The sequence below is a fragment of the Emydura macquarii genome, unplaced genomic scaffold (genome assembly GCF_026122565.2).
Source record: "Emydura macquarii macquarii isolate MOO-44397 ecotype Brisbane River unplaced genomic scaffold, CSIRO-AGI_Emac_v2 contig_1146, whole genome shotgun sequence".
Taxonomy (NCBI): domain Eukaryota; kingdom Metazoa; phylum Chordata; order Testudines; family Chelidae; genus Emydura; species Emydura macquarii.
The window spans coordinates 2447191-2519279 of NW_027131283.1; the positions used below are offsets into that span (position 1 = coordinate 2447191).

Sequence of the window (72089 nt, forward strand, 5' to 3'; positions counted from 1 at the left end):
TAATGGCAGAGGATTGAATCTTCATATAATACTGTTCCATCTTAGTTGGCTCCTAAGCATATATATGAACGTACACATGCACACAGAGACAGGAATCAAGAAATCACTTCAGCCACCAGTGAAATGCAGCTGTTCCGGGGCACAATGCAGAGGCAATTTAACATCTTATGAGAATATGAGGACAGGAAATTAAGAATATAATGTACTGTTCAATAACCAGTTGGAACAAAGGTGAATGTGTAGAGATACAATGTACCGCAATCACCTTCATTGGACTTTGCCCCCAAAATGGGAGTATTTCCTCATATCTTTCAAAAATTGATATGAGAGCTTTATAGAGGTCAGAAATTATGTTTTTCTTTTTCCCAAAAGTCTGCAGCTACAGAAGAAGTGTTCCCAAAGTTAGACAGGGACAACTGTCCATAATGGCTAAGGTCACAATCCTGCACTGCATAATAAATGGTTGGGGCCTAAGAGGGAAGAGTGTCACCAATAACATCCCCAGTACCTTGCCTTTTCCTTTTATGTCTAATGATCTGAATAACAGAGATCTGATTAGATCAATGTTCAGTGTGTTACGTATTGCAAGCCCCAGCTTTTAGAGTCTGAGTTACCAACGTATAAAGAAAGAAGTCAGTGCCATGCTTACAGGAAGACTCTTTTTTTCAGCACAACCTTAGAACAATTGTAATGTTGCCCATACTTGCAATTTTATCATGAGACTCATGATATGTTGGGATTTTCTGAAAGACCCTGCTCTTGGAATCATGTGACCACATGAGATCTCCATTTTAATTTTTTTTTAAATATTAAGTTTCTAGGTCTTTTGTTTTCGGAGAAAAGCTTGAAAAAAGGTGACCCCTAAAAACTAAGAAACAAAACAAAACAGACCCCCCAGAAGGCATTTAATAATCAACCCAATATTTATTATTTTTAAAATCTCTTGAATTTTAAAATAATCTCATGATTTGGAGTTGGTAATAGAGAAATCAGAAAATAAATCTGACACCATAGAGCCCCAACGTTCTTTTAAAATATGAATGAATTCAAATATATATTGTACCACCGTATCAATTTAAACATGATATTTCAATACGCCATATGTTAATACAGTTTAAAACAATATATCCCAAATATAATGAAAACACATGAGATAATTATTTTCCTTTCAGGAGAGACACATATGGGCCAGATTCACTCATATGCATTGGCTGCTTTGTGTCATCTCCATGCCACAAAGCAGTTGTAAAACCTCTCTTAACCAGCCAGTTAAATTGGGTTTATTGTTGTTTTGCATTACTGGAGCAGTGGAGAACAGCCAGATCACATCAGGTAATCTAGGCCATATGTTTTTATGTGATATAGTACTAGGAAGAACATTTATAAAATGCCCAGTGTGGACTCTATTGTTAGAGCTGAAGCTACATTTTGGTTACAGTGTGACATCTCTTTTATGATCTCCTCAATAATAAAATTTACATTGGGTAAGAAATAATAGAGACACCACAAAGACAGGAAAATATACTCATCCTAAAATAAAAATGGATTAGTAGTCTACAAAGTCTAGAAAATCTTCATCACTTCCCATTAAAATGAAAATGGAATTGTCTCACCCAATCAAACTGCAAGCAGGCTATACAGTCTGTGATACATAATAAAATATTTCCCCCTAGTTATGGATTCACTTCACTGTGTCCAATGTACATATGGCTATTTTTTAGTAACTATGCAGTTTGTGAATTTCTGTATCTTCTTTGGTTGATGGCCAGTCCGAATGTAAGTACCCACATAATCTCTGCATGGTTATTTCCTGATAACTCTATGTCAAATATACAAATAACTCTATTCTGATTGGCAAAGAGTTTGAAAATTTTGGGTGTAGAAACCAATCACTGAACACGCAATTCAAGTTTTTAATCCAGTGTGAAAAATCAGAAAAATTCAATATTTATATGAAGGAGAATGAGAGAAATCCTGCCTTCCCCTCCTTCCTTTCTTCCCTCCCCCCAAGCAAAGAAGACAGTAAAGAGGGAATTTAAAAAGAGTTAAGCACATTGACTCATTTTCCGCATCCTTTCCTCCAGCCATGTATTACAAATCCTTTACAGATTATTAAGGCTCTTGTCCCCAGAATAACTGTAATATATTTGTGTTTACATTGGGATAATCATAACCAATTCCTCTTAATTCAGTTTGGAAATAAAATTTAAGCAAAAGTATATTACAGTTATTCTGGGAGTGAGAACTTTATTATTATTATTAGCATTACAGTAGCACCCACAGGCTGCAACTCTGACCTAGTCTCCATGTGCATTGTACAAACACATTGTAAACCCTTGGGGGGGGGGGGGGGCAGAAATGTCTGACTATCTAAACAAACATGATAGATTGTAAGGGGTGAAGGAAAATAACAATCACACCCTTTTACGGACATGGAATTTAAGTAAAATTAAGTGACATGTCCAAGATTACACAGGAGGCTAGGAATTGAAATCAGATCATCTGAGTTTCAGGCCTGTATCTCAGCCATAAGGCCACTCTTCCACTTCAGGAAGGAAGGAAGGGCAGGTGGAGAGTGGAAATAAGAGAAAAGGTAGAAAAGAAAAGAAAAGAAAAGAGAAAAAAGACATATGATTGCAGGAGTTGGAAGAGGAAATACAACAGGATGGTAAAAATACAACTTTTTCTATAAGTATTTACCTTTCAGCAATTTGACAGAATTTTTCTTTTAGTGTTTCTCTTCTTTTATTTAACATTTATTTAAGAAATTCAGTAAAGTAATAACTTGCGGGTCCTTCATGTAAACTTGGTAACAGCCATATCCTTGGCTAATAAACTCCTTTGCCTTCAGCCTCAGTGGTTATTCATTCCAGGTTACGGTTAATATCTTGTGAGCAGGAAGCACCCTCAGGTTATCATTATAGGAACATGAGGAATAACTTTGTTGGATCATAATATTCACAGAGATTTCTTCATAATCAAAATGATACAGAAACCCAGCAGATACATTTAAAGTTCCATTTCTCCACTGAATCAAAAGGTAGACTTAGCAACACCTTTTTCTGCTGGTGTTTGGATTCTTTCCAAACAGCACAACTTAGCCAGCTTGCAGTCTAGTCCCTGAATTCTTATTTAAAATGATCAAATGTACGAACTTATGATCACAGAAAATCTCCGATACACTTTTGCAGTATATCAATTAACAAAACCAGCGGGTTTTTTCAATTAGTGTAAGAAACTTTTTGTGGTTGCATGAAATCTGTAAGCATGAGTGTGACTGTATCAGCAGGAGTGCAGGTCTCTGTAAGCATGCATAAGAGAGATATATAATCATGAATGAGATTTTCATTTTAAATGACTTCTCATTTTCATATTCACATGTAAGTAAATGTGCATTGAATGAATACATTAAGATAGTCAGACAAATTAAGCAGGGTAGTTCTACATTAAACACTTACCAACAACCCAAAGCTAAAGCTAACCAACTTTATATATATAATACGTAAAATTTTCTATCCCCCCCCTCCCCCTCCCAAATAAAGGACTGTCAGACTTAAAGGGAGTAATATTTACACTACTCTGTTCCAAAGGCTTTGGAAGGGCTCAGTTTAAACCTCCAAAGCACCATTTAAAATTAAAAAGACAAGCAATGTTTCCATTGTCCTTGGAATTAGAGATTGCCAGAAGGTTTTGCTTTTGTGGCAACTACAGTAAAATGATCAGCATAAAGTCTTTGTGCAAACTGAAATTGTGAGCACACAACAGGCAAATTGTGTGCACAGCTACATTCTGAACAGGAGCAATTTCGCAGTACAAAACCTGCTGCATGCCCAAGAGTAAGTGGGTGTTTGTTTATGCAGGTTAGTAAAAGCAGTGAGTTCAGAATCCTGACTGGGGTCACTAGGTGCTAATAGAATACAAATTATAAGTAGCAATAATAGTAGGCAGTAATTGAACTTATATATTTGTGGAAGGATATGCATCTTCAGCAAATCATTGAATTGTTTCTCAGCATGATCAGCATATTGCCCTCGTGGACAGAGGCATTAATAGTCCCATCAACAAGCAATTAAGTGGAAAAATCAACAACAAAACATTCTGAAAGAATTATCTGATTTACCCAGCTGTTGATAACATTATAGAAAAGTGTTTTTTTTATGAAGAAAACTGCACTTTTGCACAGACACAAACCCTCAAACACTTCTTACCCAAAGGCTACATACAGACAGGAGATAACTATGTGATTTAAGATTGGACAAGGATAGACCTCAGATTTAATTAATATGAGAAGGGATTGAGTGCCTGTATTGTAATCAATGGATTGTGCCTGTGGAAAAAGAAAATTTGAGTTAGTGAACTCCTGTATCAGAGAGGTCAGCAGAGAATATTCAAGGTGGTCTGGAGGACTCATAGGGTCAGTTATAGTTAGTATTACTGTGATATCCAAAATCAAAAGCAATTATAGTTAGCAATAATCTAAAGTGAGAGGTAGATTGCTGCCAATTTTAGCCACTGCCTCTTCAGCTATGTGAAAGAGTCATAATCCAAATGGAACCATTTGAAAAATGTTATCAGTGGGATGGTCCTAAAATTGGGAATCAGTAATTTGTTACCAATTGTTCTAGAATTTGGGGGTTTTTTAAGACAAAAATATCCCCTCTTTGCTTTCAACAGATAAGTCTATTTGTTTTTAAAAATAACCATGTATCACCTACAGGAGAAAGTGCAATTATCGTATAGAGTCACTATTGGATCTTAATGCTAAATTAATCCTACAATAAATTACTGAGAAAATGCTGAAGACACAGTAGTAATAGGCCCTGGTTCATGCTCAATTTAAAGACAATAGGAATAGAAGGCATTCAGCCTCGTGCAAAAATCAAACCCAATATCCATAGATTTAGAAGTGAAGAGAACAAAGGGTCTGATATATTTATGTGATGGGAAAAAGAAAAATAGGACACTGAACTTGTATGTTGAGTAATTGTTTCATAAGAAAATTCTGAAGAATTATTTTACACATTATTCCTATTAATAGTAAAGGGGAAAAAACCATGAGCATGTCTTGGAGGGTAGTTCATCAAGAACTAAATTCATTTCTGAGATACATATTGGGATCTCTAAGTTAGGCAACTGAGGCTTGGTCTATACTTACCTCCGCGATTCAGCGGCAGTAGACGGGAGTTACTCAAAGTACACAAAGAACTTGCGTAACTCCCATTGACTGCTGTGCTTCTCTTCTGCGCGCCGTATTCACTGCACTGCGCCGATGGGAACCGCGTTCCCATTGATGCAGTGCTATGCCACTTGCGGGGGTGGATTAATAACATCGACTTCTGGATTGATTAAGCGGGTCTTCACTGATCACTCAGTCAATCCAGATAATTTGATCTGACAGCGGCGACTTTGCCTCTGTCAGTATAGACATAGCCTGAGTGTCTGAAAGCAGCTCCTGCACATCAGATATGACCTGCCAGTAGTCTGCCTGCCTTTGGCACATGGCCCCCCCCCCCAGTAAAAACCTCTGAAAGAATGACAAAGTCCCAGGAAACTCCCAAGAGTTACCTAATAGAATTTCCTTTTAATGGTTTCTGTGTGGATCTCAAGCCACTTTCCCACAGGAAGGGAATATAGTCTTCTAGCCCTCCACATCTTTGAAATCTCTGGCAAAAGGAATCTGTAACCCCTTGGAAAGCTGGTGCTTTCATGTTAGGCCTTTCCCACCTTAGCAATATGTCTTTCTTTGAAGTAGTGTTACCATTGGATGCTCTGAAATATCTACTTTCAGAAGAGGATGCAGGTGCAGTGGAAATTTTAATGCCAACTGGTAAAGCATTAATTACAAGTGGACATCCACGTATCACTGAAGGAATTGTATCACAGAACACTACCACTCTTCCAAAACCACCTCTGGCTGTCCCTGGTCTATGTAGCACAGCATCATGGAATCTTAACCAGTTCTGACGGATCTACACAGCAGGGGACTACAGCTCCCATTGGCTCCCTCCCTTCTACACTGGAAAGGTCCAGAACCAGAAAGTGATGGCCACATGTAACAGGCATGGAACGGCAGGGAAACTGAAGCAGGGGCTGCATGGTAAACAGAGAGCTAGAGGTAGAAATGGATGCAGAGCCACATGTGGCACAGGTTGAGTACTGGACATTACAGCTAGGTCTGTGTGGGATCTATGGAGGAGAAGCAGCAGCTGGACAGGAAGGCAGTGCAGAGGGGCCCCAATAAGGGGCATTCACTAAGCCTAGCTTGGAAACCCACAAGCTCATATTTACTGGAATGGAGGGGACACCTCAGGTACTAGGTCTAAAGACTCTTAATTGGATTGCTCCAGGAACCCAAATATTTACCATTATTGCTGCCTTTGAACGGGAATTGTTAAACCCTCTGTACCTAGAGTATCTGCATCCTTTCCTTCTCCTGCCAGCCCCAGGTGAAATATCCTCTCCATTAGCCATGTCTGAGTAGTTATTGGGATCACTAGGGCTAGGACCTATAAGGCCTAACTGCTGAAGCAACTTCAGTGTTGCATCTGAATGGCGGTGTACCTGGCATGCCACTGGCATCCCCTACAGATTTGAGATATGGTGCAGGCCCAATATTTATATTACAGGGACTTGGGGAGAAGGGATTCTGTGGTCCTGCTCTGGATAATAATGTGCATTTTTAGAAAGAAACTTAAGTTAGCCTTATGTAGCTGTTGGAAAACGGCCAGTCTTTCTTGAACCATTTAAGTGAGTGTAAATAACAATCAATTTTGGAAAGAATTAAATGTCCTTGAGATGTGAAGTGCCACAGTCCAGGGGCACATTCACCACCTGACGTCGGTGGTCAAATGCTGCCTCTTCTCTACTCTCCACTGTTGTTTCTGCCATTGCTTGCTGCTGCTGCTTCTAGCTGCAATATTGTGTTTTGAGGATCCACCACTTCTTAGTGATTTCTGCTTTTCATAATTTCTCCTGATAACAAGGAACCTCACTACTGCTACTGCCATCTCTGCATCAGCTTTCACTGCAATGCTATCCCTGCACCAAGTCTAAGGCTGAGTCCTCTTGACCAATTTATCAGTGTTATTAGCTTTAGTGATTACTAAGAAGGAATAAGGACTCTCCTTTGAATCTAACAGTACTTTTAAACACATGAAAAAGAAGAGAATGGGTTAAACAGCACCTAAAACCCTTTAACTAAGTCCATACCAGCAGATAAGAACATCTCCCTATATCCCTGTATCTTGTAGCTGGATTTGGCATCACTATGGGCCCATGATTAGGAAGGGAGGTTCAATTTAGGGTGACCCTGTCAATTACAACATATTAATTACAGTCTGCTGGCCTTTAGGCATACAATAAGGATAACATTTTATGACCCCCACATCGAAAACTTAAGTGAATTTTAGCCCAAAACAGCCAAAATTGGTCACTTTAGCAAAGCAGATATGTCTGCTGCTTACCTAGGCAAAGTAGGTGTGTTTATGTAAATACAGTCTGCTTCTGAGGTCTTTTCCTCCAGTTCATTAATAGAGGGCAAGAGAAAGCTCATTCAGACCACTGACTTACACAAAATTTCCACACCAGTTAGACTAGTAGTCCATCAGGTTCAGTACACTCTGACCAACAGAGTCTGGCATCAGATGCTTCAGAAGAAGGTGCAAGTAACCATGTGGTCGGTGATTATAGAATAACCTGAATGGAGGGAATATTTTTTCTTAATCCCCAATAGTTACTTTTTCTTTTAAGCCCTTAAGCAGAAAAGTATATATGGCTTCCAAAAGTTTTGTTTATACTTCTAATATTTATTATTATAACTGTAACATTGTTGTTATTCATACAAATGTCTAATCCTGTTTTTTAATCCTGCTAAATGCTTTTTCCTCAATTATATTTTATGGCAATGAGTTCCACAATCTAATTGTATATTATGTGAAAGCATATTTATTTTTATCACTGTTAAATAATTATTCTTCATTCCTTCCTGACATTTTAGGTATAATTTTTTTCTTTCTCTTGTTAAAACCCTGATTTTTGAAATGTTGAGGCCATAGACCAGGACCATTTTTGCAAATGCATTTGGGCTTTCTCTGTGCATGCATGTACAAAAATTACATGAACAGTTTAAACTGATGTGTGTGTATGGAAGTGACAGCCCCCAAAACAAGGCACTCAGTGACATCACATTCTGCCTGGATGTCTCTGTGTGCATTGGACCTGGAAAGATCGAATAATTTTTCACGTATTTAAAAAATATACTAGATGTCACCTGATCTGTATACATTATTTTGGACCCTTCATTTGTATTCATTTGTGAACTGTTGATTAATTCTTTTCAATAAAGTTTCCACAGTTTTCTTTTAAGCTTCCAGTTTATTGCCATCATATCAGCACTAAATAGTGATAGTTTTCAGTCTGGCATAAACTTGATTTAGTCTGTACTTTTCCAAAACTCCTGCACATCCCATTATTACAAAAGTTTGAAGGCTTTAGAAAACCGTTTTCCCAACCAATTCTTCCAAATGAACATTTGACTTTTAAATAGGAATGCTGAGCCTCCCTAGACACATGTTTCAGCACACGTCTTGGATTTTATTTTGAATTCTGATGGTCTTTGCAAGGGAAAACCTGAGTGTTATTCCTGAGATTTGTGTAGGAAATCAAATAGAGAGGGTATTTTATGTATGTATATTTTATGATTGCCATTGTCATGATTAGGATATGACAATTGAGTCCCGGGTGGGTAGCACTGCCTATTATTTAAGATTGCTCTCCATTTATTATAAAACCCTGTATTCAGTAATTTATAAGTTTCCCAAACTTTAACCATTTGGGATGAAATGCTCTATGCTGTGTATGTGTCTCAGGCTGAATATTTTGTGAAACAATTTCAGTCAAAATAGTTCAGCCATATCTAAGAATTAGGCCATGGGAACAAAACGTTGTTCTGCCATTAAAAAAAACAAAACAAAACAGAACTCTGATAACCTTTTGAGAAGCTCCAGTGCCCCCATGTTTTGGAGCAGGGAACTGAAATTTAACAAAGAATAGACTTTGTCTCAGGGACATACCTTTTGCTCTTCCTGTGAAAATATGCCCACATTTAGCCATCTTGTAAGCCTATAAAAAAATCTTCTTTCACATGTGCACCATAGAGAGAGACTTTAATTGCAAATCTCTGAAGATTCCTACCTTGCAGAGCATGCTCAAGACCCTCACAACTCCAAGGGCTGACCAGACAGCCCACGTACAACATCTTCAGAGTACCTGAGCACACTCCCATCCCCTCACAGGGCCTACATGTTACTGGAATGCAGAGGTGCCATCTCCACAGAGTGACTGAATGTTCTTGGCTAAAACTGCAGTTAGTGTCTGGCTTCACCCTGGCTTGCAGCAGCCAGGATCATTGAGAGCCGGGAGCCTGGATCTCCTGAGTTCTCACTACCCCCTCTTCTGGAGGCAGTTGTTGGAGTAGCTGGGTCAGTCCCAGGATTTTAGAGACATAAGGTGGGTGAGGTAGTATCTTTTATTGGACCAACTTATGTTGGTAAGAGAGACAACGTTACGAGCTTACACAAAGCAACCTGAAGAAGTGTAAGCTCAAAAGCTGGTCTCTCACACCAACAGAAGTTGTTCCAATAATAGATATTTCCTCACTCAACTTGTCTCTCTGAACCCTCTGCTGTCACCCAGGCAGCATATAGTAGGATACCCCTTGACTCAGGTACAGTGAAGACTAGAGTCAAACTGGAGGGGAAGAAAAGAAAGAGATGAGAACAAGGAGCCAACCTGGGACTGGGAGTCATGGGTGTGTAGTGGGAGGGGGGAGCAGAGATTGGATGTCATAGGGACTGGCCTTCTGACGGGTCAGACACCCACCCAACCTGTGACGCGTCCACTGAAATAGAAAACCACTTAGAAAGGCAAAATGTTCCCTTAATATTTGCCATTGCTTTGGATCTCAGTTGATTCTGTATCACTTTTATACAACAAATTACAGCACTTTTTTCCCTCTAAACCATAAGGACAATACTTTTTCCTCAATAAACACCTGCCAATGGATTTTATAAGATGTGGTCTCAAAATTATACTTTTATGAAGGTTTAAAATGAGGATATAAAACTGACCTTTAAGGTGCTTAGAGTTGCTTTACTCGTTTCTGTTGTGCTCCATTTTTAGCTGGAGATGGAGGCAGTGGTGGCAGACTCCATCTTCTGGAGGATGCAAAAGTGGGTTGTATGTGAAGGTAGCAATGAAGAGAGATTGGTATGAATGCAGTGGAGTGAAAACAGATAATTTAGAAAAATGTGTATAAAAGTCTGAGGAAAGTAAGCATTCAAACCAGTGTTGTATCCTACCTCAAGGCTCTGCACAACTTTCTGGAGGAGCCCCAGTGCAGGTGGTGAGCTGGAGGGCAGTTACCTTGCTGGCCACGGTGTCTCTGTGGCACAGATGTACCCACTTGCAGGAATGACTGGTGCAAGTTAGAGACAAGGCTGCTTCTTTCCTCTCTGTGCCTATGCTGGGCTCACCACTATCAAAGAGATAAATTCCAAGATCTCATAAAGGACTCAGATGCTACTACGAACCATGGAAGAGACTGTGTGGGCTTTCTACCCTGTGCCCCAAAATTCAGGAAAGACATTCGAGTCAAGGGGCATTTATTCAACTTGTGAAGAGTTATTTGGTCCAGAGTGTGGCTTTCCTTTCCACACAACCTCAAGATCCCTTGGTGTTAATGGAACATACTGACCAAAATTAATTCTTCACAAGTAAACCAGACAATTATCAGACAAAGAGCAACATGACATCCACAAACAGACTGAGATCAATATAATCAGCTAATGTACTCCCTATAATTATTTTAACTAATAAAAATAATTCAGAGAAGCTGGTAAGAAATTTTTTTAAAAGAAATCCAGATATGCAAAGGTATGGGAAATGCACTGTTAAAGCTTTCAAACAACCTGTAGTGAGATCAGTAGGATGGGAAAAGAAGTACAAATGCAACTGTCTTTAAAAGTCAATTTAATATAAACTAGGACAAAAAACATTAAACTGTTTTAAAAATAATCTATGATTATTGTATAGTGTCACTCCAGGGCAACATTAAATTGGCTTGGGTGCCCTAGGTGCGCAATTTCATTCTTTAAATTGTGTGGATTTCTTTTAAATTGAATGTTAACTGTGAATTTCCTAGGTTTATAAATTTTATTTTCAGGGATAGCTACAGTACTTCTATAATATATAATTACCCAGAGCTGTAGTGAGGATGGATATTCTGTTTCTTGAAGGATTTTGATATTTGATATTTGTCAAAACAGGACTGAAACCTATACATTTTAATTTTTTCACAAAAGAATATTAACAAAATGTTTTGAGTCAATCAAAAAATTTAGTTTCAGTAAAATTGACATGTTTCATTTTGATTGTGCCCTTTAAGATTTTGTATTATATAATTTAAAAAATTGAAACAATCATTTCAAAACAAAACTCAAAAGTTTTTGTTAAAAAAATGTTGAAATGGGATGCTTTGATATTTTTGAACTTTTTTTTTTTCCAGATTTTGCCAAAATGAAATGAAATTTTAGCAAAATAGACATGATTTTGCAAAACACTTTGACAAAACTGCTTTCTCCAACACTAAATGGTTCAGTGGAAGTTCTTCAAACCAACTCTAATTTTATCCTCAATTTCAGCTATGTACTCTCATCCTCAACTCCGTCTCAACATAGTGTTCGTCTGGAACTATTATAAATTATTTATAATATTTAGACTATTTAGAATAGCCTGGAACTATTATAAAAGACCTACAAACTCTTACTTCAGGGCAATATCTCTATGCTTCTGGATGACTGATGTTGGTTACTTTTATTTCCATCTAGGCAGGTGAGCCTAGGAGTGTTTTTTATTTTAACTGTTAAACAAAATATATATATATATATATATATAAAATTTATATATATTTTATATAAATATTTTTTGAAGGCATGGATGAATTGGATAGGGAACAGAATTAAACCAAAACTGGGAGGTGAATCCAAATTCCTATAAAATTAGTCTTCAGTGCATAAATTCAGGGCAGATGGCTTCACTAAAACTGGATTCTTAGGAACAGGTGACAATTCCCTCTAATACTACCTGGCTTTTATTATCTGAAATTATGTAAAAAGAATCAATTCCTTTCTAAATGCTGCTAAATTCTAAATAAATCAGTTATATTGATCCAGGGTTAATTGGTCACAGTACCTAAAGCTCTTTGTATATGCACTCTTTAGTTATAGTTTTAATCTAAATAAATATTTTTAAAATATATTTTAAATTTAAAAAGAAATAACCCCCTGTCAAATAATGATCTGTTCACTTATTTTTACCCTTCATTGAACAAAATAGACTTATACCATATGAAACCTATGCTGTGATGGTAACTGACAGGACCTATTCTCCATTGATGTGTGCATCTAACTCCATTAATGTTAAAGGAATAATGCATGCATTCTGTCAATGGAATTATAGACACAATAATTGCTTTAGGAAAGTTGCAGAAAGAGCTTTTTAATTTTTAACCTTGTGAATTTTTATTCTCCTAAAAATAAAAAGCATTTTCATCTTCATTCTAATGTACAGTGTAACATTTTTACAATAACTTAATAATAAAAAACATGGTGTTAAGTGCTGTAGTTAAAAATTCCCTATTGGAAAAGATCCTTCAGTCCATTAAGCTGCTATTTACTTGTCACCTACACGTTCCTTGTGTTGGTGTTTAATAAGTTACTTTTTTCCAGTAATAGGCCTCTTTTTATTTCATTAGTGTAAATGGATCTCTTTTTCTAAGTGATAAAATATCTTTCAACATCAATATGTTAATATGTATGCAGGAAAAAAGACAGACAGTGAAAAAAGGTACCACTGCCCCCAATTGCCCCAGGAAATAATTTAATCCAGTTTTGTTGAGAGCTGTGTGACAGATTGATATCAAATTAAGGTACTTGGAAGGCAGGCAGCTTTTTAAAATAAACTCCTTTGATCTCAGAGGCACAAGAATGAAGACCTTAAGTCAAACAGTTACCTGCTTTGATTGAAGATAAATCATCCAAAACTTTAGCCCTCCTCTCCCTCCAAAGTAAAGTAACTTGACTGTCAAATTGTATTGCACACAGTAGAAAGAAAAACTTGTTGCTAAAATATTTTAGCAACATTTGTGCTTTGTTGAATTCAACTGCAGTAGAGTTGGATGAAAATACCTTCCATGTTATGTTCTGCTGATGTCCATGCCTGCTCCTTGAAAACTTTCTCTACCTGCTTCTGAGATGCTGGTCTCAGTGACAATGCTTTGTGTCCTTTGCACCAGAAGTCTTGATGCAACCAGTGTCTAGAGCAACAGTTCCCAAACTCTACCATGTTGCACACCACCAACATAAAATGCCACCACCTGTAGTACCACCACCAATTTTTGATAAACAGATTATGTATGAAAACCATCTTAAAACCAAAGTGTTGTTAAACACATTGCATCAATAGCATAGCTATTTATATAAAAAGCTGTAGTTTTGCAAAAAATTAATAAATGTATTATAAACTTACCCCATCTGAGATGCCGGAGTGAAACAATTTTTTAAAAATAATTCTGCAATCGTTGGGTATGTCTTCACTGATGGTGGCAAATTCGCCATCATCAGATCGATTCTTCAGCATCGATTGAGTGGAAGTAGAGACCGGTTCAATCGATCGGGAAATCAAATTAAAAAATCCACCCCCGGTAAAAGAGTAATGCTGCATTGATGGGAGGGTGTAGTGGGGATGCCACCATCATTAGAATTTAGGAAGCCGATGCTTCCGTCAACAGCTGCTGAGTTTCGCGGTAAGTGTAGACCAGGTCTTAATTAGTCAGTAGACATGGAGGGTGGCCTGCTTATCACCAGTGGCATGCGTACCAAAGTTTGGGAACTGCTGGTCTAGAGCATTCCAGACTGTTGGAGTCCTTGTCCCTCTGTTAGATGACCATGAAGAGCTGTCTGCATGGGTCGGACTGGTGACCCAGTTTCTACACAGTAGTTAATGACTGTGTGTATGAAGTCAAGAAATCATCTTCCTAGGATGCCCTAGCATTTGTTTCGCACCCCATCCAAGCACCTACACAGAAATGACTAGGGAAGGGAGCAGGCCATTTGTGAAGTATAGCACTATAGATCCTTAAGTTTTGACTCTAGTTCTCATTTCTGAGGAGCAGGATACCAGCTCAGAGCTACTTTCAGTGTTCTATTCAGTTCAGGTTTTATTCCATGCCCGAAATGTGGTGTCTGATCTCCTTCCAAAGACTAAATAAAATAATGTAACTAGCAGTTGTCACATAAAGTTTATTCTCCCTGGAGAAATTTTGTGCGTATGTGGAAGGGAGGTGGAAAGGAGGGGTGACAGAGGGTTTTTTAAAGTTGATGTGCTATTTGCTTTTGTCCTTGACTAGGGTGACCAGATAGCACATGTGACAAACCGGGACAGAAGGTGAGGGAGTAAAAGGTGCTTATCTAAGACAAAGCCCAGAATACCAGTACTGTCCTTATAAAATTAGGAGATCTGGTCACCATATCCTGGACTGAGAAATTCATTCTCACTGATGTAACTATCTCACAGTTCTGCACTGTCCAGCCCAAATAGAACACTTCTTTGACTTTGCCTTCACCAAAAAAAGGCAGTCCTGGACTACAGAATGGAGTTCCGAGAATCCTTTCTCCTGAAAAGATGAACTTCAACTTTCCAGTCAGCAATTCCATTGTCCCAGATGAGAGGAGTTGTCAAGGAAGATTGAGGTCCTGGAATGGGAAATGGTCTTTAAGTATCTAGGCTCAGGACAATCAGAACCTTGAAATTAAGGACTGAAGCAGGAAACTTAACACAACATTCTATGAGAAACCAAGGAAGTGGGCAAAGTACAAGGGTGAGGTCTCACAGCTAGAGCTGGACAAGAATTTTTAGTCGGAAAGATTTTCTGAATGGAAAATGCCCTTTTCTCACAATCAAAATTTTTGATTTTATGTGAGAAAATTTGAAGTGGCTCCTCATCTGGAAGGCTGTTGTCAATTTCCCTTTCTGGCTGTAGAGATAAGTAGATTTTGCTTTCTCCTTGCAGAGGAACATAAAATTGACAAGATCCTTCCAGGCAAGCTAGACAGGGAGCCACAGCCAGGCTTGGGGTGGGAGGTAGTGAGACTGAATGACCTTTCTCTCTGCCTGTCCCAGAACTCCCTCTCCAGAAGCTGGGTGGCAGGAGAAGTGGAGAGTTGAGGAGGAAGAAAGCCTGGGTACTCAGCCTCTGGCAGTGACCAAAGTGACCAAAGCATCTACTACATGCATGTTGTCCTCTTCTTGTAAGTCCAGCCATTCTGTCAGGATGCTGGTGACTTTAAACTGAATAGTGGCAAGTTGATCTAGGGAGGTGTTTAATGAAAGGAATAGAGATGCCAGGTCCTTTCCTAACATATCAATTTATTAGTTAATATTTCTTGGTCTTTGGTATTAAGAAAACCTAGTCCTGTGCCAATTCCTCCTATCTTTGCCAGGGTATTCCTTCTATACCTTTCTTTTGTTTTCTGTAAAATGATGTCATTAACCCAATTATTTCAGCCCCTTTTTATTGTACCTTTTTATACATTCAGACTGGATTTCATTGAGATCCAATTAACTCCAATCTTTTCTTAGTGTATTTTGGTTTGATTAGTACTTTTTTGGCATTGTTTTTACAATAACTGGCCCAATTAAACTTGTTTTGAAGGATGGCACAATTGTTACTTCTGTTTTGAATTTTAGTCCATAATATCCAATTATCCACCATATTCCCATGTCATCAGGGTAAATTTTCAAAATAACACTTCCTTGACATAACACAGTAAAGTTAATGCTAAATTATTTATAGAACCTATTGATGTACAGCGGTCTGTTGACATTACTAGCATTATATTTTCTACATTTAATTTGAAAATTATATTCATTGGTGGGGGTATACAAATTCAATTCAACCAATTCAACAAAAGATTGGAGAACCACAGTTATGTTGGCTACAATGGTGAAATTCTCCCTAATTAAAATGGGAACACTTGCATCCATAAATGCACATTCAGGATTAGTTACATTAATTATCTGTACACAATCTATCAGAAAACAAAAGAAAAAGTTGTCACCTAGATTCTAGGTACAATTTTCTTTTATCTTATTAACCAACGTAAATGGCTGTCAATCAAGATTTGTCAGTATAACCTCTGGACTTTCTGCATTCTCTAAGAAGGTCGCGACTGTACTGTCATCTTTCTCCTCCTCCCAAATGAGATTAAATTTATCCCCTAGCTCATAGGAATAAATGTCTATCTTCCCTCTAAACAGTGTAGGAAGTGGAGTATATGTCCATTCCACTGCTTTCTCCTATGCAACTGCATAACTATCATTTGTGGCACACTTTTTTTTCTGTTATACCCAGAATTAGAGAGAGAAGGGTAAATGTACAACATAACAGTGCAACACTACATATATTTATAGAGTCACTCTCTCTGAGACACAAACAAGAAAAAAAGACAGATTAGTAACTCATGTTACTGTCCCTTTCTACGTTTTTATCTGAGAAGCATGGAACCACTTATATCTTTTTTTGTTCTAACTTTGAATTGCCAACTGGTAAACACAGGGGCTTGCCTCATTTACCACGGGCACAGGTCCTACCCATCTAGGACTTACTGTATGTTCCTTTTCTGAATAGTACCTATCCAGAACTTTATCCCCTATGTTCCATTCTACTGTGTGCAGTATGTTACCTAATCTTTTATCTATCTTTCTTTCATTCAGTTTCAAGCTCAGCATGGCCTCACAAAGGGTGGCACTGATTGTCTTCAAAAGCTTTTCCATATATTTCTCTGTCAATATTCTCATTTGAAATTAATCAGGTGGTGCCCCACCTAACCACCATTCTTCTGGTATACACATTTCTTCCCATGAGAGCTTCATGTGGGGTATACCTATGGGATACAACCAAAGGTCTGATTACCATTAGTATAAACGGTAATTTTACGTCCTAATCTTTTCCAGTTTTACTGGTGATCTTTCAAAGCTCAGTCTTAAAGGTTTGCATTCCACTAATCTGGAACTCTGTGGGTATTCTGTGATGTGGAACCTTTGCTTCATATTGAAAGCATGGCAGATATGCTTCATCACTTATCCCACAAAGTGGGGGCTTTGGTCAGAGTCCAGACATCTAGGTAATCCAAACCCAGAGAAGGTTTGTTCCATTAATATCTTTTATATTAATGTTATTGCCAGGGTAGGTCTCTATCCACTTTAAGAATGTGTTGACCACTCAGACAGTATTTGTTTCCTCTCCCTGTCTGAGGAAGGAGTCCAATATAGTCAATTTGAAGACGGTCTCATGGTCCTCTCATAGATTGGTGCCAGATAGGACCTTTGATAACCTTTGTGTCGGCGTTGTTGGTGGCATGTGCCAGGCAGTTGACTATATACAATTTAACTTGTTTGGTGCATTCAGGCCACTCTTAAAATCCTACTAAGTGTTTTGTCAAGTCCATAATGACCTTGGCTGTGAGCCAATGCTGTCATTTTTTTTTCTTTGGCAAGATGGTAGCAGTAGGATTGGGGGCATCTCTTTTTCATGTTCTTTGTGCCTTGCCATTACTAAATTGTCCTTTGTCTTGAATATTAGGAACTTTCCATGTTCCTTCTTTTTAGCAATTCGACTACTTCAGGATCTTGCTCTTGTAATGTCACTAGGTCTGTTTGAGATCCTGGATCTATACTGATGGTAATCTTAAGGACCAGTTCAGTAGATTTGGTCCACAAAGTATTGAGTCCCTAACAGAGCTGCCTGTTTGGCCAAGAGATCAGCTCGATTATCTAAATGACTTATTTCCTCAGTATTCTTGTGATGTACTCACACCTTCAGCAAATATACATGGCCAGATCTATCTTTTGCCACATTCCATGTGTAAGCAGATACTTTGCATGAATTATTATCTTGCTGTCTGTTGATTTTCATTTTTTTTTCTACCCAGTTAGGCCTGTGAATGCCTAATCAGACTCGGAACAAATTAATACATCTTGGTCCTGATCAGTTGCATCCAAAGCAGCCACAATAAGAATAATCTCTACTGCTTGCATGAATGGGAGGGGACTGTTGGTCTTCAGTTGCCTATATAGCTACATAGCGAGTGCAAGGTCTTCCCTAGCTGTAATAACAGCTTCCATTTACTACCCAAATCATCAGGCTGAATTCTTTTGCTCTTTCCTTGACTTTGTAACCTTCTAAGATCTTTATGGCCCTAACTGGCAAGTCCTTTAACTTTGGAGTTCTTTTGATGCATAACAATGACAATGTTGCACCCATATATACAAGAAGATGCTGTGTAAAATGTCCAAAAGTACCTTCAAAAGTTGCTTCTACCATCAGTCTTCCATGAATATCATGCTCCAAAGGTGTCACTACGGAGGAGATTGGCGAGGTTTGTGATAGTCATAAGAGATTATTTTGGAGTCTGAATCTGGATCTGCAACTCACCTCTCTCAGGAGAAGCTCTGTCTTCATGTCTGGCAAGTCCTTTCAACATTTTCTCCATAGGGAGACCATGGAAGTCTTCCTTCTATATCATATTTCAAAAGTCGTTTCTACAGCATATTCCTGTATACTTTGTCCTCTTCAGATACTGGATAAAACCATTGGTTCTTTTTGGTTACCTTATAATTTCCTTTTTGCTGCTCTTTGTTTGTGGTTCTTCTCACAGTGGTGACCACAGATATCTTTTTCCAGTGAAATGAATGCGGGAACACTTATTTCTGAAGCTCGTAAACTTCTCTAAACTTCTATATGGGAAGTACAATTTAAAGACAGCATCGTGTATGTCGGAAAGTTGCAATGTAGTGGCAATGTGTACCTCTTCAGACAGTGCATTGTAGCCTTCTGGGTTCATGCACTCTCTTAGGAGGGTTGCTTTATCTTTCTTACTTAGATTGGGAGTACAGCTTAACTTTGCCATCCAATCAATGGCTGTGTCTTTATTCAAAGAACCCAGAGTTCTGTCCATTGCGTTAGCTTTTGCTGGGCCATAGGCTTGAGACTTGTAATAAGTTTCAGCCATTCAATTTGGCCCATAATCAGTTATAGGAACCATTGGATATTTGCTCACATTTTCTCCACTATTCCTGCTCCCCTCCTCCATCACCAGAGGCATCTCAGGAGCTTGGGGTACTGGTCTACTATTCCCTATTCATTGCACCCATAAATCTTTCTGATAATCAAATTTCAAACAAGCATCTTAATGAATTTAACAAGTGGGCAATGGAGGCTGGGATCACTGGCCAACAGGAGGTGGGAGTCAATCTCTCATTAGTGAACGAGATATGATTGGTAAGGTGTGAATAGGTGGGGATAGGCCATAAATGGCCTTGAATATGAATACAAGTAGCTTATGTTACATAGAGTAGAGATGGGGGAGCAAGTGGAGGGATGCAAAGAGAGGGGGGTGATGTGATCAGAGTGATAGGCTAGGAAAATTATCTTTGCAGCAGTATTCCGAATGAAATGACTGAGGCAAGTTTTCTACTGTCAGCACCAGAAAAAAAGGATGTTGCAGTAATTGAAATGGGACATAATGAGAGACTAGACAAGAGTTTTAGCTGTCTCTCTAAGAAAACCTGTATCTTAGAGTTGTTATGTACAAAAAATTGGCAAAATATAGACATAGTCGGGCTGTGAGAACCTAGAGAGAGGTCCAAGTAAAAAATCATGCCTAGGTTATGGTCCTGAGTGACAGGCAGGCTAGGATGGTGATGTTGTCCACAGTGATTGAATAAGTAGGTAGCGAAGTGGGACTTGGAGGGGAAGATAAAGAGCTCTGTTTTAGCCATGTTGAGCTTGAGCTGACAGTTCAACATCTATGAGGAGATGAGGAGGCCAAGATTTTAGTTTGTACAGAAAGATAGAGTTCTGGAGAAGAGAGGATTTGTCAGTCCTTAGCACAGAGATGGTAGTTAAATTTGTGTTTCTGTGTGAGACTACCCAAAGATAGGGTTAGAGGAAGAACAGAAAGGGGCTAAGGACAGAGGCCTGTGAAACTCTGATAGAAAGCTGGAAGGGGGATGAGGAGGATTTTCCTAAGGACATGTGGAAGAAGCGATTACATAGGTGCAACGCATCTCACATAAGTGATTTCTTTTTTATAGAAGAATTTGCATAACTTGTAAATCAGTTGCTCCATTGGAGCTACATATTAGGAAAGGAGTGCAAGATTTGGTGGTAAAGTGGTGGTGGATTTGACTGTACAATTTTGCCCTAAATATACTGCAAAAACAACAGAAATATTGTGACAACTACATAATCTCATTTATGCTACTTTCACTCTATACAAGGAATTGAGTCAATAACTAATAAAATATAAAGTGGCACTCAATTATTAAAAAAATGAAGCTGACAAATGATGATGTAAAATTTTTCTTTGCCTTTTTCTCAAAATCATGGAGATATTATCTTGTAGAGATTGCTTCTCTAGGTCCATCAAATTCGATTGAGCCTTTCACCTTTCTTGAAGGTATTTAATAGCCTTAATACTTGAAAATAAAAAAACGATCTAAATTTACAAACTATGATAATAGGTCTCTGGTGGCATGCATAACCTTCCATTCTCAGCTTCAGCTCTTGGTATGTTCAAATGAAATCACCCTCGATAAAGGAGTGTCTTTAAGAATTTAATATTACATGTTTTTCAAACAGCTTTTCAAACAGTTTGTTGCTATAAACAATAATACAATGAGGACAATATAGTGACTAATAACGTGCTTATTACCATGCCAATTATCTCAAAAAACTAGACTTTTAGTCTTTGAAGACAACCCGTTTTTACTCTTTTCATTGAATAATCTGACTGCATATTGAGCATTTGCAGGAGATCAAAGTAAAGCTATCTTGTGGAAACCTGAACTAACCTTAAGCTAATTAGTTTTCCTGACCTCCATGACATCCATATAGTGAAGTAAAGTAATAGCATGTGAAGCAGAACATATTTTTCTCTGTTTATGGAGAAAACAATTATTTTCTTTAGCCATTTTTAAATTAATGGATGATTATGCAAATTAGATATAATCTGAAATATAATAAAACATACAAATAAAAACTATTACTTTGAACACAGAGGAAAAAAACAATCTTACAATTTAAAAAAGTGTTTCTTTAAGGAAAAGTTAACACATCTCAGCTAATGTCAACATATAAAAAAAATATGGCACTTTTAAGAGGCTTGGAAGGTCTCTTATTGAGTACACAGCAGCAATGACCCCACGCTGGTACTGTCACCAACTAAATCTAAATCCCACATGTAAACAAACAAAGAGTGAGATCCTTTTTGGAACTGTTTTAACCCCAAAGTGATAGCAGTTGGCAGCATGTTTTAGTAGCAATGCTTTTAGAGCTAGAAAATCCTATCTCCTGACATGAAGCTGTAATTTTTCTTCTTCTTTTTTTAAGCATAGCTGAGTTCTACAAAGTCATTAGGTTGTTATGCAAGGCATATAAAACATAAGATCTCTGCAGCTGGAAGGCAGTAAAAGAGATGAACAATGCCAGTAGTCAGGGTCTTCTAGCACCTTATCTCAGGGTAGTCTCTGTAACAAGGGTCCCAATTCCGCCAGCTTTACTTACATTGCGAAGTACCTTATTCCATCCATAGTGTTTTTGGGCCAGATCTTGGTCACTAATAAGGCTATTTTGAAATGTCTGGAGGTGCAAAGCAGCCTTAAACCAGGCAGTTGGCAGGGGGATCCTCTGCTAGAATAGCTCTATTCATAGCATAGCTCTATAGCATAGCTGGCTGTGTTCAGTCCCTCCCAATTCCCAGGGTAAGAGTATACCAGGGATGTGTTCAGAGTGCACCCAGCATAACAACTTGGGGGCCATTACAAGATGGCAAAAATTAGAGAATCCTTAAGGCTGCTCTAATTTATTTCAGAGTTTGAATCAGCACCTTCCACTTCCTTGTGGTTCATAAAATTGACAGACACACCTTTGCCTCCATCAATGCTCTCCTTGGAGTGGAGCATGACTAGACCTGGGAATTAGGTCACATTATTTACATAAAATAGTAAGTCATAGATGAGCCATGAGCCTACTGATGAGGCTAAACTAAATATCTGGAGAATATTTTGAAAAGCGACAGAGCCATGCAGCTTAGGCTCCATGACCTATAAGTCCCCCACCCCCGGTTAGCATATTGGTTCCTCAACTCATTCCAACTGGTCCCTGCTGTATAAATATTGATCTCAAAGGCCCAAAGGGTTAAAGGTGTTTATGAACTCTTTCGCTGCCCAACATTGAACAGTGATAGGTAGGTGTGGGTTCTTTTAAACAGAGGCTCTGGTTTTACTCTGTTTCTTGGCAAATAACAAAAAGCATATATTTTTTAATTTTTTTTTTAAAATGATGAAAAGACTAGAAAGAAAAATAAATTAAAATAGGCATTTAGATGCAACTATGGCTGTGTGACTGTGCAAAACAGTCAAAATCTTTACAGACTCTCTCCTTTGGAGGCAAAATATCAGAGTCTCTTAGTTTTAGAGGAACCTGTCTTTGATTAAAAGGAAAAGGTTAATTTTACTATTAGTCCTGATGTGTAGAGAGCATTTTATTATCCTGTTCTTGAAACAGGAAGACACAAGTCAGAGGAGAGTCAGGATAGAAAAGATGGTGAAACAGTTTTTGTTGATATTTGTGGAATACTGATTAGTTACAAGTGGATGCTTTTCACTGGCAAGTCGAGCACGACACCTGCTGCTTGGACCCTGGTATACAATCTGGTCAAGGACGTCACCTGATTGGCTCTTTTCTTCTTAGACAAGGCAGACTTGGATGAATACAGCATAGCTGACGTCAGGATTCAGTGAAAAGCAGAGAGTAAGAGTTACAATAAAAGAAAAGCAAAGGGCAGGGTGGGAAGGGGAGAAAATAACAGAGGAAAGGAAAATAATGCAGGATCTTACATGCCTCTTCAGTGCTGAGAATTAGATATCCTCACTGATAGGCTGAGGATGGGATGTCTTGATAATGTGATGACTTTCATGACTCACAGGTGAAAACAAAGTTCCTTGAACAAGATTAAGGCCAGCCAGCCATCCCCTCAGGAAGAAAGTCTTTCAGATGAGCCAAGCTGAGGTGCAGTGGCAGTTTGGTGGGGGATGATCTAGGATGCAAGGTGGGATGGAAGACAAGAGTGAGAGCTGAACTGAAGTAAACTGCCTATGTCTTTTTTAGGAACCCAAAAAGGGGAAAAGTGGGCATCATAGTTCATCTCCTTCATTGTTTTGTCCACCAATTAGGTCTAATATCCATCACACCAATTTTGGCCTATTAACATTCTGTTCTACCTCTTCCATTTTTACCAAGCATAATTTCAACAGTCCTTGGATTATATCACAATGATCTTTTTGGTTTAGACTAATCAGTTTCTTTGTCTGGTTTAACATTGTAAACAACATTCAACATTGTAAACAACTTGACCTACTTTTGGTGATTGTAACATTTTATGAACTTACACATATTTTTTACATTTGAGCTCAGAATAGGGATACACCTTGTTGACCCAATTGTTACAGCATCCTGCGCCTGCGGCCTTCCGTGGTCATGGAGAAGGAACAAGATTTCCTGAGTGGAATAAATCTTATGATTTTATGTCACAGATTCACAATCCCAGAGCATCTCCTCCAGGCTGGTCAAGATGCTGTAAATTCATCCCGCTTCAGTTTCTACTCTACTCTATTCAAAAACACAGAAGGACAGACACCAGCCTCAAATCCAGTGTGACTCTTAGAAATCAGGCTATTATTTTATTTTTTATAACCAATAATATGCAAAGTCCTGCTGCCTTTCATAGGCTTTTATGTTCACCCTGAAGTTCCCTTCCATTCCAGGCCTGCAGTACAACTGATTATTCAGTATTTCTTGTTAGCTCATACTCTGACATACAAACCTTTCTGAGCCATTCCCTTTTCTCCAGGGCCTTAAGCCAGGACTTCCTTGATCCATAGGTTATTTCTCTTTGTCCACACATACCATAACTTTCTCCAGACTGGTTAAAGTTTCTTTAGTGTTCTGTCACTAGACTTAGAGATCCCTTCAAGAGCCTGTGGCCTCCCTGCAGTCTTTCACCAGCCCATCCTAGGGCTCCTACTTGAATCTCACAGACCCAGGCAATTCCCCCTCTATTCTCTGACAGTGCCTACACAGCTTTGTCCCTTCTGCAGCTCCTTCCTTCTCTCTAGCACATATCTGAACAGTTCAAAGCACATCTGAGCTTGTGTCAACATGTGGAAAAAAAAAAAAAAAAAAGCTATAAGCAGCTTAAGAGGCTTTGAAGGCCTCTCACAGAGTGCACAGCAGAAATGATGACCCCACTGTAATGCTGTCACCTACTAAATCTAAATCCCACACATAAACAAACAGAAAAATTCTTTTTGGAACTGTTTTAGAAACCCTTTTAGCCACTCTTCCTGATTTTATTAGTATCAGTTGTCCCTCATCAGCTGGGAGGCATCTATTCCATCACAGGGGAGCTGGACCCAGTTTTCTTAAAAGGGCCAGTCATCCTGTGACACCCTAACTATATCTGATAATGGCAATTTTACATGAATCAGTGCTACAGACCTCAGATTTTGAGTGTATTGTTATTTTTACTATTATTAATGGTGGAGTTATTAACTTCTAGTCTAGGTTGCCTAACATTTTCCAAGTTGCTTATAACTTTGCCAAATGTTAAGTATTTGGGCTGAAATTTTCCATGCTGGGTGTCTGCCTCAGGCTGAATTTTTTGGGAAAATGTCATTAGTGCCAGTTCAGATATTTCTGAGAATAAGATTTTCAAGGAACACATTGTTTTGCCCATGTTCAAAATAATTCTTACAACTGTTTCACTGAGAAGCTCTAGCACCTCCATGCTGTGGAAAAGTAATATGTAATGCATGTAATTAATAACTTTATCTTAACATGTACACATAAGGGGGCAAATTAGGGTTGCATAGGCACCTTAATTCGGACATTTTCAAATTTTTCATTCCTTGACTTTGCAGCTTCATGTTCTTTTAAAGTAGTATTTTGGATGTAATTTGTTTTATGGTAGCACCTAAAAGCCCTACTCATGGATATTCCCAATATGCTTGGAACTGTACAAGCACATAAGAAAAATATGATCTTTTTCTTTTCCATTGCCCTTGTTTTTAGGAGATAAAGAGTTTTCAGATGCAGTAATTGTATTGCACTTAAACTTCAGCTGCTGGATGGGAAGGTATTTTTCCTAACCCAATTTATACATTTCTCCTTTTTACAACAATCAGTTATGTGATTTGATTCAGACATTTCTCTCAAAACAACTTTATCTTCTCTATTAATGAGAAGTTAATCAAATGAGTAATTTATTTTGCAAGGTTTCAAAATTCTGCATAATAAAGATTTAATTATAGAAATTTTTTTACTCAGGATCCAAACATACATTAAATATTATATCCAAAAAACCTGTTAAAATAGTACAGTTGCAAAGTCAAGCTGGGTTGAGGCATTCACCCCACACCAGCACTGATGGGGTTAAAATGACAAGGGAGGCCAATTAGTCTTAGGCTGTACCCACTGGGGAATAAGGAGCAATGAGACGGATTGAGAATGAAGCTCACCTTGACAAGAACAGGTGTGGCTTCTATAAAGCCTTAAGAATGGAACAGGCAGCTGCAGTCAGGTGGGCCTGCAGTCACATTCCCTGATCTAAGGGGGAGAGAAGGAGCCTGAGAAAGGCAGCATAGGAAGCAGTCAAGGGAAGGGGTAGTAAAGTGTGAGAGGGCTAGAACTGAACGGCTGGTTCAAGGGTCCCTGGATTGGAACCCGGTGTAGAAGGTGGGCCTGGTTCCTCTATCAGCTACTGCAGGAGTAGCACAGTGGAGATTGATACTGCCTGAGACTTTGGGGAAGGAGATTCTGATAATACCACAGAAAGGGAGAACTTGGCTGAAGGGCTAATTCACAAAGGAGAGATGCTGCAGCTCCTGACAAGCAAGAGAGCAGCCTCAGTGAGAATGACTGAGTCAACAGGCTGAGTGACCACTGGATGGGGTGCAGACAGTGGCAAGCTAATTCCCCAGGTGAGCGAGGAGGAGGTGCCATTGAACAGTGAGTAGCAGACCCCATGACTCAAGGACTTAGAAGTTAATAAATGTCAGACTTAAGAATGCCCATGAAACCTGACTTTTGCCCTCTGAGGGTAAATGTCTTAAGCATTAAGATATGTTTAATTACATGACTGCACACTACTTTTTTTCCATGGGATCTGTATCTCATTCAGTGAATGGGTAGTTCTTCAATGTTTCTTTTTATCTTCCATATTCAATGTGTGGCCCCATGCCTCATTTACTGCTCACCATTCAAATGCTGCACTGAATTAATAATTTCCTCATCAGCTCTTCTGTGGCATTTTCACTACACTATCTATCCAAATGCTTCATGACCATTAATTAATCCATCTTCAAAACACTCTATGAGAATGGACTGCATTATTATCATTCTCACTTTACACATGAGGAACTGAGTTTCAGAGAGCATAAAGCTAAAATGATCAAACTTCTGTTTCGGTTGTGAGTCCTCAGCACTCCTGTAAATCTGGACTCATGTCTTTCACAGTGGGCACCGAGAAAATGAGGAACATACAGTTAGTGACCACCTATGAAAAGCTTGTTTAAGTGACCTACCCAGCATCACACAGGAACTCTGTGGCAGAGGAAGGATAGAATCCAGTTCTGCAGGATGACATTGAGCTACCTTAATTATGAGACTATCCTTTCTTTTTCTGCAATTCCCAGCATCGTTCATTACATACCTTCCAGCTTCTGAAACAAATGAGGCAGGGGTGCTACAGATAACAGTCTCCTGCACTACACAACCCTGATTCATTGTCAGAGCACAGTCTATCCTATGCAAGGAATGAAACACGGGTCCTTCCCTGCTCTCACTTCTGGACCTGGGTGCCACAGTGGCTCAAAGCACCAATTGCAGGGATAGTCCTGTTCAATCACTCTGTGAGGTTATGCATATGCAGTCCAGTCACACTTAAGAACTGTGATGATTGGGAGCATGCTCAGTGCAGAAGTAAACCAGAGAGTTTATCAACCAAGCTCTAACTAATCTCTATCAAGCATGCGTGACCTGAGATTTTTTTCAGAGGTTCATAACTTGGCCAAATTTGCAAACTTTCACAGCTACAGTAAAAGGTGTATCCCCAACACAAGGCCACCCTCTGACAAAATGTAAGCTCTTGTCCCAAAGCATGTGGGCAATAAAGCTCCTCAGTTATATTGATATATGTGCCTGACTATTTGACGAGATACTGCTGTAAATATAGAATGTGCCATTCTCTCCAGAGGTTGAACACAGTGATGCACTTGAGATCCTCTGATGATTAGTTTAAAAAAAAAGTCTTACAGAAAATTATAAAGGTAACATAATTACAACATTTTGTTGGAAATAAACCTTAAAAATCATGGGCAAATTCCATTGGACCTGTGTATATTTGCACTAGTTGAGGGATCTGGCTCTACGAATTATGTGAAATCCTCTCTGGATTAATCTGCTTCCTTTACATGTCCCCAAATATGAATATCAGCTAGTCAACTTGCTTATCAGCTGGAACCAGTTACAGCCATTTGGTAGTAGCTACTTTTCTCTTAAGGGGTCAAATTCTGAGGCTCTTCCTACACCTGGTTAAATTATGTTGTAAACAATTTATTCTTTTGATTTAGCCCGTTTTTCTGCCTACGAATTCCCAAGTGTTTTTTATTGAATTTACTAATCTCCTATTTTCTGTCAAACATCTAGCCACAGGGCCATATACATGAGTCTAGCGTCATATAAAATGTTTGTCTTTTTGTAAAAAATAATGTTCAAATCTTTGCTGAGTTCCTTTCAATAGTTGAAATAAAGATTAGGATGGAATCTGAACCAGATGTTTTAGGTAATCAGAGTTAAAGTTTTAGTTTTTCTTCCAGTTACACTATTTCATTTTAAAAAGGGATTGAGTTTTTCTTTCTTCTTGCACAACTTGTTCTAATTTCCAGACAGTATAGACTTAGTTTGATCAGGAGTATGTACTTTTTAAAAGAAAAGCTCTTGATGCATTATCATCTCAACAAGCACCATCTTGCTTCACAAATATTACAGTTTTTTAGAGGGCATATTAATACAAAGAAGAGAGCTCACACAGAGGAACTGTAAAAATCATTATAATTAGTAACATAAAATTTCTCATACCTGATGAGACCATTCATCCATCAAGTCTGGTATTCTGCTTCCAACAATGGCCAATACCTAATGGTTCAAAAGACAGACCAAAACCCCAATAATTCATTTAACCAATTGAAGAGTGATTGAAATGAATGAAAGACTAAGACTCCCAACATTATTGGCTCTTTATTACTGTCCTAGCATCAACATCCTGCAGATTCACATTTTTGCTTCTAGGTGAATCTCCCATTAAAAAGTTCCTTTTGAAATGCAGACATATCTCTAAACCTGTGTTTTTTACAAATCCCTCTCCCTTACATCTTAGTTCATGGGACTCCATTAGTGAAATGACATTATTGAAGTGATCTTGGCACAAAAGAACAATACAGCTCGTAGTTTTTATTTGATTCCTGTAGAGACAGTTCCTTTCTAGTTTAGTGGACAACAGTTCTCACAAAGTTAATTTTAGTATGTATAATTCCTCAAATTGGAAAGATATTTGTACCCAAATCCCATATTTAAGAAATGTGTTGAGGAGGAGCTGTCTTCTTCTAGACATATAAACCTCCTGGGCATAATTTCCATCATATGTCCAAGGTAGGAAATTTTCCATTCTGGAATGAATTTTTTGTTTTTAAATAGAAGTTGGACAGCTTTAGAATTGTTTTGTTTTTTTCTTATAAACATTTCCAAATCATCATTCATTATTACTTCTGTTAACCAGAGAGTGTGTGAGGAGGCAAGATGCTATCAGAAACCAGGTGGGTTTAGGAGAAGGAGCAGAATGCTAACAGAAGAGAACCCTGCAGGTACAAAGACTGGGGGAGGGAAAAACCCTGCCCAAAGAGAGCAAAGGACCTTTCCTAGGTCTGGAGGCCTGAGGGAAAAGACCCTGCCAGAAGGGGAAGATAGAACTTGACATTTGGTTCGGCATTACCACACCCAGTGGGACTGTCAGAGGTCAAGAGCCTCCCCTGGCAAGCAGGGGCCCCTGTCTGATCAGGGTCCAGACATTAAGTCAAGAGGCATGGGGAAGTAACCCAGGGAAGCTAGCAGCTTTCCTGAAGCCACAGCATGAGGCTGCTACTTGTAGGGTCCCTGGGTTGGGGCCCAGAGTTGAGGGTGGAACTGGGCCCCCCCATCACCTACCAGCCATTCAAGAAGCCCAGCAAAGAGGCAAGGACCTGTGAGAACCAGAGACAGGACCAGGATCCAGCAGGGAGCGGCCATCTTAGAGAGGTTGTATTACTTTCCCCCACAACTAGAGGGTGGAAGTACACTAAGGGGGTGAAGCAGTTTCCTGACTTATCGCTAGAAGGAAGCACTGGACCCACCGAGGCAGAGGAAAAGCTTTGTCACAATATGCATATCCCAGATGTTTTGTGAATGACCACTCAGTATGGAGAAACTTTTAACAGATTCTGTGATGCACATTTGTTTTCCCTCGGAGTTTATCCTCACCCACGTTCCTTGTACTAACAGGGAGTATGGGCACAGTTTGTGCAACTGATTCCATACAAGGGTTGGGATACATCTCTAGCTGATGTCTTGATACCCCAAACCCACGAAAAAAACATTCTTTCTACTTAGTTTTTAAATTGCTATTTTTTTGTGCTAACATGCCCCTTGAGTCCTGATACAGAGGTCTTCTAGGCAAACAGCAGCATCCTGGTCAGCAAAAATATTCCATGGAAATGCCTCTGTCATTCTGATATGAGACATTTTTGCCTTTTTTGTTTAAATAGTTACTCTGAAATTGGCCTTTTATTAAGTGTTTATTACAAGGCTTTTAAGCCACATTCAAAAGATATTCTAGCTTGACTGCAGCAATGTCAAAACCACTTGGTTAATCCCATGTTATGACATTTATTATAATTTACCTAGCCTGCAAATCACTAAGCTAGCTGAGATGCTTACCATTAATCTAAATCTGCATTCTGCCAGCATTACTATCATCTTCTGCTGTGAAACCATAACCCTCATCTGATGAACTAACACTACACAAACATGATAACTTCCCTCCCTGATTCTATTGTTTGGGAGGTTTTTGGCTGTTCAGTTTTAGTCTTATGCTTGCTAACTACTATAAAATATTCAGTTCTCTTATATTGCTGCATTCATGATCATTGTGACCTCTTTTCATCATGCTGATAAAATGAGGGAGTTTGTCGGTTCTCTATACAATGATCTAACTTTACTTTTGGTTTATATTTATAACCTTAATGATGTTTCAGGATATGGACAACACCAAATATTATTCTTGTGGCAGTTCTATTTCTTGTTGGCCTCTAAATCTTAGATTTTTCTCTCTTAATCTTCTCCACTTTCCATGATAATGACCAACTATCTACAGCCTCATCTCTGTTTATATCACTTGTGACATCTCCATATTCACAAGTTTGTACAAGGCCAGTTTCGGTGTATTGTATATCATTCAAACAATAGCAACTTAAAAGCCAAATTCTCTCTCCACATATCTTGGAAAAACTACTCTGAAACCACAAAGGCTTCCATTGCTGGTAAATTAATGGACAAACATCTTCTGTGCCAAAATGATACCATTCCTCTAACACCGTGGTTAGCACAAACACAGGAACTCACACATCCTTTCAGTCCACATCAAACTAGTTTTCAGTCTTCTTGTTTACCAGTAAAGTATGTTCTTCTAAATACTCTTTATTCAATTTACTGCATAATACAGATATTCGTTTCTGACAAACATAGAAATTAATTCAGATGTTTCTTCCTTACTTTGTAAATTGAGCTCTTGTTGGCACTCTATGCCAATTATACCTATTTTATCTCAATATCCTAGTGCCTTTCAAAAGAATGTTGAATACATTTCACAAATTGTGGGGCATGGTACCATTCAGTAAATAACCCAAATTTAAAATGGTAGATTTAGTTCTTTGTTCCATAATATTCTGTTTGGATGCAGTATGCAGCCCAAAACTGCACTGGCCTCTTCTACAGCAGTATTGCACTGTTCATACTCAGATATTTGCCACCCACTCTCATGGCTGGATCTATTTCCACATAGCTATTCCAAAATTTTCTCCTTACCATTGAAGTACATTTGTTTCAGACTACTTTTCCTCACTTATTTGTTTGCATGTTTTGAAGCTCAGTGTCACTAATATTCTCAATGCTGTATTCGGTAAAAGGTAACTTATTCCACTGCTTCTCTGAACATCTGAAATGTGGGGCTTTGTAAATCTGGCCAAATTGGAGGCTGCCCAAAACATTTGTTTTGGAAATATCTTGATGGTTTCACAATATTTCCCTACTGTTTAGATGTGTGTTTAGTATCATAAGCAATTACTGCTTTTTGATCACTTATGTACAGGTTTAAAATTCAATCTGTGTTAGGGGACAGAATTCCCAATATTGGCTCAGCTAAAGCTGTGGGGGATTCATTGCAGTTTATATTTATTTGTCAGTCTGGCTTTTTGTTAAATTTTCATTATTTCTCTGCCTTAGGTTATTTACATTCAGGCATTCAATTGACCCTTTAAGGTGACATGGATGCAGATTCTTAAGAAAAAAAAACATTTAATTGAATTATACATACATATACATCCCCTCATTCCAGAGAGCACTGTATGCTTAAAGTTAAGCATATGCTTATACTTTTTTAACGTTGATTTCAATATGACTTACAAACATGTTTAAGCAGTGTCCTTAATAGGGAAACTTTTCTGAAGTGGTATCTCTTATTTTTATTATTAAATATTTCCATTACAGTGGAACCACTGGACTACCTGCTGTGCAGACTGACAGGAGGACAGTCCCATTGCTAAGCAACTTCTGAGGTAAAAGGATAAAGGGACACAGACACAAAGGGTCTGGGGCAATAGATCCAATGAAATCTATATGATTTGGATAAATATTTATATTTGCAAAACTTATAGCATTTATATTGTAAATCAGCCTACTAACTTGATGTGGTATACAATCTAATCATTATGAATTGGCTGATTTTTTGGGTAGTGTGAGGGCAAAAAGTGGCTCTTCAGGAAAGATTTGAAGGTAGAGAAGGGAGTGGTGCTACAGATCCATACAGGGCACGTGTTCCATGCATAGTAATGTGGAAGGCAGTGCAAAGATCCATGGGAAACTGGCAAATGGGCAAACAAGGCTGGCATCTTTGGCGGCAACAGGGGAAATGTAATGTGACAAGAGACAAAAGGGACAAATAAGGAAGAGTAGATTTGTGAATGGCATTGAAAGTGAGGCCCAAAACTTGGTGTGTGATGCAGGGACAGCAAGTGGAAAGATTCAGAGAAGAGGATGACATGGCAAAAGGGAAGGGCAAGAAAACTATTTTTGTAACTGCATTTTGTTTGGATTGCAGAGGGAGGAATCATGCTTTCTACCTGTTTAAAAATGTGCTTGAGTGCCTCCCTGAAAATATAAGTCCATGCTTAAGTCCCCTTGACTTCACCACGTCTAGTACAAACTTGACATTAATAGGAGTCAAGAATGTGACTTTGTCCTTTACTGAATCACAGCATAGGGGTCTTATCCAAAACTCACTGAAAAAAGAATGGGAATACACTCATTGATTTCAGTGGATTTTAGATCAGGTGATCACATGGCAAGGTAGTTGTCATGGTTGCTAGCACAGTCTAGGTGTTACAATTGGCAAAGCAAACACATGCCAAAAAATGGATGTTAATTACCTGGAACAGGAAGTTCTTCCGTATCTGTGATCACAGTCTGTATTTCACATGTGGATAAGTAAGCACGCCATGCAGCTGAGGCTCAAAAATCTTGCAAGCAGTGTGCGTTGATCTGTGCCTGCACCCTGGATCTCCTCCTTCTTAGCACCAAGAGTATAAGGGAAGGTGTGGAATCTAGTCATTATCCAAAACAGAGGGGAAGGAGGATAGGTAATGGAATACACCTAAGGATCACACATCTCAAACAACCTTCAATTATAGGTAAGTAACCTCAATTTCTTCAAATGCTGGTCCCTACTGTCAGGGACCCGGGCAGTCCATCTCAGAGGTTAGAACCAGACTGAGGGGGCCAGGGGTTTTAAAGCCAGATTCAGAAGTCAGGAACTAGAGCCAGGGCTCAGAGCCAGAGTCAGGAGTTGGGAAGGGGTTGTGGGCTGGTGCAGGGCAAAGCTGGAGCATGAGCGATCACAACTGCAAGCCAAGAACTGAGCAGCTAGTGACATCTTGTTGCTGCTGAGCTCAAAAGCAGGCCTGCTAGCTCTCTTCAGTCAAATTGGGTGGGTCAGCCTATCACAACCCAGAGGAGGTCATTAATCTGTCTGGAGGCTGGCTTGCCTAGTCCTCAGGATTGAACACGTTCAGCAGAGCCTGATTCCGATGTGAGTGACTGCCAAGCAGTGCTCAAATAGGAGGGGGTGCAAAGATACAGGTGGCACAGGTGTCTGTAACACTGCAATACCAAAGGCTGCATCAGAAAAAAGTCTTGGACCAAAATGTAATGCTTTGTGAAAGTGTGGATGGAACGCCAGATTGCTGCCTTAAGATTGTCCAGGACTGGCACTTCTAGAAGAGATGCGACTAAGGTCACCTATGCTCTAGTGCAATTGGCCTTCACCCCATCTGGGAGAGGGAGATGTGTCAACTGATAGCAAAGGACAATACAGCCAGAAATCCATTTAGACAGTCTTTGCAGCTGTTTGTTTGTTTGTGTGCTCACTCTGCTGTAGCAACAAATAGTTTAGGTGATTTTCTAAATGGTTTCTTTCATTGCAGGTAGAACATCAATGCTTGTCTAACATTGAGAAAATGGAGTATCCTCTCCTCACTGGAGGCTTGAGGCTTTGGTAAGAATATTGGTAAGTGAATTGATTGACTTATGTGGAAATCAAGAAATTACTCTACATTTCAGAAAAAGAAGATATGGTAGATAGGGCAGGAGGGCTCCCAGCTCACTCATCCACCTGGCCAATGTAATATTGACCAGGAAGGCAGCCTTAATAGACAGCACATGGCCAATGGTTCATAAAGGTGGCCCAATAAGCACTGAAAGTGAGAGACTGAGGTCTCACGGTGGCATTGGCCTCACTACTGAGAATGCCCTAGTCAGACATGTTAGGGACTATAGAACAGCCGTCTACCAGAGGATGGAATGCACTGGCTGATGCTTGGTGAACCTGTAGCCAGCTAATAGAAAGACCCCATGTCTTGAGAGTGAAAAGATAGTCTAAAATAACAGGAATGCTTTCTGATTCTGATAACTGCTTCTATTACACACAGGTAGAGAAACACCTCAATTTGGATAGATATTTTCTGGTAGAATCTTTCCTGCTGTGATTGAATAGCCTTTGACCATGACCACTCTAGGCTGATGACCATCCAAATTATAAGCCATGAGATGAAGAGAGTGCTGGTTGAGATGTCTGATTCTGTTATTCTCCTGAGTTTGCAGGTCCAGGAAGGAATGAGGATGGTAAAGATGGGAAAATTACATAATCAGAGGAAACAGGTCATACCTGTCAGTACCAGTGAATCCAGTTCATTGCCTTCCTCCTCTATATACTCCCATGGAACTAATTTCCATTGTCTAGGAGGGATGATGTGGCTCTGGTAGTGCACATAGATCCAAAGTGTCATGTATAGAGACCCCAAAAGGACCAGTATGAAGGGTCTAAGTCTGGTTTGGGGAGGGCAGGGTGACTAGGCATTATGTACTAGTGATCTCTTGGAAGGTAATCCATTGTTCACTAGAGGATGGGTCCAAGACACTCTCATAGCCATGTCTGAGCTAACCTTCCTGGGTTGGGGAAGGGATGGTATATCCTGGACATCAGATTCGACCAACAAGAATACTGGATCTGCCTCTATCGGTCCATTGATGTGAGTGGAAGGAAGCTCCGGCTCTTAGCTAGACTAGCAGAATAACTCCTTCTCCTTAAGGTGGTAGTCTCTTCTGGAGTCAAAGTGTCCATCAGAAGGACTTGGGATCTAAAGAAGAGAAGATTGCATGTCTGGGTGGCTGAAGATGTCCTCTGGGATAGTATATGTCAGTCCATCCCAGAGCAAGAGGGGTCCCAGATGTCAGTTTCATTGGCTTTGGTATAGTGATAGACTCAGTGGTCAGTTGATCCTTATGGGGCTGGGTTGGTACCTGTCTTGAGTTCTTGGCTGGTGCTGAAGGATATTGGTCTTTTGGCTTGCTAGCTGTCACAGTTTGCACTGGAGTTGGTACTGGGCCCGGCACCATTGGAAATGTGCTCTTATGCACTTTCCCTATGTGGTTGGGAGGATTAAGCAGACCTAAGTCCTAGGGGTCTGCATGTAAAGACTCACTCAACTTGGAAGGAGTCAGGGAGGGATCATTTATCCTGGAAGCAGACTTAGAGGGGGACCTGTTTTTATGTCTTTGAGGCCATGTCTATACTGACGGCGGCAAATTCACCGCCGCCAGATTGATCTTTTTGGATTGATTGAGTGGTCAGTGTAGACCCACTCAATCGATCAGGAAGTCGACGCTGGTAAACCACCCCCTCAGGTAGTGTAGCGCTGCATCGATGGGAACGCTGTTCCCGTTGGCACAGCACAGTGTAGACAGCGTGCAGAAGGGAAACAGAGCAGTCGATGTGAGTTATGCAAGATACTTTGCGTAACTTCCGTCGACTGCCACCGAATCTCCAGGTAAGTGTAGACCAGCCCTGAGAGTGCCCCTTACTGTCAGAAGAATTCCAAGATAATGGGTTTTTACATTTATCTGATTCCACCTCTGTTCCAAAGCTCCTTCTTATAGGCATGCACTCAATGACTGGGGCTTATGTAGAGGGCAGCCTCATGGATCTCTCTCAATGAGTACTTCCTCAGTCATAGCTCTTGTTCCTCTCAGGTCCAGGGTGGGAAGGAGCGACAGATACTGCACTTGGCAGACATACACACCTCTCCAAGGCAGTAAAGGCAGCACTGGTGATCGTCGCTGACTAAGAAGGAGTGGGGACAGGAGATGGAGTTTTTAAATCCCACATTCTGGGCAAAGTCTACTCTGAAGAGGGGACTGAGGGCCCCAAAGGTGAGGAAAATAAGCTAGAACTATATAAAATACTGTAAAACATGATAAACAACTATCAAAGTATATATAATTATACTTACAGGGATAAAGATGTGAGAATAAGTCCAGCTACAGAGGATTCCAACTCAGGACATACAGTTGTAAGGAGGAACTGTAGGAAGAGGAAACTGTTGGTGCATCTGCACCATAGAACATTACTTGCAAGATTTTTCTGGTCTCAGATGCATGGAGCAGATGCGCACCCACACGTTGGGACCAGCACTCAAAGCAGAAATTTAGTTTTCCCTATTTGGAGAACACACAAAAGTAAGAGGAGGAAGGGGCAACCTATTACCCTTAAATAAAAATATTTATTCTTGAGAACAAAAAAGGTACAGTCATGAGCTTTCAACATATAGCCCTATCAAAAATTCAAAGTATGGCAACTCTATTCTTTTTTTTTTTTTTTTTTTATAGACAGGATCTTTCTTCTGTACCTACGTGTAAGATGGATGCATTCTTTGGCATGGTCATATTTATTTGGTGCTATGGATCATATTTTAATTAGATTGCCTCACCAAACTTTGTAGATTTTTCTCTAGACTTTTTTCAATCCATTATATTTATTTATATCTCACCTTTTAATACTAAAATGTGTCTTCAGGTTTCCCATCTATTACACAATCTTTATTGCTATAGTCTAGAGGATGCAATTATCTTTTACTACTCCCAGCTGCATTTGCAACTCCTCAGTGTTAGAAGCTTAGATGCATTTTGTTTTTTTATTTCCCCTTATAAACTCAAATTAATGCCTGCTGCTTTGGGGAATTCATTTCTGCTTAAAGATCAATTAATTGTTTTCCTTCTTTCACCCTCTTCTGTGCTAGAGGTGACATTGTGTGTGTTGTGTCATTTGCATATATGATAGACAATATACAAAATAAAGTGACAAAGTAAATTAAGTAAACAGCCCATTTTGAACTCTTGGGTAATTAGGAAACATTGTTTTTGAAGTTTATATAATGTGCTTGCACATGTATTGAATTTCAATGTAAATTATATTAACCATTTTTAATTGTATTTTATATTAATTAAAATGTGTTTGTTGTATATGAGCTTGTACTGTGTTTGCACAAGCTATTCAATAGCACTTTCCAAAAAAGGAAAAACAGATACCATGCCACAAACAATTGCTCATATACCTGTCTAATCCTTTAGTTAAAAAGTAGCTATTGTCAAATCTGAGATAATTGCTTTGTGATTTCAATATACTGTACGATGTCACTGATTTTCACAAAGAACCTGCCACCCTCTCTATTAGTAGCATTCAAATAAGGAATAGTTATTGGTGGCCACTTTTGCATTTATCTTTAGTTCTCCATACATCAGATCACTGCTAAGTCTAGTTGTATGCTGGTACTCCAATGTTCTTTGGGAAATAACTCAGAAGACAAAGTAATCAATCCGTTAACTAGGACAATCATTATTCCTAAGGACAATTGAACAATTTACATAAATTGAACAATGTGCAGAAACATGTGTTGTGAAAATTGAAGAACCAAATGGAGCTGTTTAATCTGCATGTCAGAGGGGTATGTGCAGGTCAGTGAAACCTCGGGGCAAAAGCATTAAACATTACCCTATAGGAATTTGTTCACAAACTATAACTTGCTACTATATTTATCTGTATTATTTTTTCTCAGAAACATGGTGGGATTCATTGTTGATTTAATTAAAAAAAGAGCATTGCTTCTTCTTGTGCACCACTAGTTCAGAGATCTTGAAATTAAGTATTGCAGTGTTTTGTTTCACGTACAATCATTTACAAGCAGTGAGAGATAGTGTATAATGTTGATGGTGGATGTTAGTCGTTTGCAAGGAACAAGACTTTCAAACAGTAGCAATATCCTATGATTTCTGAGTAGTGATGAATGAAAATTTTGGTCTGGTCAAGCATTTGGTCTGGTCATGGCTGGAGAAAAAGTCAGATATTTGTCCATGAAATTTGTTTCTAGTGAGAAAAAACAGGAAAAAAGGAAAACAGATTAACTGAAAAAACTTTCTATTTGAAAATAAATACTACTTTGTGTGATTTGTTTCATTAGTGAATTTAAAATTTTCATAAGAAATGAAAATCTTTCACAATTTTTTTCTTTAGAGACACAAAGAGAATTTTTTTTTTTGTTTTGCCAAAACCAGCTCTTGCCTAGATAGTAAAAGTTATCTGAGGCTTAACTGCATTATCTAAAGTCCTTGTGTCTGCAAAATTGAGGAAATCTTGCCATCCTCACCTTCATCCTCCAACAAATCCTCCAACAAATCCCAGGACCCAACTTTCCTTTGCTGTCTGAACTCTAAGACAACAGAGTCTGGAGTTAGGGCTGTAAAAATACTAGAGAAATATTAATAACACACTCTAGAATGCTCACCAACAACAAATTTTAAGCTTGCATAGATAAATATTCACATCAGAATGGCATGTTTAGAGGCAACCAAATAATTCTTGGAGGAAATTCTTGGAGGGTCTGATCTGTGGAAGAAAAATCAAGTTGTCTAGCTCTCTGGAGATAAGGCAAATAGGAAAGGAGAAGGTGGGGAGAATAGGAGGGGCAAAAGGAAAGGAGAGGCAAAGTCCACATCCACATTATAATGCATTTTTTTAACCAAACCCTTCATTATAATAATACTAAACTCAGGGTGGAGTGTGCATGGACAAGTCAAATGGAGAGAAGTGATTTTAAGGAGGGGTTCATCCAGAACTCTTTCTCTCCAGTGTGGATGAGGAAGGAGGGAACATATAAATTAAAGGAATAGAAACAGTGTACAACAAGGAAATAAAATGAAAGCTCTAAAATAAGAAAATTGAATACAGCTAAATAAAAATTCAAGGGAAAACAGAATTGCAGGACTGAAAAAAAACTCTCTACGTGCCCAATTCTGCTTATGTATACCTCAGTGGGAAGTGCACACATATAACTGAAGGCAGGATTAGGCCCTCTACCAGGAAGATATGTGAAGGCTGGAGAAAAAAGAAGAACGCTTAAAAATGTAGAGCTGAGAAGAAACAAAGAAAAAAAGATATAAATGAAGATAAGGAAAATAAGATAGATCACAGAAAAGCAGACATATAGTAAAATCTAACTTTTCAAAATTATTTAAGCATTTTTAGTATAGTTTGTTAAATGTGTTTTCATTTTATGCACAAAACATCTGACATATTCTCCATGTTATCATATATATTGACTTGTTAAGATGTCAAGAAATGAACTCTAAGGTCTTTAGAAAGGTTGACAAGATCATCCCATTCCTACCAAATCCACATAAATCATCTTCAAGGAAGTCCAGTCCACCATTCGGTAAGGGACTCTAAAGAATGCTGACTGAACTGGGCATTCATTCAGCTTGTTCCTCCTGCACAGTAACATTTTGTTATCCCCACTCCAGTCTCTAATATGTGCTCCTGCTCCTCTGCATTATCATTACGCTTACGGAATCCACTCCACCAGCTTCAATGTATTGGAATCACTGGGTTGTAACCAAAATCATCATCATTGCTCACATTTGAAAGTAGGAGTTAGTTACTTCCCTAATGGTATAAACCTTAAAGATTTTTTTTTAATTATCTATTTTCAAAGGTTTTTTAAAACTATTGATTTATTTAGGAATTTTAACAGTTTTCAGATCTATGCCATGTAATTATTACAAAAAACAATTATTACAACAGTGAACTTTTGTTTAAAGAGATATTATACAATAACTTAGTCATCAAATCTCTCTATTTAGCAGGATGTTACCATATTACAGAGTGAGCATCATTATTACATCCATAAGATGTTGTTTATAGTGATTTTGTGAAACTGAATGATATGTGTTTATACATTTAACTGACCAGGCATATGTATCAAAGGTTAATATTCCAAACATTGGACAGGTGAGCTGGTTTTCTCAGTGGGGAATGTACCTTTTCTGAGTATTGAATAAATGGAACAAAATATTTAAGTATTTATTTATCCTCCATCTAAGTTGCTTGAGTACAGAACTGGTGCTTTAATTTTATTCATGCCGTCAAACCTGAGATACAATTTGTATCTCGAATAAGTGGAAATTTTAGACACATTAAATTTAAATTTTAGGAGTAAAGTAAATTTTAGGAGTAAAGAAATATGGATATTAGGAGTGAAGATAATACAGAAGGATCTAAAGCTTTTTTTTAGAAAAACAACATTTTTGTTACTCTTTGTGCATGCTCTTGCTTGTATAAATTTGTCACCTTACAATAAAAGTATTTCTTTTCTGACACTCAGTTCATGTTTCTGGTTTTTGTTTGGTTGTTTCTTTAATAAAAATGGAACAAAGGTTATAGACACTCAGATAGCGTAGAAGAGAGTGAGGCTGTTCTCTAAAGTTAATCTAATTTGGAGATGGGAATATACAGGACACTGCTCAAAGAGACATCTTGTAGGTGTGATGGGACTTGTTTTAATAACACTTCCATGAAGTGGTATTGTAACAATTTGCTAGGATGACCAGCAAATCATCATTGCTACATTGGGCAGCTGTATTTGTTCCATATATTCAGAAGATTGATATTATGTTCTAAAGTGTTTTTTGAATCCTGCTAAGTATAGTTTGTTTTGCATAAGGTAATATTAAAAAATTATTTAAAAAATACAGCCATTTTGCAAAGTTGCATTTGCACCTGAAAATTTTGTAACTACTGTTACAAACAATTCTCAAATTTACTATAAAATAAAAGATTTGAAATTTAAAAATAATTCTCTAATTCTTCAGTGTACATTTAACAATACTGTATGTATAGTGAGTTTCACTCTTTTGTTGACGGAACACAACCTTCCAAGAGGGAATTTACTAGTGACAGCAGCAGCAAAGATAAAATTGAAATCAAAGAGGAAGGCAGGAGCGTGCACAGAGATAAGGGGAGGAGGAGTCATCCAACTCCTGATCAGAAGACCCTTCTATACATCAACATCAGAGAAACACTAATGCTCAATTTAAAAAAAACAAAAACAAACCAAAACCATCAAATGGTCCATCCAGTCCACTCTTGGCTTCGACAATGACCAGCATGAGGTGCAGGAAACCCTGCAGAAAGTGGTTGTGGTATAATCAATTTCCCAAAAAGGTCTCATTCTTATCCTTTATAGTTAGGCTTGGCAGAATTTGATTTTTTTTAAATAATTATAACGGATAATATTGATTTTTAAGATTTTTAATTTTATCAATTTAAATTGTCACAGTTGTGGGAAATTATGGGGGGAATAGAATGGGAGGTTAGACAATAGCTTTTTCATGACAGACACTTGAGTTTTAAAAAGTTAAAGCTTTATAACCTTTAAAACACACATTACATATTTTAATATGATGCTAACAAAGTAAATTTCCTTAATCAAACTCAAACAAGTTTTCAAGCAGCATTTTTCTTACTTCACCTATCATCATCATCAATGGACATATTTTTTCATCAATTTATTTGTGTACAGTGAAATTGACATTTCTTGACACTTACTAATAAAACTCTAGTCCTTGCATGCCTAGTTATAGAAATTGACTTAAACCCTGAAAAATAAGGTTTAATATCCCTTTGTTACCAATAACTATTGTTACAAGCTGGATGAAACTTTATTACAGGCTGATTACAGCCTGATTCTGGACAAAGACAAAGAAAGCACTTTTGGGTCTGGTGTTGGCTAAAAGGAGCTTGGAGGACTGGCAAGCTAAGAAACTGCTCCTTTTTGTTCTTGGTTCCTTTTAAACAAACAAGATTGCAGAAAAAAAAACCCACACCTGGCTACCACCAATTTCTACTCCCAGCTAGAGTATTCCACAGAGACCTAAACTGTGTCTAGCCACTTGGATCAAAAAGGGTCAACACGATTGTAACTCTGGATATTCTTGCTATTTATATAAGTGTCCAATCCCACTTTGAATCTTGCTTAATTCTTGGCCTCCACTATGGCCTGTGGCAATGCACTCCACAGTCTAATTACACATCACACAAAAAAATATTTCCTTTTGTCTGTTTTGAATTTGCCATTTTTTAATTTAGTTGTCTGTCCCCTTATTCTTGTCTTGTGAGATGTGAGAACAGAGGTTCCTGGTCTGCAACACAGTAGTAAGTGTGCAACATTGCATTCCTAATAAATATGTGTATGAAAACACAAATAGCTGAATAATACTTTACCTTTACCATTGGAAACTGGACGTGCAGAGTTCAGTTAGGCACATCTTTCCTCTGTGAAAACCTCATTAGAAATAGCATGTGGTTGGGTTCCTTGTTCACAGAGGAAGGGCTCATCTAATCAGGGACTTAGTGTATGACTACACTTCAATTAAAAACCCACAGCTGGCCCATGGTAGCTGACTTAAGGCTACAGGGCTCAGGCTGTGGTACTGTTTAATTGCAGGGTAGATTTCTTTATAACCTTTAAAACACACATTGTATATTTTGATGTGATACGAACAAAGTAAATTTCTTTAAATTGGATTGGTTCATGCTGCAGCCCAAGCTCTCAGACCGTGTGACCCAGACTGTCTACACTGCAATTAAACAGTGTTGCAGCCCAAGCCCTGCGAGCCTGAGTCAGTTGGCACAGGCCAGCCACAGGTGTCTAACTGCAGTGTTGACATACCCTTAGAGCTGCCATGTGACTTACACCATGAGACATGAGACAAACAAATAAAATTCAGACTCAAATATTTATGCTTATCTAGCTAGGGTAAAAAAATCACCTCCCCTTTCACCGGGAGGGCTCGCAGGCCTGAAAGCTGCTATGAAATGCCCAAGGTTTATCATCATATGCAAACACCAAACAATGAAGGTATTGAACAAAAGTTTGGCGTAACTGTGTCTCCAGAAAGAAGTTTCTTCTATCCCTAATATGTAGGATTCTGTAAGTTTTGTCTTCACTTCTTTAGGATAGAAATTTTCCAAACTCAGTTGTGGATGAGAGCAAAGAAGGAAGAATCATAATGGTCCAGTGAAAGATGAGGAGTGAAGAAAATCATCAACTAAGACCCGCAATTTATCTCCCAGAAGAAAAAGAACCATTTTCACAGAGCTGAACTTACAGCCAAACACTGAATAACTGGCAATAACAGACTTAATAGTGATAACATGTTCCCATGACTAATACTACACAGCACTATATGAAGTGCCAGTCATACCAATATCCCACTGCACTGCTGTGACTAATGCTACATAGCTTTAATCTGCTTGTGTTGAACAAAGATGAAAAGAGAGTGATTCTCCCATTCTTCCGTCCTACACCCACACTCTAGAAAAGAGAAGGATTTTTCTATATGATCATGAGAACACTGGGGAGAGAAAGGTATCATAATGAATATGAGGTAGAGTTAAATAAAAAACAAATAAATACAAAACTTGTAGGTTAGAGTTTTACAGTCATCACAAGAAAAATATTGGACAGAAAAGTAACCATTATATTCTTTTTGGTTTATCTATGTCATACAATCTTCAATAAAGTTATGTATGTTTAATCAGACTGTTTCAGCAAGCAAATAAATAATCTCAGAAAATAAACAGGGAAGAACTGGGGAGGAGGGTAGATTATTAATAAAAGATGGACAGATACCAAATATCAGACAAAATTTGACAGAACTTTAACACAGTTATTTGAATGGAAATAAAAATTAGGATATTGAACTCAGACTATGTTCAAACAAATAATTTTATATATTGTGATTTATAGAATCTTCTCCTCATGGTGCAGTGAACACATTCCCAGGTGCAGTCAAGTAACAAGCTATTATAAATGCAGATTGAAATTTCTTATATTTCCTAAAAGAAGCAGCAGGGTACAGTAGATAGGGTGCCGGAGTGGAACTCCTACAATCAACTTTCTATTCTTGACTCTGCCACTGACCTGTTATGAGACATGGGCAAGTCACTTCACTTCCGTTTCTCCTCCCACATGTTGTGTGTCTTATTTAGTTAGATTGTAAATTCACTGAGAGAAGGAATGTCTTGTGCACTACATTGGACAGTGCATAGTACAAGGGACCATGACATCAGATGAGGGTGCTAGTCACACCTGTAATACAAATAACAACATTAAGATTAAAAATATAGAAATACAAATAAAAAAAGAAAAAACATAATTCAAATAGCAGAGGCATAGTAAAAACAAGAAAAAAGAAGAGGAAAATGGTGGAGGCTAAACTAATATGAAATGGTTAAAATCATAGTGCTAACTGATCTAATCTTTTAGTAAAGATGTTTACATCATTTGCTTCTGATATAAGCATGTGAACGTAATCAATGGAGCTGAGCTGATTTACTCTAGCAGTGAAATCTGAAGCTCTGTTTATTTATTTCTTGACTATTTCCTGTTATATTTCATTTTGGTCCTTCTGGGGAATTAAATAATTTACTTCTACAAACAAATCATGTATACTTGTATATACTTATTATCTACCATTGATTCCTTCTGGCGCCATGTCCCCAGAGCTTTGTTTCATGATGGCTTCTGTTCACTTTTAATTCTTATCACTCTGGTTTCAGATAGAAAGTTTTCAGGAAGACATTTAATACAGAGGAACCTTTCAACTACCTTTGAAAGATATCGTTAAAAAAAAAAGAGTAGGATTTAAAAGTGCTCTTTGGCTTCAGAAAAGAGCTATAAACTTTAAAGACCATTTTGGTACATTTTATATTAAATCTGCTTTAATTATGCTATGTCTCAAAGAATAAACCATAAATATGTCTCAGTTTATAAATCAAAAGTTAACTAGTATCACTAGCTGGAAGTGCTCTTTGGAATTTCAGAAAGCTAATATATGTTTTGTAGGCTTATGGAGGATATCATAAAACATTTTCTATGTTTTTTCCCCACATTATTTATGTTTCACTAACATCAGAAATACTGCCCTTTGTCTTCTACTGCTGTATTTTAAACAGGGGTCTGGAAATACATTGTCACAATCTAAGTAAAGAAAACTATTTTTCAGAATGCTAACCACTGACCTTCCTTTTGTATTTTATTATTACTTCTCTATGTTCTTTTTCTGGTCAAAGACTATATCTCAGATGCAAACTCTTGTAACTTATGTTTATCTCCCAGTCAAAGAGTCCTATTAACTCAAATATCATCTTTAAGAATGACTGCTCACCACTGTTTTTGCTCGGTCTAATTTAAAGTGAGCTGAGAGAAGTGTCACATTACTTATAGCAGCTGATTATTTATAATGACGGTATGTCAGTTGCTATCTAAAAGAAGTATTAATAGAGTCTTATTTTTCATATTTTAAGATGCAATGACAGTATTTACAGATTATTCCTATGTCTTATTTAGATTCAAAACTAATTAATAATAGCAAATACTAGAAGATCTACAGTAAACTCTTACCCAATTCTGTCAGAGGATTGCAAATCATTACCTGTTTTAAAAATAAAACAAACAAACAAACAGGAGGTAAGAACTATCAGTATAAAAGTGCATATAATTTTTTTTAAACTCTAGCCCTGTCATAGGCTATAGTCCTATAAGGAGTTCTGCACAGTCAGATCAAATTGAACTTCAAAGAATCATAGGGTTAAAAGGGACCACAAGGGTCATCAACTCTACCCCCCTGCCAAGATGCAGGATTTATTGTGTCTAAAGCATCCAAGACAAATGGCTATCCAGGCTCCTCTCGAAAACCTACAGTGAAGGAGCTTCCACAACCTCCCTAGGCAGTCTGTTCCATTGTCCTACTGTTCTTACAGTTAGGAAGTTTTTCCTGAGATTTAATCTAAATCTGCTATGCTGTAGTTTGAACCTATTGCCTCTTGCCCTCCCCTCTGTGGCAAGAGAGAACAACTTTTCTCTATAATTTTTTATGGCAGCCTTTCAAGTATTTGAAACTGCTACGATGTTCCCCCCTACACACACACTAAAGCTCCTCTTTTCCAAACTGAACATACCCAGTTCCTTCAGCCTTTGCTTAGATGGCTTGCATTCCATCCTTTTGATCATCTTTGCTGCTTACCTCTGCATCTTTTCCAGTTTCTCTACATCCTTTCATTACATTGGTGTCCAAAATTGGACACAGTACTCCAGGTGAGGCCTAACCAGAAGTTAATACAATCACAGAATCATAGAAGGTTAGGATTGGAGGGGACCTCAGGAGGTCATCTAGTCCAACCCCCATCTTAAAGCAGGATCAACCCCAATTGAATCATCCCAGCCAGGGCTTTGTCAAGCTGCACCTTAATAACCTCTAAGAATGGAGATTACACCACCTCCCTATGTAACCCATTTCTAGTGCTTCACCATCCTCCTAGTGAAAATGCTTTTCCTAATATCCAACCTAGACCTCCTTCACTGCAACTTGAAAAAATTGCTCCTAGTTCTGTCATCTACTACCACTGAGAACAGCCTAATTCCATCCTCCCTGGAACCCCCTTTCAAATCTCCCCTCATTCTTCTCTTCTGCAGACTAAACAAGCCCAGTTCCCTCAGCCTCTCATCATAAGCCATGTGCTCCAACCATCTAATCATTTTTGCCCTCTTCTGGACTCTCTCCAATCTGTCCACATCCTTTCTGTAGTGGGGGGCCCAAAACTGGACACAATACTGGTCTCACCAATGCCAAATAGAGGGGAATAATCACTTTCCTTGATAGGGTGGCAATGCTCTTACTAATATGCCATTAGCCTTCTTGGCAATAAGGACACGCTGTTGACTCATATCCAGCTTCTTGTCCACTGTAATCCACAAGTCTTTTTTTGCAGAACTGCTGCCTAGTCATTGGTCCCCATTCTGTAGCAGTGTATGGGATTCTTCCGTCCTAAGTGCAGGACTCTGCACTTGTCCTTGTTGAACATCATCAGATTTTTTTTGTCCCAATCCTCCAATTTGTCTAGGTCATTCTGTATCCTACTCTACTCTCCAGTGTATCTATTATAATAAAGTGGCACTATCATCCCCTGAGATTTGCATACTACACTTCTGTTAATGCAACTTAAAATTGCATTTGCCATTTTGCAACAGCAATTGCTGTCTCATGTTGAGGTTGTGATCCACCACAACTCCCAGATCCTTCTCAGCAGTATTGCTGACAAGTCAGTTATTCCCCAATCTGTATTTCTGCATTTGGTGGATTTGGTTTTTCTTCCCTAAGTGAAGCAATTTACATTTGTCTATGTTGAATTTCATTTGGTCATCTATAGCCAGTTCTCCAATTTATCAAGATCCCTCTGAATTTTAGCTCTATCCTCCAAAGTGTTGGTAACCTTCCCAAATTTTTTGTCATTTGAAAATTTGATCAGTATCTCTCTCTTCAATGGGGTGTACCCTTACAGAGCTCATTGCAGGATTGGGGTCTTATATTCTTCACTAAAATCAGGGAATCTCTGCTTTACACATCACACTGGTAGAACAAGAAGTGCTTGGCGAACCTCTGATAAAGCAAGCTGTCAAACAGATACAACTACAAATTAGAGAAAGATTTTTTCAGGTCACAGACCTGTACTGTAAAAGGACATTGAAACATGCACATCAGTGATCTGCATTTTCTTATCACAGCAACAGATGGTTGAAAGAAAAAAGTGTTTGAAGCACTATTGTAGAAAATCAGATAACGTTCAGGAAACACCTTTCTCAATGGAAAACAAGAACGAAGGTTTCCTCAAAATGCAATAAACTGGAATATAATCGAAGAAAAAAACTTTCTAAATATAAAAGAGATGCACTTGAACTGTGAAGAAATGAACTGCTGAAAAGTGTTTGCTTACAAAAGTTAATTGAGGGCAGCCTGGTATATTGAAAGCTTATAAAATCAACATAGATATAAAACTCAAGTCCTGGGTGTCTCAGAAGACTCTAGTAACCCTAGATTATATGTTATTATATGTATGCCACGATTCCCAAAATGCTCAGACTTGGTATCAGATATGATCCTATTTACATAGATAAAGCCATCAGAACCCTGGTCAGGAAACCTCAAAGCACAGGAAAATATGAGAGTGCAATCTAATCACTATCTGACTATTGGGGACCTGATATTCATCTCACTTATACCAGTTTTTTACATGGAATTCCCTTGCCTTCAGTGGCATTAATCCAGGCTTATTCCAGTGTAAGCAAGAGGCGAATCAGGCCTAGAATATTTGAATATATATTTCATAATCACATTTGAAAGATACAGTATCTTGGTCTTTCAAGTTACATTATTCTAGCATTTCAGGTTTTCATGTGGGCAGTAGTCATGACACAGGAAATGTTAGAAGAGAGGTCCTTGTACTCTAATGGCAAAAGTGGTAATGAAATGCTTGATATGAATTATTGCTATGAGTTCTTGATATGAAACTACATAGAAGGGGATAAGTATAGATGGACTTATCTCAAGGGGTGGCTACTGCAATAACACATGAACTGTTGTTAATGGTTTTGGGCCAGTTAAGCATTCACTTTATCAGGGTGGAGACTTGCAGAGAAGCAGGCTCCCATGAACATTGGTTGGCAGAGCAGCTAGCAAAGAGAGAGGGTAAAAGGAGTTTAATAATTAGGTCCACCTGAAATAGCTTATGCATTTATGCTATTTGACTTTGGGCTGTTTTCTCAGGACACAGGAAGAAAGTAAGCTAAGGGTCGAACAGAGAGGCCAAAAGTCAGAAAAGGAGCTTCTTCCTAGCTATAGGGTGCTGGACAAAGTAGTCTTTAGCTGGTCTTCTGCTAGTGGGATTGCTGAAGTGTTACATCTCTTTTCAAAATAGACAACTCAAGTCCATCTTGTTTGAACAAGCTAAAAGAAAATACCTTGAATTTCTGTCACTAGTTTCTTCTGAAGTTGAAAAATAAACCAGTGTAATGCCCCAAATCTGACAAAGGGATAAAAGTTCTATTCCAAGAGAAACTGAGTAATGTACGCTTATATTTTCTGGGACACAGCATCTGCAAATAAGCTTCTAGGTAAAAAGAAAGGACTTTAAGTCACAGGGCTTAGAACTAAGAAGTCATTTTGCAGAAAGGCATTTTGTAAGAGATAACAACTAAACAAAGACAAGGACAATTTGCTTTATAAGAGACTAGTGTCATGTTACTGTATCTTTTTCTCTTAAGCAGTGGATAGTTATATAGACTGAATATGTCGAGTTATTTTCCAGCTCACCCTTCTTGTTATGGTGATGGATAAACTGAGTAGTAGAGTTGCTGAACAACATACATATTTTTGCTATATGGAGTCAAAATATTTTCTGACAAATCATTCCATTCTGAGGCTGGGGCTTTACCTTCCCCTGGCTTCTTTGTATGCAGCTCAATGAAATATTGTACTAGTCACTACTCTGAAGCCTTGAGCAGGATCTAGGGAAAATACAATGTTTTCCTAGTTATTGTGCGTTGTGGACCCTGGACTGCCTCAAGCCTCAGGCTCAGCATGGGGCAAGCATCAGTAGCAACAGGAAGCTTTCTTTTCCTCATTGCTGCAGGACGGGAGTACAAACAGGCCTCCTACACTACAAGGCCTTGTCTATACTGGGAAAAGCTTTATTAAAAAGTACATTAGCTAACATGATATTAAACATGATTTTTCCCTTTGTGAGGACAAGGATGGTTGCATTTAAAAAGGTGTTAATGTTATACTGCCAGACCAGGGTGAGATCTCACTGGAGTATAGTAGGTGTTTGTTTGTTTGTTTTGGCAGAATGTAACAACCAAACACAGCTTGCAAAAGCCCACAATTGGAGCACCTCCCAGGAGCAAGCACACTCTTAGCACAAGAGCTGTATCCCCCTGACTTCCTGAATATAGGTCCACACTTTAAAGAGATAGGATGCTGGAAAATAGAGTCCTGGCATTCCATCCAGTCCCCACACTAAAAAGTAGCCTACATTCAAAATAACAGACATTCTAAAGTTTGAGTGCTATATTAGTTGGCTGTGGTTAAAATGAATGCTCTCCACCACTATAGAAAAGGCCTAAGAAACTTCCCAGGATGGGACAAAAGGTTTACTAGAGGCTGCTTCAAAGATTCAAAATGGAGGGAAAACCAAGTGCAGCAACTTTATTCATCCATAAATATGTTTCATCTCATTTCATTAGAATGCATGGAATTCATTCCCAAGAAAATCATTGAGGTCAAGAACTTAGGGCGATTCAGAAGAGGATGTAGATGACAGGAATATGCAGCATTATATTAGTCAACATTACAAGACTCAAGAGCTTGGAAAGGGATATAGTCCCTCAATTTTTGGAACAAACCATCTTCCAATTATTGGGGATTAGAAGGAAACTTTCTTTGTGGGTAGTTTATCTTGTAACTGCCAACTGTATGGTTTTGTCTTCCGATACAGCTGGTACAGTTCACTGTCAGAAGCAGGATTAAGGACTAGATGGACCACTTGCCTGATTCAATATAATAGTTCTTATAATAGTCTGGTCTCATCATTGCCAACACCCCTAGAATGCCCTCCTCTATTGCAGTGCAAAATCCTGAAGTATTTATAGTACACACAATCTACATGAAAAGAAATATTACACATAATACTCATTAGACAAACAGCATAATCAAGGCCGTATTTCTCTAGATAAACCACTTATTACTGTAATACTGAATCTAAGTGCTGATCTAATAGATGTGACCCCAGATATTAAGAGCTAATGTATGTATATCCAAAGCCTCTTAGGCCCAGGTGATTATTGACCTTTGACATGGAGAGCCATTGTTAGTGTGTTGACAAATCATACACTTAAATAGGCTTCATATGTGTATCTAGCTACACAAATGCAATGTCTTCTCTAAATGTAAGAATTTTGTAGCCACTGGCTTCATACGTCTTAAACCTGTTATTCAATAAAATGTTGAAGGAATGACTGAAGGATGTCCATGATGTGGTCATCAGCTTTTTTTGATACAAGATATGCATTGCTCTAATCTGAATTTCTTAAAACATTTAGAAAATGTTCCAGCTGAAAATTTTCATCCAGTTCTAGTTGAAAGTTCATGTGCAAATCAAATATTTGAGTGTCCACATGGATACATGGTTATGTATTTAGACACATGCCCTTGTGCATACACATCCAAGAATGCACATGCACACTCAGAACTCAGTTGGCAATGCAAAAAATATGTGCAAATATGAATTCAAACAAACTGATCCAGACAAGACGGATCTTACCATATCACCCCTTAATCTTCAGGGTAAAAGCTGTCAAGATCACGTCTTAGATATGAAAGGAACAAAGAAGTGAAGATTGGAAACTGGCATCATTACAACACCAAAATTAAGATTGCGTTGGATTTGCAGACAAAAGTTTCCACGTATGGGTGTCTTAAGGCTGGGTTGGGAATTGTAGAGTTAGCCATAGATGATCATTTCCATAGTTTCTAATACTTGTTTTGTTTTAAATAGTTTGTGTAATGGTATTACATAATGTGTATTGCAATTTATTGCAATTTTCAACCTTAACTTTAACTATGATGTTTTTGTTTTGGAATGTTAGCTAAATGTGAAAATTATTGAAAGTGCCATAAAGATTTGACAGTATGAATGAGCAATATTTTATATACCTCTATAAAATTGACAACAATGCCAGCATAGAATCCAGAGTAAAGCACTGAAGGACAGAGAAGGTCAGAGAAACACATATTTCTTGTAAGTGCAGATTATCTAATTTAATATACAACTCCCAAACCACATATAAAACAAGCAAGTTATAAACAAAACCACATTTACCTCCACCACATGAGAAATGTAAATTACATATTGGAACCTAAAAGTACCATACAAATCTGCCTGCCTTTCCTATTGATTTCTGGGTACAGAACGTTTCTGCCTAATTGTCCCTAGTTCCTGGAAATGGTTGACTCCATGGAGTGCAAGTATTTTCCCTTTAAAATGTTAAATTACAACATTTTAAAATATAAATCCTTTTGTTTTGATAAATGAGTAAAGAAATTCTCCAGAATTTCAAAAATTTTAGAATCCTATAAAACTTTTAGAATACTCCCAGTGCACATGTCTCAATTCGCAGAACTGGAGATTCTTAAACTGAGCAGCTACAACAGATGGCAATGTATTTGGATGCTCAATTTGCATTACTTTTATTGGGAATTTGGGCCTCCCTATTCTAGGAGTGTTGAAAATCTCTGCCTAAATACTTTCCCAACATTACTTTTCCATAGAAGCAATTGCTGTAGCTGTCATCGAGATGTATATGCACATTGGTGAACCACCTGCTTTCCCATTCACCAGCACTGTACTAAATCATGGTCTGAGGCATGGAAAAATATTGAGATCCACTATCATACCCAGTGGTGATGTACAAGTGCATCATGGATAGACAATTATATATTTAGTCACATGTTTACAAATACTTGCTTTGGTCATATACACCCAAGAGAACACATGCACAGTAGGAATTCAGTTGGGCATGCAAAAAAATGCAAGTATCCATTCAAAACTATTCAAGCCCTGTGTTTATGTGTGTGGATTATTGGGCAAGCTTATTAGGGCTTTTGAATCAAGGCAACAAGTTGTAAACAATGAGTAAAGAAATGCTTGTCTGGTGTGATAAAAACAGTACTGTGTAGTTTGTGCATGCTATTCACAACATTCCATCCAGAACAGAAAACCCAGGAAAACCAAGAAGGCTGAAGATTGCCTTTTATATACTGAATTGGAAGCTGCTGACAACACTATGGCCCTGACCTTGCATCCATCAAATCAATATCAAATACTGGATCAGGCCTGTTGAAAATATTTTTACATTTTTCTAGATAGATACCCATCATCTACTTATACATTCAAGAGAAAAGAGATTTTATAAAAGTTTCTTACTGAAGACATTCAGTGCTGAATTTGCAAAAGAGTCTCAAACCAGCCTCCTTATTTGCATGCACACTTTTCAAGACTGTAGACACCCCCCATACACATTTTATGTAACCCACTGAAGAGTATGTGTTATAGATATCCCACACACACCCCTCCCAAGCTTATTCACAGAGGCTATAAGCTGTTACAGTTCCCACCTATCAAGCCTTGGCTCTTTAGCTCAAATTGTAGCAACACATGCTTTTACCTATGTTTAACCTCAAGAGGGTTGCCATTTCCCAGGTGCAAGATCAACTGGAACAAAGTTGTGTACACAATTTTGGAAGATATAGGATTTAGTGTCCAAAAATGTTCTGATGACATGGAGGGGACATTCTTATCCACAAGGAAACACCTGCTCTGGAGAGTAAATTGTCAGTCTCTTTACACTTGGAGGTAATCTTTTCTTCACAGCTGCCTATTCAAAACAACGTCCTGTAGGGAGGTTCAGAAGTTGAATTAAGTTTCTTTAGCACCACAGGATCTTTCCTGGCCATTACTCTTCTTAGACGCTTATTTTGTGTGCGTGAGCTCCTTTTAGCTTTATTTTTCCTCTAAGCATGAAAGATTAAGACTTCCCATTAAGTACAATACTGGACCAAGTTATATTTTCTATTCTTCTTGTCTTTTTGTGTTATGCTGGAGAGCACTTCAGGCATTCTGCAGCTAACAGCATGGTTTTGAGATGGGGCTGTTTGATAGTACAAAGTACAAACTGTTCCTGTACATCTTTTATTAATTCCTTTTGGCAACACAGTTGACTTTAGATTGGAGAAGACTTTCATTTTAGATACTGTCTATGGCTACTCAAAATGTATTGAAATCGTGTTTTAAATTTTTTTTAAAAAAGTTAAGATATCTGAAACTCTATCCCTTCTCTCTTACCAAAAGATATAAATAATATTGACAATTTTAAAGGTGTGCATTCAGATATTGCACTCACAGCATCTGAACAGAGTACATTGTGTGAAACAAAGTACCATTAAATAGGACTTCATCTGATCACATGTGATAAGTATCTCAGTGGTGCCATTGAAAGTCATCCAAAAATTTGCCTGAACAAGTGTGTGTTATTACTACTGCAAGTTTTTACAAAGGTGCTCATCACCGCAATAAGTAGCATTTTATCCACTGAATTACGGGATATTCCAACAGGGATAAAATCTCTCTTTTTAAACTGTTTCATTTTGTTGAAAAACTTAAAGAATCATTGGGCCAGTGACAGAGAGAATGGATCTATAGTCTGGTGGTTAGGGCACCCACCTGGGAGATGGGAGATCCAGAGCCAGTGAATATTTTAAATTATGTACCCAAAGTGGAACAACTTGAACAGGAAAAAGCAAGGGGGCTGCTACTGTTATATTTCTCTTCCAGCCAAGTTTTGAATGGGAACTGACCTGGAAGATGGGATTGATCCAGTAGGTGTGCTCAGAGCCCAATAGGTTACATAGGTGCTCTTTAGCCTGTCTTCCCCTGGTTCATGAATCATACTGGAGCTTAAATAGGAGATAGGCATCTGGATGTCTAAAATGAGGCTGCAGTGTGCATACCCATAGGCAGAAACTTAGGCACCAAGGAGATATAGGCACCCAGTAAGTCTAGGCATCTACTGGTTAGGCCGCATATGAAAGGGATTGCAGTGGTGTCTAAAACTGGGACTTAGGTGCCTAAATACCTTTGTGGATCTGGGCCTAACTGCCTAGAAATTCCCCTTGGGTCATCCCCAGATGGCATAGAGCTGAATAGCATCTCTATGCTTCCCATTCCCCAGCCCCTCCTGCAGGAGGATAACACTGATGGAGAGGAGTATGGCCAGGGCTCCTCTGTGACTCCCCTACTCCTCAGTCAAAAAAATTCACCCAGCTCTAATTAAGAGACAGCTTAAAATTTGGGAAAACAAAGCGATTGAGACTAATAACTGAAAGCAGTGGGGGATGGATATCTGCTGGATGTACTGTGCTTACTTGTGGAGAGGAGGGGCATTTTAGCAAATCACCAGGTGCTGAGGACACTGCCAACTATTGAGACGATCAATTATTTTGCTTATTTGCTTATTTCTAGAAGTAGTCGTTAATATCTAGTTCAGTCAAGGCAGAGCCAGAAGGGAGGATGGGTGAGAATGACTCTCTGTGCCCTTTGGAATCTGACTTTTGATGCCTTTTATGTGTGGGGGTGAAAAGCAGGCAGTCGGCCCACCTGCCAGACTAACTGCTTGAACCACATAACTGCATCTTGTTTTGACATTCTTTATGACCTTTGCCTTTGCTTGACAATTATTTCCATTTGATCAGCTATGCAGTGCTTTTTGATTTACATGTCTCTGTAACTTGTGGGATATCACAGGAAAGTAGCAACTCTGAGTCAGGTGGAATCACTTTGTAGACCCTGAAAGATCCCCAAGCACAGACAGAAGGACCGGCCATCCGGAAATTTGTGACTGAATCACCCAAAGACTGCCTCAGACTTGTGGGCGTAATATTAAATTTTGCGGTACTCTAATATCTATTGTATTTGAATGTACTTAAGACTAATAAGTGGAGACTGTGGTGAAAGTGATTCTGAGGGGGATTGCTGGGGACCGGAAGTAAAGCTTAAGTCATAAACATTTGGCACTGACTCATCTTTTGCAGGCCATGTAGCAGGTGGACATACTGAGTTTCCTTTTGGTTTATTGCCTGATACCAACTCGCAAAGACGAAAAGTTACTGGATCAAGGAACCTTGGGTAACATACTCACAAATAGCTGGAAAATAAGATTAAGAGTATCAAATATAGAACCAGGTTTAACAGAAAGATGATGAATTATATCAGCATGACTGGTTACATGATTAAACCCTTATGGCATATGATATTCTGTTTTACATTTTATTTTCTGTGTTGCAGTTCTGATTGGAAAGTCTCAAGCTGTAAAGTTACTCTGTCAGCTGCACAGTGAATTTGAAAGCAGCAGGTTAGGAATAAGATGTCTGCAGAACGACTATCTACCTATGACATACACAAGTTATGAATAACAATTGTGCTATTTTAAAATGAATAGATTCAGAGGAAAAACAACTGTGGATTAAGATTACATCTTCTACATCACCGGTTCAAATACCAAGTGACTGAAAGTTAGTTGGTTGAAGAATGTCCTGTGGCCAACGTAGAATTTGTTGGTGCGCTTAGCATCCACATGCCAAAAACATGCTCAGAACTGGCACTTTTGCCAGCAATCTCAGCAGACCAAATGGTTATATAGATTGAACACCCTTTTAAAAGGTCCCTCATGGTCAAGGCTGACACTAACATTGGGTTAGTTTGAAGAAGCTTGCACTGCTGCCTCACCCTTTTCTGGGGACAGAAACCATCCAGTGGCAACTCTCATGAGCACTAATTCATTTGGAAAAATTGTGAAAGTTAAAATAAATAATAAAAACAGATAGGATATCTAAGAATGAAATTATTTGCCAGAAGTGTGATGAAACCGAAGTGCACAGGGGAAATTAAAGTTAACATAATTAGACCCAGATTGTTCAAATATTTAGGCTTTGCTGTGTTAAGTCTTTCAACATTTAACACATTTGAAGCCTAATTTTAATTTTCAAAAGCCATTTAGTCTAAATTCTAATGACTGTCAATGGGATTTTGCTCCTAAGAGCCTAAATCCCTTTTGAAAGTAAGATTTAGACTCCTAAAGTTAGGCTTTGCAACTGCATCTGGACACAAGTGTGCATAGGCTATAATACCTTTAAAATCTGGACCTTAATGCACAAGACCAAAATTTTCTGGTATGTTATTACTACAGTATATAATATAATAATAATACAGTATATAATATATAATAATATAATATATAGTATAATAATACAGTATATAATATAATGAGAGGAAACAAAAAGCAACAATTGTGGGAAAAAGTTTGATCGTCTTTAAGGAAAGTTCAGGTGTACTAAGAATTAAAGTCTGTGACTGAAATCTCCTTGCCTTGGGGCATATTATGGGTCACATGATGCCTTCACAGCAGAGATGCTCACTGGGGTTGGTACAGTAGCCACTCAGTCCCAAGAGGGATTGTGCCTTCTGAACCTTCCCTCCACAGTCCTTTGCCACAACAGATACATAGCCGCCTCATAGGAGAGTGCAGCATGCTCTCACTATGACATCTTGCCTCTCATGGGGATGCAAGAAAGGAAAAGTGCCTGCGTTCAGGAAATGCATAGGTTGCAATTTCACTTGTATTTGTTTGTGGGGACTTGAGGAGCACAGGAGTCTTCTTGTATTCCTGTCATCTCTCTCATGAAATGATCATGCATAGTCTGTGTCTATACTATTGTGACAGGGTGCTCCACTCACTGTTAGGATGGAACTGCCTCATACTTGTTCTGGGCAATAGCTCATGAGGTCAATGCCCCTTCCCATAGTTGGGTATTGTCTTCTGCCTCCCTCTCTCTGGGTCTGCATCCCCTCTCTCATGCCACAAGCTGCTGCTCCCTTTTCAGGACTGGCCCTCCGGACAGGTCACTATACATGACCATCCCCATCTGGGCAATGCCCAAGCATAATTTTTTCTGGCACCGTACAAACTTGTAACACGTGCCCCCTTCCACACACATATCACAATCCCTCATCCCCTACATAAAATCTCATGAGCCATGAAAAAAGTTTGACTTCTGAAATTATTATTACATATTCTACATTTCTGAAAAACGCCCCCACCCTTTGCTATTTTTGTTTAACATAACACCCAGCTTGAGAGTCCTACAAATTTGCTAACTATTTTATAACGTTTTGGTCATTATAAAGGTATTATAGCCCGTTAACGTCTTGATTTTTTTATTCTAATGGACCAATGTGACTGCAAGCATTTTATAATTAGGCCAATTAACTTTAAAGCTTTATTTTTCTGGCTTTTTTTCATTGCAAAATCATGAATTAGCCCCCCAAAGTCAATTTCTCTTACAAGTTCACATTCAATAGACAAGATAGCTAGGTGGCTTCACCTTTCTTGCCCCATTGTAGATGCCTGAAGTTTTTGATGAAAGCTAGCTTGATGAAACTTCTTTCAGCTTCTGTCACAGTCACTGGCAGTGTGCAAAAAGCCGTAGGGCTATGCACACTTCACTGAAAATTAGTTGCAGTTGTTTTTTGTAAATCTCATTTAATAAGATAAGTGGGAGTAGTTCATATTTTTTAAAGTAGACTTGAAGATTTTTTCAGTTGCAACATTTCACAAGGAAAATTCTCAGAAAGATCTATAGGATACTTGTGAAGTAGACTTGTGAAGAAGCTTATTCCAGTTCCTAGTGCCTAATGCCTTCTTCCAGGCTCTAGTGTCACATATTTTAGGACTGAACGGAATGTCAAACAAATGTTATTGGTTGCTTTGAATCTGTGCTCTAATTCCCAGATGACATTGTCCAAAGCTGCATTCTCTGTGATTGATTCTATGTGAAATACCCTTATTCTTTTGGTACGTGATAAACCATCACAGCGGTTTCTGTGAGGCTTTGCATGTTGGGTATGTAGGGTAATCTGTTCACTATTGATAAGTTTGTTTGAAACCACCATCTGTTTGTCCGAAACTAATATCTGGTCATTGATTATCCTGTTTGTAAAGTTACCACAGATTATTCTGTAAAACTGTTGCTATTATTGAAGTACACGTTTTAATATCACTGCTTAATGTAACATCAGCAAATGTTCTGAAACAGAAAGATTCAATGTTAAATGAGGATGTTTTGTAATAATAGTGAATGTTTTAGATAAAAAGAAATGTTATTGTTTCTGAAGGACACTTGTATCTTCCAGTTACAAGTTTTAAGTAAATTTTAAGAGATTAGGGTGTGAATAGATGAATGAGTGATGTGTGTATATAAGACCAGAGAGTGACGGGAAAAGGCGCCAGCCTCGATGTTCAAGGGAGTGAAGATAACAACTTTTACAACCGAGATGGCCGAAGACTGCCCACTTTGATGACCCTGGGATCCACCTCAAAGGATGAAAACAAGATGAACTATGAAAAATAACAATGTTCATGTTTGCAAAATAAGGGAGATTAATAATCATACCAGGATGCAGATGCAGCATGACGAAGCAGAACCTATAGAATGGCATAAAATCTTACCCCGATAAAAGGGACAGAAAGATGAGGACTTTGGGTTCGGTTCTACTATCATCTTCCAGGAGCATTGGTGTGCACCGACAGACGTCTGCTCCCTTCCTCGTGTCTTAGCCACCTGGCCAGTGGACTAATATGAGCAACTGAGGCTGGTAACTATACTTCATCTTTGTAGAACCATGTGTGTGTGTGTGTGTGTGTGTGTGTGTGTGTGTGTGTGTGTGAGTGAGTGAGAGAGTGCAGGCAATTACTTTTTGAAATCTTTGTTTTCACAATAAATGTGGAGTATTGCCTTGTCCCCCTGAAAAAGATCCTGCTGTTTATTTTATAAACATAACAGCAGATGATATTGTCCAAAGTTGCATCGAAAACATTCCTTCTGAATAAAGACTGGTTCATTTTCAGAGATGTTAGAACATGATTCCTCAGGCTTAGACATTTCATCATTAAATCTTTTCCATTTCATTCCTCTCTTCTTTGGCAATTGTGCCAAAATTCCCAAGCCTTCTGCTACAAGACATGCTTCCTGTAGAATTTTGGGCCACCGAACTCTAAGTTGTTTTATTTCTTCAATAATATCAGTAATGAGAGCTACCTCTGATTCAAGAAAGATTCCTCTGGCTTGTAAAATCTTGTTTCTGTCCTCAATACTTGAAAGAACTTTGTATCAGAAGCTAGCCATAAAAAGGCATAAAAATGAGCTGAAGTACCTTTTCAGTGCTTCTACTCGTGATTGAGTTTCATGTATCAGGTTTAATTCAAGAGCACATTCCAGTTCTTCCAGAATACCTGGAAGATGCTTTGTGAGTGGATGGACAGCATCAGCACATGCATCCCAGTGTGTGTCTGATTGAGAATGGAGTAAGCAGTGTATCCTATCTGTTATAATCTTCCACCTCACTGGGCTAGCACTGAAAAACACAAAAAGTTGCTGAACACAACCAGAAAATGTTAATGTTTCAGTACAGGCTGCAGCAGCATTAACCCCTACAAGATTTAGTGAATGGAAAACACAAGGAGAATACACAGCAAGTTCATTTTTGGACATAATGCAGGCCTGAACACCTTTTATTTTCCCTGACATATTAAAGCCATTATCAAATCCTTGACCTCTACAGTCATCCAGAGGAATGTTATGACGCTTCAAGCTGCCATTTAGCATTTCAGCTATCTGCTCTCCTTTTTTAAAATCAAAGTTGATAAACTCAAGAAACCTTTCCTTAATGTTAAATGTACCACTGTCTTTGTTGTGAACTACAAATAGCAATATCAACACATGTTGTTCATGGTGAGAGGCATCAGGAGTAGCGTCACATATGATAGAATAATAAATGACCTTTTCTCTCTCTTGAAGGATGGCCTTCTGCACACTCTGACCACATAATTCAATAAACTCATTCTGATTCTCCCTGATAATGAGCCTGTCCTTTCATTGTTCTGCTCTCTGTTTACTTCTGTTTGACTTTAGCCAAATGGTCACGAGTGTTGCTGTCATAATGAGCTATAATCTCAAGAGTTCCAAGAAAGTTGCCATTGTGTGGTATCTATCATATTATTATCTCCTTGGAATGCTAAACCTCGTGAAGCAAGAAATAAGGTAACATCCAACAATCTTTCCAATATTTCTTTCCATCTTGTAGCTTCTGTAAAGATTTGGTTTTGAATCTCACTGTCCACTCCATGTCCACCTGATAGTGACTGCTGTAATTGCTTCCACTGGCAATAGCAAGTTTTATGTTCTATGCTCTTTTCATGTTCAGGAAGTTTAGAATATAGTTTATGCCATTTTTTCACAATTGGTGAATACCCTTCCATTTTTGCTAGCATACTGCGTTGTTTAAGCCTCCCTTTAGGAAACAGCCTACATGGAAAACAATACGGTGCTTGGTTGGTAGCACTCCAAACAAGCCAGTCTCTTGGTATCTTTTCTCTCTTGTTGGAAGTATTACATCTGAGAAGAAATTCAGGAAAATTATGCCCATCAACATCTTTTGGCATTGACTTTGGTAGCTTCTGCATTTCTTCAAAAGTCAGGACACCAGATAGAATCTGTTACGTTTTCAGGCCACCAGGCTGGATCTTTGAAAAGACAAGAATCAGACAGTGTAGCATTACTCTCTCCTGCTTCTTGTAAACCTTCTGAATGTGGTGGTGCTAATGGTGATACTACCTGACTATCTTCAAGCATTAGATTAGAGTCACATGATGCATGTTCTGGCAGCTTTTCTTTGTCATCAATTGCCAGTGCCACAGATAGTCTCTATGTTGAAATCATTTTCATCTTGATTTTGTTCATCTGCTTCCCTAGTTAGTATATTGCCTGACTGCAGAAAGGCCTTGTCTGATTTGAAAAACTGGAGGATAGATTGGTGTCCTTTAGCTTCTTTTAGTTCCCTTTCTTTTATCTCCTTATGTTTCTGGCTGCCTGATTTGTATTTATAGCCACCACCAGACATGTCAGTATGGTGAGTGAATTAGACACTTACTCACATATATTTTGGGCCTGCAAATCCTACCAGAAGAAGCGGCAGCTCTGGCCCCCACTGTCTTATGGTGCTTTGCTTTGCCCTTCCCACCAGCTGTCCCTCCCTCCTGCCTATGCACAAGGAACTCTGGGACTGGTAGTTCTTGATCTTGATATGATAGACCATGTCACAGAGAGGAGTAAAAATCTCTCTCTGTCTCTCAGTCTCAAACTGCATGTCCTAATTTAACTGCACAAAAACACTCTCTATTCTAGAGAAGGGCCTGGGCTGGGCCAGCAAGCCCAGCAACTCACTGTTCAGAATGTTGCTTGAGACGGCTCTAACGCTGCTTCTGATTGGCTCCAGCAAATCTCACAAGATCTAGACAATAGATACATAGATACAGGGAGATAAGTTCCTATAAATATTCTTAGGCATGATCTAAAATTTAGCCTCAATTTTTTCAAAATGGTAATGGGGGTTGCAGCTTAGGCCTGGCCCCCCAGGGCCTCCAGGCCCCAGTAAAGTGTATCCTTTTTCCCTCCGATGTGGGAGCCCTGCTTTTGGGGTACTGAAGTCTTTCTTCACCAGTGCTCCAAGGCAGCTTTCCTATTCATTGCCTTGTAGTGCCACTCCTTCAGTGGCTGCCAAGGGAATCCACCCCTTCTCCCAGAAAGTGATTAGAAACGTTTCTAGCAGCCCCCTTCAACTTCCAATTTCCTGTCTTTATAGTCCCAGCCTAGCTCATTCTTCCTCAGCTAGGCCCCCTCACTCAGTCAGGGGACTATTTGGCCACCTGATTCCCCTCAGCTGTAACATGTTGCCAGTCCTTCAGAGCATGGAGAAAAGACATTAATTAGCCTCTTTCTCAGTCTGCATTAACCCTTTCAGGGCAAGTGTGGGGTGAATCACAACTACATTATGAGAACTAATGGATTTAATAGTAGAAATGGCACTTAAAGTTAACTTCAGAGAGACCCGTGATGGAAATGACCTGACTAGGTGGTGTCAGAAAGATTAGGTATACTGTTCCACACTTTTGAAGTGTGTTCAAGTAAAAAGTTTCTGGTGCCTCTGCTGCAAGTGACAGATTTTTAGCATTTAATTGATTTTAAAAGAATGTTAACAGGACTCTGGCAACACAGCAGGTGCAATGGAGGACTAGGGAAAAAGCATCGATGAACCTGTGTCACATACTTCCAACCCTTCCAGGTTTAAATTATCTACTCAGCTGGTGAGGAATAAATCATTACATCCTAAAATTCATCAATGAGTTGTTATCAGCATTAAGCTACCTTTCATCAGCATCAAAAAATAAAACTTGGTAGGGCATATTTCAATAAGTCTTTTCCCTTTAAGCATGGTGTAGCAGCAATTTTACATTTCAATTCTGAATAAGTTATCAGTAAGTTATTTTTCTTAAGGACATGCTACCTGCGAAGCACTTCTGACATTGTACCTCCTTTTTTACATACTCTGATAGCAAGTATTAAAACTGACCTTCCTATCCATAAGGTCAAGCTCATTTTCAGAGACTTCTCACAGTTCTTGGTGGGTCTAAAAGATTAGAATCTCCAATTTGCCTTCTCAAAAAAAAAAAAAAAAAAAAAAAAAAAAAAAAAAAAAAGTCACCTGAGAAGTCTCCTTCATTGGCACTTGAAATACATTTTTAAAAATTAACATTATTGAGCTCTTCCTTAACTATTTCTTCTCATCTTAGTTGCCTGGAGGAAATGAGACATGACATAGAATATCCATTCAGGTTTTATTCACCCATTTTTGATATATCTGCTCTTTTTACTATTTTTCCTGTAATTAGGTAGCATATGATGACTCCCACATCGGTAGTGTTAGGACTTCATGTATCTCAGGATCCAGTATTAAATAACAAAGTCCCATTGTTTCTCACCGTGCCAACCATCTGTGACCTAATTGATATAGATAACTATAAAGGAAATTGTTTGGTTTGGCTTCCTGTCATGGAAAGATCACAACTGAAAGCCACAGCAGAGGAGAATAATGAGGAGTAGGAGAGAAGCTAAGGGTTAAATTCAGAGTTGATATGAATGGGTTGTCACTTACAAACCCACTTATTAAACTGTAACTTACACAATGAGGGATGGATTCTGACAGCCATGCTCAGACTGACTAATACTTCACTCCGTGAGAATTCTTGTTGGTTTCACTGGGAGCTCTCAAGGACTAAGGCTCTATGCAATGTGAGAAAGGGTTTCCAAGATCTTGCCTTGATGTGACAGTGTGGCAGAAAGTAGTAGAGCAGGAACAGCAATCACAGAAGGGTATAAAGAAGGTATAGGAGAAAGTGTGTGTGTGTGTGTGCTTTTTATGTCTTCCTGTTAGTTGCTGCGATGGTGCTACTACCCACATAGCATGTAAGCTACTTGCATTACACTGTCACATTTTCATTTGACCCTAAATGTCTAATTTTCTGCAATTCAGATAGCTATTTATCCTCAGTAACTGCATTTTAAATAAAACTGCATTTCTGTTTATTAAAGTGGCATATTTAAATACATTCAGTAGAAGAGCATTTAAGCAAAAATGCCTTGAGGAGACAATTTGAGCATAGTCAAGTTCAGTATTTTTTTTTTCCTCAGGATAACTTTATTTCAGGATTCATAAATGATTTGTTATTTAAAGACACTGAAGTGATTAAAAACTATATTTGCTTATCAGCTATGCTTACGGGTTCCTTAGGTATGTTGATTACTAGTTTTAAATTTTTTTATTCTATAAATAATCATTAACTCAGGGGAGTCAATAGTTAGGGAAATTGATAACTATAACTAAAATAATGTATTTTTCTACTTATGATTCCTTTTAATGCATTTTTCATTAGTCTATATGTTACGTCCCATTTCAGAGCACTAAGTCAGACTTCTTGTATTTAGTGATAAAGGTCCTAATTTTAACTACAGCAAACCATTTGCCCTCTTAGACAACATCCCATACATTGCGGCTGACTCATTACTGTATGACTGAATACTTCTCTTTACTGGGCCTATGACGAAGACCAAAACTAAAAATACGTTGCAAATCTTATACCTCACTGTTAAGGCATTAAAGATTTGGCAAGTAGCGGAGCTCAAATTTCAGAAATCCAAAACCGCATCTGAAGACAAGTGTACATAAGATAAAATTGGTGTGTATACTGTTGGCACTAACCAAAAGGGATTTCAAAAATGTGGGAATTTGTGTGAGGGTAGAACACATAGTCAAACAGCCACAATGTACTCCATGACATCACACTCCCCCTGTTCTCCAGTTTGTTTAGTGTTGTGAAAGATCAGAGAATCTGGCCCATATCTTCCTGTGCAGAAGGAAGGATGTATCCCCAAAGAGCACACACATATGGTGAACAAAAAGAAAAAGAAAGAGACAACGGGGGGTAGACTACGTAAGCCCTTGTTTAAAGGGATATTATAGTTTGCCTAAACCCAAGCTGTGGAACTGCCTAAAACTCAGCCTTACCACATATCTACGTAGCAGTTTTTGAGACATGGGTTTGAGAGATTTGTGCTTGTCTAACAGCCACTGACTAGGGGAAGATAAATCCAAAGTTGACCTCACTCTGGTAAGTGTTAACCTCTATGTCATCAGAGAACTGTGAAAAATTTCTCAGGACTCCATTAAGAGAACTGCCTTTTGGTACCATGGGCCTTCTGCAAGTTTGACTCAAAACTTCCTTGTGTGTTTTTCCAAAACCTATTTAATGTGGCCAGCAGTAGTTGCCCTTTTATCACCAATGAGTGGCATGGGTCTCCAAAGGAGTTTGTGATAAACAAGAGCTATAAAGTCTTCTGTATGACATGTCAATGACATCATACCCAAGATATATGTTCTCATGTGATAGCTGTGAACAGAATGTCACAGCTCTTGTCACCTGCTTATGAAAAGGGCAGGGGGCTTTGATCACTCTGGTCATCCTAGTTCATTATGAAGCAAATTCCTCAAGAAGGAGGTCCAGCTGTGGACATGTGCATATCTCACAGAGAGTGTTGATCCCCACTACATCTGAAGAATACCCTGTTATTTCTACAGTAAAACTGAGGTAAATCTCTTAAGTATATACAAGAATTAATACAGTATTACCCTTCCTATTGGTCAGAGCAGAAGCATAGTCTTATACTGTAAGCACAAAACTAAGACCTGGCTTCAAGTCCTTGCTGACATGAGTACAAATACATTAAATATTTTGTCACACCCAGCTAGTGGTTGTAGAAGTACCTCGGATAGACATTTAGCATCAAAAGTCTGAGTATGTATACCTCATAATGTTACAGCTTTGTAGATGCACACAGCAGTTTTAGTGCATATAAAATTCTCATAGTGGAAAGATGTTGGAGTTTGCTATTTCGTTAATGTCAAGGACAGGTTTTGTTGTTGTTATCTCCATTGCTGTTTTCAAAGAGGCTGTATTTAAGTTGGGTAGAAGTGAACACGACGATCTCATTCTGACATTACCCAGGGTACAAGCTGGACTGTTGAACAGCTGTGTCTCCTCAGTTCTCCAACTTGGATGGTCTTTTACACTGCTTCACTATGAGAGTAACCACTTCTGGTCTGCTCACACACAGCCTTTAGCATGTAACTTACTCTCAGCTGTATTATATGAGTGCTCTAGCCAGCCACTCCTGAGTTATATTCCTGAGTAACACTAGCAAAAATCCCACTCCCAGGCTTATCCCCAGAAATGTGTGTCTTGTACTGCCCAGTACCCTCCTGAATAGTACAAGTGCATAGAAAGTCCAGCATTTTATTAATAGAAAATGATATACACAAACCCTGTTCTCCTAAATGGAAGCTTCCAAACACTTCAATCCAAACATCCTGGTTTAGATCAAACAAGTTTATAAACTTTATTAAAGAAAGTTTTTAAGTGATTACAAGTAATAAAGCATAACATTCAGAATTTGCTTACAAAAAAATAAAAGGTAAAACCACAATTAACATCTAACTTAACAAGCTAAATGAATTCAAAGCAAAGGTTTTTCTCCCTACATGCTTTTTGCAATCTTACTGACCTGATCCTTTCAGCCAGGACCCCTCCCCCATTCCCATGTTGTTTCCGTATCCTTCAGGTGTTGCTGATGCTATGAGTAGAGAGGAAAGGAGGAGAGAGGATTTGTGCCCTCTCTTCTCACTTCTTACAGTTATTTTCCTCTTTGAAAATCCATTTCCAACTGAGATTCAGGAGATAGAAAGTCTGTTTGCACAGGAACCTCCAGCTGTTCCTTTACCAAGAGGTAAATTTCTCACTTCTACCTTTCTTCCTGCCACAGAATGGTCGCTTTACCAGGTGAAAATCCATTTTATTATGTTGACTCCTGGCTGAAGTGTTGGCTAGCCTTTTGTCTCTGGGAAACTGGTTTGAAGCTGTTTCCCTTGACTTGGAACATGTCTTATACAACACACTGTCCCTGATGCTTGAATTACACAATGAAGAAAAATAAGAAAAAGCTTATTCTGTTTGCTTAAAGCTGCTTTCTGTACTATACTGACATTACTGTCCTGTTCTTCTGCCTCTCTATTCATGACACAGAAATAGAGATTCTACAGCTGCTGAAAGCAGTGCTCTGGCCCAGTCATGCAAATATACACTTATTCCTCTGCATTACAGGAAATGTCCTTTACATGATTTACTTACTGCCTCATGTTTCCAGACAATCAGATACATCCAAACAGTACAGCATTGCTAGTATCATCCCACCAAATGCCACCCTCTCCCATGCATTTCTGTTACTATCACTAAACAGAAGAATCAGAGTTCATATACCAAGGATCAAGCAGCAACCTCTCTCCCTATGTGAGAGATCAATTGTCACTGGATGTCAATGGGAAATGTTTCCATGTTGTTCCAGAGAATATCCTCTGGGAAGTACTGAGGAATCACTATCTACGCAACAGTCATTAAACATAGAACCAGCTTCCTACACAAACACACATAAAAATACTCTTCCAAGGATTATGACAAGCTATTGCAATTACTCTGTAAAAAGGCTAAATTTAGACCATTTCCCCCAACCTTATAATTAAAAAATAACAGTTACAGTACAAACCTGTTCTTTTGGTAGGCAAAGCTATTAACACTGCTAATTGTCCTACAGTAATTCTATACAAAACTCTTTGCTTGCCCATAGCAAGGTCACAGGTGTGCCTAATCAGCCATTATGCTGGATAAATCAGGTACAAACTGCACTTCTCATTCCAACAGGTGTAAAAGATGTCATCATTTTCATCTGTAAGCAGCAACCTTTTCTGCAGAATAGGGAAAAGAAAAGCATGTCTAATTCCCTCATTAACATCATCATCCAGACCACTTGTGGCTTGTATAAAGTAACAGGAAGTCCTTATAGGCCTATCCCTATGTACAAAACTCCTGAAAAGAAGGCTTTGAGAGGCAGAAAAGCCTTCTGCTCTTCTCCAGAGATGTTACATTTTGTGCTACAGATTCAGTGCTGTACCTTCTGACATGTGCAGCTCAGAAGGTATAGCCTAAGACAAAGGAAGATAAATGTGGATTTTTGCTAATTTTACACCACACAGATTCTGCCTGTCCAGGCCCAGGCATAGATTAGAGCAGGGAATGTGAAAGAGGAAGCATAGGCCCACTTACACCTGATCTATGCTGCTCCTGCATCAAGGGAATTCTCTCCTAACCTGCAAATGCCCCTTTTTATCACCAGAGCTGGTCACAGGAGGTTGGTAGGGTGAAAACCAGATGTTATAGTGATAGCCATAGTATAAGAATATGGATAAACTAGACGTGCTCACCCTATGCTGACTTCTGCAGGTTAAAGTACTAGCACAAACAATTTGATTCCCATTTCTGCTCATGTGTAGTCATTTGGAAATTTTGTAGTGGCCACATTTTCCAAGCCACTTGTAAAGTTTGGCAAATACAAGTCATGGTTGCAGTCTTCATTTAAAATGCTCAGCAGACATAAACTTCATTGTAATTGTGGATGCAATAATAAGTTTCAGAGGTACAAGCCCTTTTAACCATAAACAAAGGCAGTGAGATTAAATCAAACCGCTCACCAATCCAAGTATTATGTTTTTGTAAACTGGAAAAAAATGTTAGCCTGAGCAGGGATGGATTTAGGGTCAGGTGACTGCCTTGGGTGCTGGGCTTGGGGGGTGTCAGGCTTGGGGTGCTGTTTTTGTTGTTAGCAACAAAAGGGAAAATAAAATAATAAATAAATAAATAAAATATTTCAGGTATTCCATTTGTGGATTCATTTTTCACTAACCTCCTAGAATGTTCTGGACCTTTGTAGAATCTCATGGAACCTTCCAGACTTATTGGAAAAGTTTAAGAAATGGAGGGGGCGGGAATGCCAAAGGTGCTCCTCACCTGAGGCACAATTTGGTTTAGGGCCGGCCCTGAGCCTAAGATCCTGGTTTGTAGGTCTGACAGAAATAATAGCTGATGATACAGAATGAGAGAGAGAGACAGAGATCAGAAACACAGGTACATTAACAGATACTATATCTGTACCCTATTTTAGGTCATTGATATTTCTTCATTTAGGGCGCCACATTTCATTATATTGAAATTTTACTGTCCCTATGAGATTTGATTCCTTCAGCAATGAAGAAAAAGCTGTTGCTATTTTTCAAGCCTTTGTTTAAAATGATACAAGCTTCTTTTGATTAGTAAAGGAAGAGAGATAGAATGCCCTGAAGTAGATTTCTTAAGTAGCTGCATAAATTCACATGCTGCTGTTACAACAGTAAAGACATTACAGTAGGTGGCCTGTTATTTTTAGCCATGGTACCGAATTTACAACACACATAATTTATTGGTATCCATTTATACCATAGCAATGCTGTACATACTCCTACTGCCTTAGATTCTCAGGCCAAGAAGGCCATTTTAATAACATATTAGAAAAAAAATGATTCAGAATAGATTAAATAGAATGGATTTTTCTTTTCATTCCTTTCAAATCACAGAAGGCACACTGTCTAGTATATCTTGCCATCATAATAAGTACTTGGTTTCATTTTCCATGCAACAATAAGATCATAGATTAACCAAGTAATTCATACACTTGTAGCTACCCTGAACTGGGGCCAGTTTAACTAAATATGCAAATACACAATACATATATGGGTCTAGAACAACCAACTAGGGTAAATTCATGTAGCTCCACTGACACCAATTAAGGATTCGGTCCTGATATCTGCAACTATATAGATTAAATTATCTAAGAAGGTATGGGAGACAAAATGAAGATGATAGAAGGAATACACATGTAGCCCCTCCACACCCGAGCTGTGGTACAAGCTTCCTCCCTAGTCCTTGCTAACTGGAGTAGCTGCTTCCCTCTCCCACATGAGTTGGGTCCTGAGTTCTTTGCTGTGATGCCTCCTTCCGCTATCCACTGTGTGTGTGGGACATAAAGGCCTTGGAAAAATAACTAATACCGCTAGTCTCAACAAGAAGTTTCATACAATACACAAGAAAAAAATACAATAATACAAATTCCAACAAATGAAATGCCACTCCTGAAAATAACAATGTAAAGTGGTGGGGGGGCTTTATTGGGGCAGGAAACAAAGGCTCTACGGAAGGAAAGGGTTAAGGCTAAATACATACTTAAATATTAATAGTATAACAAATTCCCCACCTTCCACTATTCACAATAGTACTGCAGCACCCTGTTCCCTCCAGGGCATCTTTCCAGGATCTGGAGTACATAGGATGAGTCCAGAGATGAGTGTAGCAGTGCTGCAAAAGTTGGCCAGCTTTAGGAAAACAAACAAGACCCTCTCACTGTGTTTTCAGCCATGAGTGGGGCAGGGTCCTCTCCTTGTTCCCTGGTCTGGAGTCCTATGGAGGTCTTGGCTGTCTCAAGGTAGCCAGGACCAGTTTAGTTCTCTGCTTGTCTGGCCGCTGGTCTCCTCAGGGCTGGAACTGTTCAACCGCACCCTAGATCCCACAGCACCTACGAATGACCATATTCGTATGCCCAGCATACGAATGACCATATTGGGTCAGACCAATGGACAACCTAACACAGTATATGTTTTCTGACAGCATCCAGTGCCACAGGCTTCAGAGGGAATGAATGGAACAAGGCAATTATTCAGTGATCCATTCCCTATTGTCCAGTCCTAACTTCTGATAGTCAGAGGTTTAGGGACACCCAGAACGTGGGATTGCCTCCCTGACTATGTTGGCTAATTGTCATTGATGGACATATCTTCCATGAGCTTATCTAATTCTCTTCTGAAACCAGTTGTACTTTTGGTCTTCACAACATCCCATAGCAGTGAGTTCCACAGGTCGATTGTGTGATATGTGAACGACTACTTCCTTATGTTTATTTTAAACCTGCTTTCAATGAATTTCATGGACTGATCCTTGCTTCTTGCTTATTCACTTTCTCCACATTATTCATGATTTTATAGACGTATGTCATACCTTCCATTAGTTGTGTGTCTTCTCAGCTGAACAGTCCCAGTCTTTTTAATCTCTCCACATGTGGAAGTTTTTCTATATCCGTAATCATTTTTGTTGCCCTTCTCTGTACTTTTTCCCAATCTAATATGTATATTTAGATGGGGCAACCAGAACTACATATATTATTCAAGGTGTGGGCATACCATAGATTTATATAATGGTATTATGATATTTTGTCTTATTATCTATCCCTTTCCTAAAGGTTGCTAACATTCTGTTAGGTTTTTTGATTGCCACTACACATTGATCAGATGTTCTCAGAGAACTATCCATGATGACTCCAAGATCTCTTTTTTGAGTGATAACAACTAATTTAGACTCCATTATTTTGTATATATAATTGGGATTATGTTTTCCAGTGTGCATTACTTTGAACTTCAAAGACTCCCTTTTTAGGGAAGAAGGGGGCATTAATCAGAGACTCCCTGAGCTGTTACGCTTCTCTTTTAGCTCTGTGATCAACTCAAAAGCCCCCAAATGAAACTAAAACTAGTCCCTTTGTCTCTGAATCAGGCTCTTCCCACCCACTGGGGAACTGAGCAGTCCTGGATCCTCATTGCCCAGAAAATCATCTGTATAAATCATCCCATCAGAAGCCTTTCTATTGGCTTTTGCAGGAGTTTTCAGTCTTTTCTGTCCCCTCCATGGACTCTAAGCAAACTGTGAGATGGTGTCTGGAGGTTCTGGAGCCAACATCATTGTAATTCATAGGGTAGGACTCCTATTATGTCTACACAACCATATAAACTCAAACTGAAACCTACTCCCCTTTACATCCACACACCAATCGTGCTAATCTAGGGTTCAGATCTAGAGTCCCAGGACCCTTCAGGACTGGAGGGTCCGAGTCCATGCTAAGCTGGGATCTAGGGTCCAAGCACTATTGCTTTCCTGTGTTCCCACAGCCCCAGTTT

At 38.6% G+C, this 72089-nt stretch overlaps 1 long non-coding RNA gene across 1 annotated transcript; it reads left to right on the forward strand.

The window, feature by feature from the left end:
* The first annotated feature begins 25799 nt into the window (after positions 1-25799).
* LOC137152182 (uncharacterized) lies at positions 25800-37398 on the forward strand. Its single transcript, XR_010919465.1, has 5 exons — positions 25800-26157; positions 32033-32100; positions 34024-34106; positions 36128-36307; positions 36390-37398. It is a non-coding gene; the product is annotated as an uncharacterized lncRNA (long non-coding RNA).
* Positions 37399-72089: the final 34691 nt, after the last annotated feature.